Source organism: Alosa sapidissima, chromosome 3 (assembly GCF_018492685.1).
Source record: "Alosa sapidissima isolate fAloSap1 chromosome 3, fAloSap1.pri, whole genome shotgun sequence".
NCBI classification, from domain to species: Eukaryota; Metazoa; Chordata; class Actinopteri; order Clupeiformes; family Clupeidae; genus Alosa; species Alosa sapidissima.
Genome location: NC_055959.1, coordinates 40,869,917 through 40,942,005, shown reverse-complemented (window position 1 = coordinate 40,942,005; position 72,089 = coordinate 40,869,917). Strand labels below are relative to the sequence as shown.

At 42.5% G+C, this 72,089-nt stretch overlaps 3 long non-coding RNA genes across 3 annotated transcripts in view; 2 read left to right on the top strand and 1 right to left on the bottom strand.

Moving 5' to 3' along the window:
* Positions 1–12,854: 12,854 nt before the first annotated feature.
* LOC121706112 lies at positions 12,855–36,737 on the top strand. Its single transcript, XR_006030971.1, has 3 exons — positions 12,855–12,866; positions 13,566–13,570; positions 36,557–36,737. It is a non-coding gene; the product is annotated as an uncharacterized LOC121706112 (long non-coding RNA).
* An 18,745-nt stretch (positions 36,738–55,482) lies between these two features.
* On the top strand, positions 55,483–62,932 carry LOC121706111. The gene is made up of 4 exons (XR_006030970.1): positions 55,483–55,742; positions 60,248–60,382; positions 61,336–61,519; positions 62,597–62,932. It is a non-coding gene; the product is annotated as an uncharacterized LOC121706111 (long non-coding RNA).
* An 8,828-nt stretch (positions 62,933–71,760) lies between these two features.
* Positions 71,761–72,089, bottom strand: part of LOC121705472 — an 8,677-nt gene continuing 8,348 nt past the window's right edge. The window contains exon 4 of the long non-coding RNA XR_006030804.1: positions 71,761–71,918. This is a non-coding gene — a long non-coding RNA (uncharacterized LOC121705472). The remainder of the gene's footprint in view (positions 71,919–72,089) is intronic.

The window sequence follows — 72,089 nt, the reverse complement described above, 5'->3', positions numbered from 1 at the left end:
AGTATTGCTGCTAGATGATTGGTCAAACTCCCGACATGTTGAGGGTGTTGCAGACAGACCAGCCACAACAGAAGAGGGAAGAGCTGCCTGGAGACGGTGATTGGAATGACACTGCACCACACACACGTACGCACACACACACACACACTGCACACACGTACGCACACACACACACGTACGCACACACACACACACACACGTACGCGCACACTAGGGTTGTAACAATACACCAACCACACGATTCGGTTTGTATCACGATTTTCGATACGAACCTTGATTTTTCCTACCTTTGAACACCAGACGATTTAATATAATATATAATATAATATATCTGTATTATTTTATATCTTGATATAAAAAGAGAAAATACTGAATTTCTGATAGCACACTTTATGCAGATTAGCCTATAGCCTAGGTCTACTATTTCAAATACAACTCTACCTCTTTAATTCAGCTGTCTGGTTGAAGCCTGGAAATATTGTAAACAAAGTAGCATAGTTGGCTAGCTTATCATAGTCTACTGATTGGACTGTTCAGTTTCCCCATGTGTGTTTAAGTTTCAAGGTCTTGTTTTCCTTGGGACAGGCCCTTTTGGGAAACGTTAGTATTGAGATGATCAGTCAACTTGACTGCAAGAGTTTTAAACAAATATGTGCAGCATGCTAATGATGCTAAGCGGATTTAATAGTAATTTAGCTAGTTGTCTTCTATGCCTCTTTGCTTTCATGATTGTGAATGAATTTCATTTGGATTGTGTTGGCCGAGTCGCGCGTGTCCATTGAGAGAGCGAGAGAGAGCGGGGCAAGGAGAGGGGGTTTACTTCTATACTGTTTGGTAAAATTGCACACACAGTCTACAATGAAAGCAATGAGAGGTACAAAATTACATGCATAGTCTACAATGAAAGCAATGAGAGGTACAAAATTACATGCTTAGTCTACAATGAAAGCAATGAGAGGTACAAAATTACATGCATAGTCTACAATGAAAGCAATGAGAGGATTATGATTAGGGTTATGAGGTACAAAAGGTACAAAATTATGATTTATTGATTTATGTGCCAACAGCAGTTACAATATAACCATAAAATAACCAAAATGCAACGTAATAGTTCTGATGACGTAATAGACCCAGAAGTTCTGATGACGTAATAGACCCAGAAGTTCTGATGATGTAATAGACCCGTATGCAGACGTTCTGATGACGTAATAGACCCAGAAGTTCTGATGATGTAATAGACCCAGAAGTTCTGATGACGTAATAGACCCGTATGCAGACGTTCTGATGACGTAATAGACCCAGAAGTTCTGATGACGTAATAGACCCAGAAGTTCTGATTATGTAATAGACCCGTATGCAGACGTTCTGATGACGTAATAGACCCAGAAGTTCTGATGACGTAATAGACCCAGAAGTTCTGATTATGTAATAGACCCGTATGCAGACGCTCTGATGACGTAATAGACCCAGAAGTTCTGATGATGTAATAGACCCAGAAGTTCTGATTATGTAATAGACCCGTATGCAGACGTTCTGATGACGTAATAGACCCAGAAGTTCTGATGATGTAATAGACCCAGAAGTTCTGATTATGTAATAGACCCGTATGCAGACGCTCTGATGACGTAATAGACCCGTATGCAGACGTTCTGATGACGTAATAGACCCGTATGCAGACGTTCTGATGACGTAATAGACCCAGAAGTTCTGATGATGTAATAGACCCGTATGCAGACGTTCTGATGACGTAATAGACCCATATGCAGACGTTCTAATGACGTCCTCAACAAAATGCTTCTTTACTAATGAGATGACAGTTGGAAAGGACACTCCCTCCATCTCTCCCTCTCTCTCCCTCCATCTCTCTCTCTCCCTCCATCTCCCTCTCTCTCTCTCCCTCCATTTCTCTCTCTCTCTCCATCTCTCTCTTTCTGTTTCTCTGAGCTCAGTCTGCAATATCAGTAAACAGCACACACACACAAAAACATATGCACACACACACACACATAAACACAAACACACACACATACAAACACACACACACACATAAACACAAACACACACACAGTCCACAACAGGCTTGTTTATATGTGACCGCAGCAAACAATTTAATTAAGTTTTTTTCTATCTTAATGAAAAGTCTGATTAAACCTAGTGGCAGACACACACACACACATCAGTACACACATTCAAACAGACACAGACAGACACACACACACACAGCCTGTACATAATCTGAGATTAAGAGCAGGATATGATCACACCACACACACATCAGGGTTACACACACCACACACATCAGGGTTACACACACCAAACACACACATCAGGGTTACACACACACATCAGGGTTACACACACCACACACACACACATCAGGGTTACACACACCACACACACACACATCGGGGTTACACACACCACACACACACACATCGGGGTCACACACACCACACACACATCAGGGTTACACACACACATCAGGGTCACACACACCACACACACACATCAGGGTCACACACACCACACACACACATCAGGGTTACACACACCACACACACATCAGGGTTACACACACCACACACACATCAGGGTTACACATACCACACACACACACACGAGGGTTACATACACCAAACACAAACACATTAGGGTTATGTGTGTGCTGTGTAAATGTTTATTTATCTGTGTGTGTGTATGTGTGTGTGTGCTGTGTATATGTTTATATATGTGTGTATATGTTTATATATGTGTGTGCTGTGTATATGTTTATATGTGTGTGTGTGTGTGTATGTTTATATGTGTGTGTGTGTGTGTGTGTGTGTGTATTTGGCTCAGGGGCCGTGTTTCCCAGAAGCAGATGATAACTGTGTTGCGGCAGATGTTTCCAGATGTTGAATGTGTGTGTGTGTGAGAGTGTGTTTATACGTGAGTGTGTGTGTGTGTGTGTGTAAAGACTCCCAGGGAGTCATTCAGAGCTTCTATCCCCCCTGCAGCTTGGTGGTGTGTGTGTGTTTCTTTCTGTGTGTTTGGGTGCTCAGAAGTGTGTACATGCATGTATGTGTAGGTGTGTGCAGTGTGTGTGTGTACGTTGTGTATGTTGGTGTGTGTGCAGTGTGCATTTAGGTGTGTGTGTGTGTACGTTGTGTATGTTGGTGTGTGTGCGGTGTGCATTTAGGTGTGTGTGTGTGTGTGCATTTAGGTGTGTGTGTGTGTGCAGTGTGCATTTAGGTGTGTGTGTGTGTGCATTTAGGTGTGTGTGTGTGTGCGGTGTGCATTTAGGTGTATGTGTGTGTGTGTGTGTTTGTCCTGGCTGATTTGACTTCTTGTTTTCATTTCCATCTGTTTAGAATAAAGTCTTCAGTGTACCAGATGCCCATCCCAAAAGATATAGAATCATCCAGTAGTGTGTGTGTGTGTGTGTGTGAGTGTGTGTGTATTGAGGAGATCCCTCTGTGTATGTACTGTAGGAATGTCTTCATTCATTTGAAAGGAATACTACAGGCGAATGTGTGTGTGTGTGCGAGTGTGTGTGTGCATGTGTGTGCATGCATGTACGTGCATGAGTGTGTGTGTGTGTGCATGCATGTACGTGCGTGTGTGTGTGTGCACGTATGTGCGTGTGTGAAAAATGGGCCTTGCTGCCCACGTCTACACAGGATGGTGGTGACCAGGACACACTGAGGGGACGTCACAGCAAACAGCACAATTCTCAACTCAACAAGACTCTGTATCCAAACAGCACAATTCTCAATTCAACAAGACTGTATCCAAACAGCACAATTCTCAATTCAACAAGACTCTGTATCCAAACAATGTCAATGTCAAATTTATTTATAAAGCGCATTTACAGACGGCTTAGCCGCACCAAAGTGCTTCACAATACAGTGCAATAAATAAAAACAGGAAGGCACAGAAACAATACAAAAAGGACTACAGTTCAAATAAATTAAGAAAAGCAGAAAAAGAACATTTCAAACTAAACACTGGGGCATAAAGGGAGACACTAGCCAAAGGCAAGTGAAAAGAGGTGGCTCTTTAAAAGGGACTTAAAAACATTCAGAGACTGAGCTGAACGGATGTGGAGGGGGAGGCAGTTCCAGAGTCTAGGGGCTGCCACTGAAAAGGCTCTGTCCCCCCTAGTTTTCAGCCTGGCCCCGGGGTTCTTCCAGCCGCAGTTGGTCTGCTGACCGTAGTGCTCTGGAAGGGGAATGGTGGTGGAGAAGATCAGACAGGTAGGTGGGGGCCAGACCATGGAGAGATTTGTATACAGACAAGAGGAGTTTGAAATTGATGCGGTAGCGGATGGGGAGCCAGTGGAGTGAAGCCAGAACTGGGGTGATACATTTTTTAGTGCAGGTGAGGAGTCGGGCGGCTGAGTTCTGAACCAACTGCAGGCGGCGGAGCTGGGATTGATCAATGCCAGTATAGAGAACATTACAGTAGTCCAGTTGTGAAGTGATGAAGGCATGGATGACTCTCTCAAGATCGCTCTGGGGCAGGTAGGCTTTGGTCTTAGCTAGGGTTCTGAGGTGGAAAAAGCTCTTCCTAACTACAGCACTGACCTGCTGTTCGAACTTGAATTTGCTGTCAAAAATCACGCCCAGATTTCTGACAGAGGGCCTGATGTTAGAGGCAAGGGGGCCCAGGGCATTGGTGGAGAAGGCCGGAGAGGTTTTGCCAAAGACAATTAACTCAGTTTTGCTCTCGTTAAGGTTGAGGAAGTTTGCACCCATCCATGACTTGATGTCAGCAAGACAGTCACGCAGTAGATGGAGTGCAGCCTGCCCATCAGCCTTAAGAGGGATGTCCTGTGAAATTACATATGTTGCAGCCTGCCCATTACCCTTAAGGGGGATATACAGCTGGACGTCATCTGCAAAGCAGTGGAAGGAGATGTTGTGTTTTGCCAGGATATCCCCTAGGGGTAAAATGTACAGTAAAAAGAGGATGGGACCCAAAATAGAGCCTTGAGGGACCCCGCAGGTGAGGGGGGCAGGAGAGGAGATAGAGTCTCCTAGCTGGACAGAGAAGCTCCTATCGGCCAGGTAGGACCGGAAGAACTCCAGGGCTGAGTCTTTGATGCCCACATGATGCTCGAGCCGAGCCAGCAGGATCCTGTGATCCACCGTGTCGAAGGCTGCTGTTAGATCTAAGAGCACCAGGATCACAGGGCTACCTGAGTCAGCGGCTAGGAGCAGGTCATTGAGGACTCTCAGGAGCGCAGTTTCTGTGCTGTGGGCTGTTCTAAAGCCAGACTGGAACTTCTCATAGATGTTATTGTTGGACAGGAAGGATTGCAGCTGGACATAAACCGCTCGCTCAAGGACTTTGGATAGGAACGGTAGCTTGGAGATAGGCCTGAAATTTGAGAGTATAGCGGGGTCAAGGTTGGGCTTTTTTAGTAATGGTTGAACCACAGCATGCTTGAAGGCAGCCGGGACGCAACCAGAGGTGAGGATGGTGTTTATCAGCAGCAGGAGGCTTACAACCAATACCTGCCATCGGTGAACCCTTTGAACGTGTCATCATTGATTGTGTGGGCCCACTACCGCGGTCACAGAGCAGTCGTTTGTTGGTTTACCTGGAGAATTCAGAGTGACAAGGGAAGTGATTTCACTGCAAAGATGTTTTCCCAGGTCATGAAGTCACTCCACGTTCAGCACTGTACCTCCAGTGTGTTCCACCTGGAGTCCAAAAGCGCTTTAGAACGCTATCACCAGTCGTTCAAAACTATGCTGCGTGCCTTCTGCCTTCAAGTGTGTGTGTGTGGGGGGGTGTTTTCTCACAACATGCACACTCCGTTAACGATCCTAAAGGAACAGTGGTTGAGTGCACCTAGCTCTCGTAGTGTTGTGCAATTTGTGAATGATTTTTGTTCCAGACTACACAGGGCTCGTGAACTTGCCCGACAAAACCTTCAAAGTGCGCAGGCTAAAATGAAAACCTGGTACGATCGCAAGGCCCGAGCACTCATTCGTGCCTTGCGACAAAGTACTTGTACTGCTCCCTGTGCCTGGTGCTGTGTTTCAGGCCAGGTACAGTGGGCCGTACACTGTTAAAGAGCAGCTGTCCAATCTCGATTATGTCATTTCTATTCCAGACAGGCGGCAGCACACTCGAGTCTGCCATATTAATATGCTAAAGCCATATTGTGCCATGTCGCCTAAAAAACTCTGATATTCGCTTCACTCGCTTTTTCTAGAGAGTCAGTTGCCACACTTAACCGACACTGAAAGAGACGACATTGTTGCATTGATGCGTGATTTTTCCCGAGCTTACAGGAGATGTCCCGTCCATCACCTCTGTGTTACAGCATGGTATCGATGTTGGTGCGGCTTCTCCAATCAAACGGCATCCATACAGGGTTAATCCGATGGTACGTGCAATATTTAAAAAAGAGATTGAATATATGTTTTCCAACAACATCGCTGAACATAGTTCAAGTCCGTGGAGTTCTCCAGCCAGCCAGAAGCAGATGGGCTCCCCCTATTAAGTCAGGTTCTGCTCAAGGTTTCTTCCTGGAATATGGGAGTTTTTCCTTGCCACAGTTGCCATATGGCGTGCTTGTGGGGGGTAAAGGGTTAAGGCTGCCAGTCTTATGACATGTCATTTTCTATATTTTTGATATGTTGCTGAGTGGATCATAAACGGCCCCTAGCAATGAAGAAAAGTGATTGATAATGACTGACTGACTATTATTGTGTTACATGCTTCAAATGTAAAGCACTTTGAGCTGCATTCTGTGTATGAAAGGTGCTATACAAATAAAGCTTATTATTATTATTATGTTTATTAGTCCTTAAAGTGATGTCATATCGTTTTTGCACTGATTATAGGCGTGTTAATGCAGTCACCATTCCAGACAGTTATCCACTGCCCCGAATGGATGATTGTGTCGACCGTGTTGGCTCGGTGAAGTTTGTGACTAAGCTAGATCTCCTGAAAGGTTACTGGCAGGTCCAGCTTATGGAACGAGCCAAAAAGATCTCTGCCTTTGTCACCCCTGATTCATTTTTACAATATACAGTCATGGCCTTTGGAATGCGTAACGCACCTGCCTGTTTCCAGAGGCTAGTTAACATCATCATTAAAGGAATGACAGGATGTGGGGCATATTTGGATGATCTGATTCTGTACAGTGATTCGTGGACTTCATCTGCAACAGCTTAGAGAGCTTTTTCATCGCCTGTCCAAAGCGAACCTCACCATCAATCTGGCCAAGTGCGAATTCGTTTTGGCTAGGTTTGCCCAGGTTGTTTTTGTTGCCGTTTTTGGAGCCTGGGCTGTCCACAGAGATCGTGTTTTTTTACAGTGTATTCAGGACACAGACAGCTAGCGGTTGGTTAGGGGGTCCAACCGTTATTACGACATACCGTTATTATGACATGCCTCTATTTAGACATGCCCCTACTCCGATTTTTTTTAGTACCGCTATTGCGACATGACCTATCCTCATTTTTCTTTTTAATCAAATTTTTAGTAGGCCTACCTCTATTCCAACATTACCAATCCTCATTTTCAATGCATCTCTGCAGTTCCTGTATCCTATCAAATTCTAACATCCTAGATGCATGGTTGAGCTGTAGTCTCAGCTGTAATAAATGTTACATATTATGTTTAATCATTTTTATTCTCTAAGCTTTCAGGGGAAAAAGGTCAGAAAAGGCCAAAGACGGGCGGAATTCTTACGCTCCAGTAGCCTAAACCACTTCATTGAACTAGTGAAATAACCCCCAGAGTCCAGTGTCCATCAGGGTGTTCAAAGTTAACTGGGTGTGCGATATATTCAAGTTGCTTATATTGCATTTTAGAGGACAATGATAAAGCCGCATTTTGGCTTGCCAGCAGGTTGGATAAACTCAATTTACTACACAATAATGTAGGCTAGGCCTTTTTCATCTTTTATATGTCATGCGTGCAGTTGTTGAATCGCACATAACATGTCTGCATATTTATTTAGTCTTCTTTCTCTCGACTCTAGGCTAGCGCATGCATTATCATGGCCCTATAATTGTGCAAAGACAGGCGGGATATCCGACGGTCCTTTTACAGTAAACCACTTCACAACGAACGTTCAAATAACCCCCAGAGTTCAGTGTGTGACAGGGCCCTCAGGTTATCCAACTAAATGGATGTAGACAGAAGCAGTAGTATAAACAATGTTGTATTTATTATATTATAATGGATGTAGACAGAAGCAGTAGTATAAACAATGTTGTATTTATTATATTATAATGGATGTAGACAGAGGCAGTAGTATAAACAATGTTGTATTTATTATATTATAATGGATGTACACAGAGGCAGTAGTATAAACAATGTTGTATTTATTATATTATAATGGATGTACACAGAGGCAGTAGTATAAACAATGTTGTATTTATTATATTATAATGGATGTACACAGAGGCAGTAGTATAAACAATGTTGTATTTATTATATTATAATGGATGTACACAGAGGCAGTAGTATAAACAATGTTGTATTTATTATTCCTTTTCTTTGTTTAAAACGGATGGCAGAGGTGTACAGTAGGTAAATCAGATAGAAACAAAAATCACAATACACAACAAAAAATAATCAAAGAAAACAAAATGTAATACACATAACCATAAATGAAATGCCCAGTGGATTGGTGGCTGCTACACGGCCTGAGCTAACACAGGTACAGTAACGCTCGGATGGCTGCCCAGCCCAAAAGTGATCTATGGCCATACACACACACAAACACAAGTGTAACACTCAAGCTTTCTAAGTACAACCCACACGAGTATAAATAGGTGTTCAGTACACGCTCAACCACTAGAATGTGCTCTCACCACAAACTAGGGGAAGGCGGCGGTCCTAGAGGACTTTATTATGAGCTCAGGGATGGCAACCACACTACACCTTGTCGAATAACAGACCCTGGCAAACAGTGCCAATGTGAGAGTGAATCACACTCAGACAAACATACAAAACAAAGAAAATAAACAAATACAATATACAAAATAAATACAAACAGGCATACCGTACATCAAACTTTGATTTTGAAGTGCTGCAAGTTTAACACTGACTAATACCAAAAGAAACTCTAATGGGGGAAAACAGTGGTCAAACTGTGATAGACAGCCAGCTGTGATCTCGGCCTTTTCCACAATATGAGCTAGCCCAGGGGAACAGGAGCAGAGGAGGGAAGCGTGTCAGCTCCACGTTCAGTGTTCGCATTGGTAGTCACAGGGAAACAGGACGAAGAGGAAGGAGACGACAGTCCAGACCACAGCGAGGGAGTTGTTCGCAACCAAAACCAGCATGAAGTGCACGGCTTGTACTGACCAGCGACGAGCAACTTGCGTACCAAACAATTTGGGAGAGCTTCTTTTGTGTTAGTCGGGAAGGAAGTTACGTACCCATGACCCCCAGCCCACACACCCAGGTGATTGTAATTAGTCGTGATCCTGACCTGATCACAAGTGTCCATCAGTCCCAACATTTAGAAACATAATCGAAAAGTCCAAGCCTGAATTGGGTGTGTTTTGATTTCGAGAGAGACTGGAGAAGGGCCGTATGTCTCACAGCAACTGCGATAACCTTGTTTCTTGAAGGCTAATTACTGTTAGGCTATTAGTGGTTAGTAGGTTATGTGTATAATTGCTATTATAATTAGTGGGTTGTGTTAAGTACTCTTTTGTGTGTGTGTGCTTGATTTGCATGGCTGTTTTAAGTAAATACTTGTTGTATTTTCCGAATTGCCTTTCATATTTTATACAAGCACTGATGATGCCGCCGCCCCCTCTTGATTTGCTATAGGCTAGTATGCGTTGTACTCCGACAGCTAGGACAACAACAACGTCACATGAATGTTGCATTACCTCATTATTCCCTGTAGAGGTGGATTTCATCGTTCGTTCTCATGACACAGTTTGTGTTGTTCAGTTCGCCAAGATGATTCGTTCTAAATCGTTCGTTCGTTCAGTCGCATTTCCGGTACAACGTAGTTCAGCGGTGAATCATGGAATGCAGGTTCTCAGCTCCTCGTTTGTGCAAACCAGGGGCGCAGGAGATATTTTGAAAGTGAGGGGGACCAAATTGTGAACACAAACCCATAGTGAAATCAGATTTCCAGATATCGGAGCCACCTCTGGCCCACTTTCGACCATCATATTTTAAACTTGCCAGAATATTAAGATAATACCATTGATTGTTTTCAAAATATTGTTTGATTAAAATTGTCAAAACTGTGAGATGAGCACAATGCCAGATCTGCCCTCAGACCAGCTTCTTGCTATGTGCTATGTGCAATTCTACAAATCTTTTTAGATTTATTTTACACTACTTGGGCCAATGGTAGAATACTCTAAAAGCAACATGATGTTGATATTTTATGAAGCCATGAATGAATCATCATGCCTATGATCCAAACATAGACTACATGATCAAATAGCCTAGTTAGGCCTACAGTACCTAAATTGTCTGGTATAAACCAAATCAACTCTCCACTATGTGTCTGCAGTTAATATTTATGCAATGTTAGAACATGTTGGCTTAACAAGTTACCAGTCTAGAACACACAGAAAATTGCAACAGAAAGTTGCCTTTATAATCAACTATTTGTTCCAACAGCATTTAAACAAAGCATTTATAAAATTGAAAAAAAAAAAATAAGTATTTTATTTTACTTCTTATGTAATATATATGTTACTGTAGTAACTGTACCACATTATCCCAAGCTTCAAAGAGCTCCCCATGTCTGTGACAGCCAGACGTGACACCGCTAAATTCTCAGCTTGTTTATACCCCACACTGAACGCGTAAGAAAGGCCCATCACTCTGGGGTGTGGTCGCCTACTCTCTAGGATTTATGCACCAAGGTAACTGAAGTATCCAATTTGTGTCTTGAAATTATGTTTGAAATAAATGTCTTAGAACAAAAACTTTGGGTAGGCCTATATACTTGTATTTTATAGTTAGGCTAGTGAAAACGAGTTGATCAGTAGGCTAGTTGAGTTTGTTATCAATAAACATAACAGCTAATGTCATGTTGAGCAGGAGATAGGCTACCATAAATCCTCAAATTATGCCCGGGATTGATTCTATTTATAGCCGGACACAGGGCTCGAATGATCTTTTTGTCTTTAAGGGGGTCTCTCTATCTCATAAAAAGTTGACACACCCCGCGCATAGCCTAACAAGGCGATACAATGAAATAGCCTAGGCGCAAGTGGCGCTTTTGTGCAGTACAGTATATGCGCACGGTAGGCCTAGGCTTTACCTTGACACAAGCATACAACAGACATAGATTTTTCATAGAAAATTATTACTTTTAATTAATTTCAACATATTATTGATTATAATAGTCCATATCTCAATTCAATTTCACAATACAAAGAAATAGACTAAACGATTTAGTCTGTGCCATTCTCAATTTCACAACGTAACTCATTTAAACCAGACCACCGTCTCAGATAGGCTATCCTCAGTGTCAAACACAATAATGCATGTAGTGTAACTTATACACAGGGAAAAAGCACTAACTGGCAGAAATGAATAAAGCCAGCCAAACTATGTTCTAGTAGGCTAATGTGTTGAACCGTGGAAAATTAATAGACGAACAATTTTGGAGTTTGCACTGAGATATTGTCGGGTAGCCATTGAATATTCCGACATCAGAGATTGCTAACAGGTGTTTCAAAATAGCTGGGAACTTTCCGGAGCTCTGAATGGCAGAGGATAGCTAGATCATCAGACAACACAATCATTGTAGGCTGCATTATGGGCCATAATGTATGGCATTGTCAATCAACATAGAATAGGTAAAGCGCAAGTTCAACAGCAAACAGGACTTTTCAGCACGTATCAAACCACGTAGGCTAGCCCAATGAACGCCTATGCAAATAGACAAAACACTCACATCAAAGCAGGGTGACTTCTTCAGATTTGCGAGTGCTGTCAAATCGATACGATTTAAGTCAATGAAATAACACCTCTTCTTAATATTTTATTATATTGTTGGTTGGATTAATAAAGTCGTTTTCCTACCATGGGTCTCCAACACACGTTCTCAAGCTCATTGTCTTGCCGCCCCTTTCGAGCTAATTGCCAGAGGCTGAAGCCTACTACATTTAATTGTTGCGTGACTCAAGGCATTCCAGCCTACGAATTTAATAAAAAGTAGCCTACTAAATCATGCATAATTAAACAATAACTCAATTTAGGCTACTTGGCTACGCAAAAAGGTTTCTATTACAGCACAACCCCTATTCAATGAATGGCTACCTTGTCTCGCAATAAACAGCGGTGGAAATCCCGACACTTTTTCAACTGCATGAAACATAACAGTGAACCATCAAATATCTCCCAGAGTTCAGTGACCATCAGTCCCAACATTTAGCAATATAATCAAACAGTCCAAAAGTAAATTAGATCCCAAACCAAACCGAAAATGTTATGCTTTTGATGGCCTACCAGTATGCCGCTCCAAACGAAAAGCATCTCTAATGATGGTTGTTAGTAGACAAACTGGCTTCAGATATCCAACAGAGTGAATATGAGATTGTGCAGTCTTACAGTACTGTAGATGGCTGTGGTTAGTGATGTGATGCTGTTAATGGGGAGTTTTACATAGTTAGCGCAAACCCTATTTATTATTTATTTAGCGTATTTAAGGCTTTTTTTCCTTATCAAAAGTGAGGGGGACGACGGCTGTCTCTTCAGCACTGCGTGGGACACATCCCCCACGTCCCCCGTGCCTCCTGCGCCCCTGGTGCAAACGGTCAACACAACACTGCAATTGTAGCGGCAAATATATAGGTGTAACTTCATGATTATGTGTACTTTTAGACAAAACAGCAGTAGCTAATGTGTTCATTCACCTTGACATTAAAGTGACATATTGAAGGTAAATAGAGTAGACTACGGCTAGATCAATTAATTTCTTTTTTAAAAATGTGTTCATTCATAAGGAACAAAGACCCAGTAGGCTATGCCGACAAACATATTTAAAGGCTTGGCAGAACGATTATATTGATGAAAAGGTTTCAAGTCCCCATTTTGCCTAGGCTACAGAGCCATAATCACTCTGCTTCTAGCCAAGAACGAGTGACTGACTTAACGAGAACGACAGACCGAAGTGAAACAGGTGGGGGGTCTTGACGTGAGAACGAACAAACGAATGAACGAGAACGAGACAGATTGAAGAGACATTTACATTATTAACCTGGCATGACACAGAAAATACAAAGACAGCATGCCTTTACCATTAGACAGATATTTAAATGTAAATGCCAATATTGAAATGCAAAATGGAGTTGTTAATGTAAACCATTATCGTTATTTTGTATCGTATGCTCTCCCACTAGTCTCACTAGCCCTTTTGTTTTTTTTTTCATGGAAACGGTTGCTATGCGTTCATGCCCCTCATTGGCTAATTCGATGAGAATGTTTTAGAAACAATACAGACAACAGCATTCGATTGGTTTGGCTCTCGCCTTAGGAAGCTGGGCCATAGGCATTCACAGCAGCACTAGGTCAGTATGATTCAGCGATGAACGAAAGAACGAACAAGAACTGGAAAGGCGAACCAGTTCAGGTCGTTCATTTTAAAGACCCCCATTACCTTTCATCTGCCTCTACTAAATAGGCCTACGAACAATATTCCTTGACTGATCCTTGCGTGTTTTGAGGGAATCTTTTTATCATGACTCTCGTGAGACAAGCATCAAGAACAGAATAGGCTAATCTATAGCACACCCGCTGTCCAAACCCCTTTCGGGAAAACTAACTGACTGAAAGAAATTACATATTTTTGTGTCGGTACGGTTAAATGAACCCCATGATGGTCATTGTAGAGCAAAGAACCTACTTTACATTTCATTCGTTGTCTTCATCCTTTTTTTTTAATTCAAAACAATTCTTAGGTATCCATACTCAAGTCTAATTACCACCAGACACAAATAATCATCACCTAGGTTAAATACTTTCTCTCTCTCCAAAATCTCTTCCTCTGAGATGCACTCGATATAGGCTATAATTTAGGCTACCCGACATATCAAATGTGACTCTCTAAAGTTGGGACGATTGCTGTAGGCTATAGGCTACTGCCCATATTGGAATAAAAATATAAAGGGCCCACCCTACTTCGCAAAAGTCCACCCTGTTGAAAAATCCTGGCTACGCCACTGTTAATGACCTTGTGTCGGAATGGCAGGACGTTTGAAAAAAGGTCAAGTGTCGCTACTCCGACAATGGGAAAAAAAATTAGCGGCATGTCGGAACAGCAGCATGTAACTGTTGGTTAGGTGATGTTTGCGGTAAGTGACAAAATGTTTTAGCCTAAAAAACATGTGGCACCGCTTAGAGCACCTTTAACTCTTTTCCCCATGGAATGCCTTATAGAACTACCCTTTCAGAACATTCCAAGGCTACCCATGGAGTATTATTGAATAAAACAATTAAAACTCGCCAGGTGATTACAAATGAATGATACACTCCATCAACTTACCTAAAACATAGTCATGTTATATATTTTTAGAAACCTGAGGTTCTGAGCTATCTATTATGACAATGTCCATTTGTTTTAAATAATATATAGGCAAGTCCTCACCATTGGAACATTTACAATTCTCTAAACTAGTGTTTAGTTTTTTAAAATAAAACATACTCTCCATTTAATATATACATGTTATGAACTTTGTACACACATACAAATATTCCAATATGTTGGCCAAGTTATTGAGACAATGAAAATATCACCAGGTATGGTATAGAACAGTTTTAGTTTATTTTAACTTGTAATTAATTGGGGGGGGGGGGGGGGGGGGGGCATTCTAAACTTGCCAGGTGATAAACATGATGTTACACTCCATGGACCTTAGAGAAACCCAGTCATGTTATATATCTTTGGAGACCTGAAATTATGGACTATCTGAAAAGAATTATGTACTGTAAGTATGTAATGGTAAGTATGGTATTGAGACCCTGTACCTGTACACATGGAAATTGCAGCTAGGGTCTTCTCATGATCAGGTAAGTAATGGGAAATATGGCAATGAACTATTTCACACCTGTTTTACCAATCTTGTAGTCTGTTGTAGTCAAGATTCCCCAAGTGGTAAGTAATGATAAGTGTGGTACAAAACAGTTTCAAGCCTATTTGACCTGTTTTGTGTTGTAGTTTCATTCTATCAGTTATCAATCTTATACAGATTTGACAGTGTTTGGTTGTTTCAATTAATATCTGTTTTTACTGAAACAAAATCAGATAATATGATAAACAGATATCATAAATAGATAAAGATAAATATGTATCATGAACAACACATTTACCACCTCATTAGGTGTGGCAATAATATAAAAACAGATATAATATCAATAGATAAAGATAAATATATCATGAACAACACCTTTACCACATTAGGTCATTAGGTGTGGCAATAATATAAAAACAGCTATAATATAAATAGATAAAGATATCAGATGAACACCTTTACCACCTCATTAGGCGTAACACTAATATAAAAACAGATATAATATGAATAGATAAAGATATCAGATGTACAACAAGTTTACCAACTAATTAGGCATAACAATAATATAAACAGATATTATATAGATACATACATAAAATATACATATCAGATGAACAACACCTTTAGTTCATTCCTCAGGTTGGTGCACCTGGAGGAAACAGTCCCTGCACATGTGTGTGTTGCATGTGGCACAGCCAAACACCGTCTCATGCCGACGCTCAAGTCTATAACAATTTTTACACCTACGGTGCTTGCCGGGAAGTCGCTCGAAGGGGTGAGCCGTCTTGTGCTTTTTTGGGTCAATTTCAACCCCCCTTTCTCTGACGGTAGATCGCTTCCTACTGGTGAAGCCATTGATCAAACCCTTACCAAGCTCCAAGATGAAATCTTTCTGAGTGTATCGTGTCTTCCTCCCCACTCGTCTTGTAGAGGCCATCCTGTACAAAATCCATGCATTCACTCGGCAGACATCCACCACAAACCATAAGATATACTTCCAGTACTTCTTACTGGGACGAGAGGCAGCGTATTTTTTTCTTAGCTGATCGTGCACATCCACGCCATTCATGTGCTGATTGTATCGAGTGATAGCTTGTGGTTGTGGCACGACTAGCTTTTCCGTCTCAACCTGACCAGGATGTGGGAGACAGGTGTGAGCTACGACAACTACATTGTTGTCATTCCATGCTGTGACAGTGACGCCGGCCTTCTGGAAAAAAATACTGTCACTTCGTTTCCGTAGAAGCTTTTTCAGGTTTCTTTTTTGCTTTATTTCTGTGGGGGCACCTTTTCTATTGGACATTAGCGTTCCACAGGCATAAATGTTATCTGCTAGCAGACTCTGCAAGAGGGGAATGCTTGTGAAAAAGCGGTCGAAATAAACGCAGTGATCCAAAACCATAGATCCGTTGAAGAGGTGTCTGGTCCCGTTTCCCTGAATAAAGCTTGAAGTCTGACATGTAAGATGTGTTGCCGTCACACCGGGCCCAGAACTTGATTCCAAACTTTTCTGGTTTGTTCGGCATGTACATTACAAGCTCTGCTCTGCCTTTGAACCCTTTCATAGCCTCGTCAATAGAAATGTCACGACCGTGTTGATAAAACAGCAATTTTGACGTGCCATCTCAAACACCGGCGCAACTTTAGCTATCGGATGATAGCTAGCATCAGCTCTCGTCACTCGCGCGGCAGCATTATTACAGTGTAAGTACTGGCACAACTTTTCGTACCTGTTCACAGTCATGGCACGTTGAAACCCGCTGACACCCAGGAATGGATCCGTGGACCAGTAATCACTGTATTCATGTTTCGGATTAACACCCATCAGGATATTTAATCCAAATAAAGCTCTCATCTCGGCACCGTCAGTCGGAAACCAGAGGCTATCAACTCCGCGTACAAGTTCGTTTCAGTAGCAATCTTCTGAAAGTGATGGTGAAAGTGAAAAAAAGAAAAGTAATCCACGGGTGTAGCGTTTCCTACATTGAATGTGCTTGGCAACTTCGTCTCGTCTTTTTTCCCCTCAGAGGCTAGAACTTAGATCGTCAAACTTCGGAAAACCCCGCAAATATGTATCCCTCACTCCTATTGGTTAGCCTGGTGTTGCTAGGTTTCGGCTCTACCGATCAGATTATTTGTTACAAAGGCAAACACGGTACTTGCTCTAGTCATCGTCAAAACACGTCTTTATTGATACAACAGACTCGTCAAAACTCGTCATAAAGGATTTGTGGGGGGTAGTCATATGACGTCTTTATGGGGGAAAGAGTTAATAAGGAAACTGCCATTAACATCTTTGGCTAGTCTAGTGGTGAAATAGCCCATTGACATAGCTGAAATGGGTTAAATAGCCCAGTGACATAGATGTCTTTGGCTAGTCTAGTGGTGAAATAGCCCATTGACATAGCTGTCTTTGGCTAGTCTAGTGGTGAAATAGCCCATTGACATAGCTGTCTAGTGGTGAAATAGCCCATTCTGTTGTACTGTGCTCCTGCCCATGACCTCAGTACAGCTTTACTACTTCTTAGTTGTAGTTCTTCAAATAGTCTAAGCTCATTTATATTTATGGCATACATGCCATTGCTGTAAGGCTAGTGCTAATTACAGAGCTTCATTTATGGTGACAAGCCACCATTTTGGGGGTGGGAGTGTCTAGGGTGGGCGGGGCCTGATCTGATGGAGTGGGAGTGTTCTAGGGTGGGTGGGCGGAGCCTGATCTGATGGAGTGAGCGTGTTCTAGGGTGGGCGGAGCCTGATCTGATGGGATGGGCGGGGCCTGATCTGACGGGTTGGGCGGGGCCTGATCTGACAGGGTGGGCGGAGCCTGATCTGACGGTTCTTTTCGCTTCATCTCTATCTGCTGCTTCCGTACACTTGCGGGGACCAATCACGAGCTGGCTTATCCACCTGGCGCGCTATTGGCAGGTTTAAAGCGATGACTATAGTGGGAGAGCCTGGAGTTTTCACGTCGCTCTGCAAACGTCACCCGGTTCCTTGGTCAGACTGGTGAATGCGTATGCCTGTTGATCACGCCTCTTGTGCAGTAGAAAATACATAGCGGACTCCCCAGACCAATGTTCAATCTTAAAGGGACACCAGGCATGCCTGATGCTTTTTTTCTATGAAGCTCCCCCTACCATCTGTATGTGTCGATACGTGTGCGAGCCCTCGCTTGGTCTGAAGCTCTTTTCCTTTTCTTTGCATCTTCCATCAAGGGTTTTCGCTGCTTATTCACCGGCTCTGCCATTATACACACGTTTGCAACAATTGCTAGCGTTTCGTTAGCCTGCCTCTGTGCTGTGGATGCAGGATGTAAACTGATCCTGCTTCTCGCGATGTCTGAGACTTTGTGAGACTGAAGGTCGGCGGGTAGGATACACCTAGTGGCAGTAGGGGCGGACGAGAGAGCCTTCATTCGCCCTGTAATGAGTCATTTAACCATATACCGACTTACGAAGATGAGTAATTAACACCAAAACGTTGCCTGGTATCCCTTTAAAAGATGGAGCTTGGTCTGGTGAAAGCCAGACTATTACGCATCCCCTGTACTTGGTGGTCACCCATAAGTATACCCATACTGGATTGTAAATTTAACAGGAAGCCAGTGCAAGGCCGGCAGTACTGGAGTGATGTGCTCTTGCTTCCATGTACCGGTAAACAGTCTAGCGGCTGTGTTTTGTACCAACTGTAATCTTCCAAGAGATGATTATTAATTCCATTATAAAGGGCAATAGTCCAGTCTGGAAGTATAAAAGCATGTATGACTTTCTCAAGAGCTCTGATCTGCGGTTTTGGAGATGGGGTAAGGGTGCCCGGGAGGACCAAACAGAATAACCTGTGTGTGTGTCCTCTCTGTCTTCTCACAAACTGTGAAGTCTCTTCTTTCTGTCTTGTTTAAACTGGAATAAGCAGCAGTGTTGGCCAAGCAGTAGGAATGCAGACCCCCCTCCCAAATACTCTCATACACACACACACACACTCATTTTCACACTCACACACATAGAAATAAAACACACACACTCATATTCACACTCACACACACACTCAAACATACATAATCATTCACTCAATTGTCAACCACACACACACACCTGCACACAAGCACAAACATACCGACACACACACACACACACACCTGCACACAAACTTAACGACACACACACCTGCACACAAACATACCGACACACACACTTTCCTACAGACACTCTCCGTCACATCCATCTGGTTTGTGTTTGTTTAGTTTGGTCAAATCAGCTCCTGGGGGCGCGTGCGTGTGTGTGTGTGTGTGTAAGACTCAGTGTGTGTGTGTATATGTGTAAGACTCAGTGTGTGTGTGTAAAACTCGATGTGTGTGTGTGTAAGAGGTGTGTGTGCCTGTCTGTGTGTGTTGTTTGTGTGTGTGTGTGTGTTGTTTGTTCATGCGTGTGTGTGTCTGTGTGTATTGTTTGTGCATGCGTGTATGTGTAAGACAAGGTGTGTGTGTCTGTGTGTGTTGTTTGTGCATGCGTGTGTGTCTGTGTGTGTACATAGAACCCAACACATCAGACCAGAACCCAACACATCGGACCTCACATAGAACCCAACACATCGGATTTGTACCCAACACATCGGACCTCATGTAGAACCCAACACATCGGACCTCATGTAGAACCCAACACATCAGACCAGAACCCAACACATTGGACCTCATGTAGAACCCAACACATCGGACCTCGTGTAGAACCTAACACATCGGACCTCACATAGAACCCAACACATCGGATTTGTACCCAACACATCGGACCAGAACCCAACACATCGAACACCTGCTCCTCACAGCACGCACGCACACACACACACACACACAAATGAGCGGTCAAATTCTAGCTATATTGGAAGATTACACACAGCTCAAAACACTTCTAGATTATATAATTTAGGGTTTACAGCTACATCAAATCCAATTGCTCGGCAACCTAGCCTAGGTTGCTGACGTTTAGCTAGCAATATCAGTGAACGTTAGCAAAACAATTAGACCTATAAAACACAAACTTAGCAGCAAGGGATGCACGGGCGCCATCTCTCCGTTTTCTTTCTTTTTGTTTTTAAGTGCCAGATCCATAAAGCCTCTTACTTGCCATTATGAATCACCATTCAAATTCAGCTTTATGAAGACGGGTATTTATGCTCTGCCTCCGATGCGAAAAGACGAGAACTTTGAAGGCTGTACCATTTCAGGGTGGGGTTTAGTGATCGGGTACACAGTTAAGAAAAAACAACGGTGGGCCTGTTCATGACTAATTTATATAATTGTGTTTTTTATAATGTGGTACTTGGGGCCCTACGTGCTCTGCGTTGCGTACTCTGCTCTGCGTTGTGTACTCTGCTCTGTGTACTCTGCGTTGCGTACTCTGCTCTGCTCTGTGTACTCTGCTCTGCGTTGTGTACTCTGCTCTGTGTACTCTGCTCTGCGTTGTGTACTCTGCTCTGTGTACTCTGCGTTGTGTACTCTGCGTTGTGTACTCTGCTCTGTGTACTCTGCGTTGTGTGCTCTGCGTTGTGTGCTCTGCTCTGTGTACTCTGCTCTGTGTACTCTGCTCTGCGTTGTGTACTCTGCTCTGTGTACTCTGCTCTGCGTTGTGAACTCTGCGTTGTGTACTCTGTGTTGTGTACTCTGCTCTGTGTACTCTGCGTTGTGTACTCTGCGTTGTGTGCTCTGCGTTGCGTACTCTGCGTTGTGTACTCTGCTCTGCGTTGCGTACTCTGCTCTGTGTACTCTGCTCTGCGTTGTGTACTCTGCTCTGCGTTGTGTACTCTGCGTTGTGTACTCTGCGTTGTGTACTCTGTGTTGTGTACTCTGCTCTGTGTACACTGCATTGTGTACTCTGCTCTGCGTTGTGTACTCTGCGTTGTGTACTCTGCTCTGCGTTGTGTACTCTGCTCTGTGTACTCTGCTCTGCGTTGTGTACTCTGCTCTGTGTTGTGTACTCTGCTCTGCGTTGTGTACTCTGCTCTGTGTACTCTGCTCTGCGTTGCGTACTCTGCGTTGTGTACTCTGCTCTGCGTTGCGTACTCTGCGTTGTGTACTCTGCTCTGTGTACTCTGCGTTGCGTACTCTGCGTATGGGGAGTGGGGGCCCTGGGCGCAGCAAATGAACGTCAGAAACAATATATTTCAGCTCACGATATTCAGACCGGACAAAAACATTAACGGCCCACCGGGAATCCTCCTGTAGTTCCCTATCCTTACCTTACTATGCACAGAGAATCACAGGCTCAGTCCCTGCCTCAGTCATTGCAAGCGCCTCTTGATTGATTAATCACCCACTATGTGGATACTGTTTTTAGAATTGATTTAGATTAAGTGTTAGTATAATTTGTATTTTAGTATATTTAGTATATTCTTTATCTTCTACTGTCCTTATTGCTTAGTTGTGTTTTTTATATTATATACTTTTAATTACTTTTTCTGCTGTTAGTGAATGTGTGTGTATTGTCTGTAAGCTAATGAGACCTTGAATTATTCAATTATTATGAATAAAGTATCTATCTATCTATCTATCTATTAGCCACTCCGGGCCTGCATTCAAAACATTAAAGAAATTAATTTAACAGCAATTGCATGCGAGGTTAACTAGGCCTATATCATGCTGAATCATTGAATCAAAAGCTTTACTTTGTTAGATAGAAGTATCTAACCTGTTAAAATGTACCACAATTCAGGAAATTGTGTTTAGTTCATACATTTATTTACGCCCCCCCCCCCCCCCCCCCCCCACTCCGATGCCCATGAATATGACACACACACTGCTCCCAACCAGAAGTGATCCAAGGATGTGACACACACACACACTCTGCTCCCAACCAGAAATGATCCAATAATGTGATCCTGTGGACGGTGAGTTTATGTCAGGCTTTGCTAAAATGTGCAGTGTGTGTGTGTGTAGGGGAAATCCATCACTAGTGTGTGTGTGTGTGTGTGTGTAAAAGTGGGAGTGCATGTGTTTATATCTGTGTGTGTGTGTGTGTCGAGGTCTGTCTTTCACTCAAGTCTGACTCATTACCTGGTCCCCATGGTAACTAAAGCCCAAAACCCAAATGCTTCCATCACAGCAGTGGAACGACATGAGTCAGTGTCCACACACACACTCACACATACACACACACAGACACACTCACACACACACAGACACACACATAGACACATGCACACACACACAGTAGATATGGACACAAAGACTGAAAACCCACTCATGCATGCTCACACACACACACAAAGATACACTGTAGATATGGACACAAAGACTGAAAACCCAGCCATGCATGCTCACACACACACACAAAGACACACTGTAGATATGGACACAAAGACTGAAAACCCAGCCATGCATGCTCACACACACACACACACACACACACACTGAAACCTAGACATGCATGCTCACACACACACACACACACACTGAAACCTAGACATGCATGCTCACACACAGTTTTTAATCATTGCAGTTTTTTATGAAGTTTTTTATATTGTAACACATATTTGACACTCAGTTCAACTGAAATGCTGTTGAACACATGTGACTGTTAGTCATCGTAAATTCTGTTCTCATTAATCTGTGCAATTCATTAAAGGTCTCATCTCATGGTTTTTTCATTAATGTTGCAGTGGTCTGTAGTGTTGATGAATGCCCTGTGAGCCGGTTCTGGTGAAAAAAATGCTCCTGCGTCTGTTTCATGCTGTTCTAGTTTGGTGGGGAAGGTGGGCGGGGAGGAACGACTGGATTTCGCCTCTACTCATGAATATTAATGACATGCTAATGAATTCACCTCTGATTGGCTAACAGTACTGTGACGCTTCCTCCAGTGCGTCCTCATCCGATTCTGCCTGTGCTATGCTCCATATTCAACTTTACAGTGCTAAAACCTGGCTAAAACTCGAGTCAAAACTGTTGCACAAAATGTCTTCGGAGATACAACTTCATGTGTTTGATCCTAGTATTCGAGTAGGAAGAAGAACCGCTTCCTGATCGTTTGTCGGTGAACGTTGGTTTAATAGAATGGTAACAATTGCCTGTCAGCTTAAAATTTCTCCTAAAAGAGGTAAACGTTTGTGACAATCGTCATCTTGCTTTCAAGTAATAAACAGTTGGAAACGTTTTAAAATAAAGACCTATTTCTTTACACAGTCAAAAGTCTTTGCAATCTTTCTAGTAGATATTTTACTTCACAACACAGGTAAGCACCCTAAATGCAGTTCAGCCACTGACCTAGCCTGCTAATGCTATCGGAATAGCTAGATAGTTATGGTTTGAATTCCATGATACTATCATTGAAAGACCACTTGGTCATAGCCCAATATATAGATAGATCTAAATGCAAACACGCCTACCTAGCTAGTGTCATCACTCACATACATGTAATGTATGTGAGTGATGACAGTGAAGATGTGTGTGTGGGCGGGAGGGGAGTGGGGCAGTGACTGTGTGTGTGTGTGTGTGTAGTGTGTAGGTGGGTAGGTGGGGGCAGTGTGCTGTAAGTATGTAGAGGATGTGTGTTGGAGAAGATCCTGAAGACAATGTGCTGTGTATGTGGGGGGGGGGGGGGGCAGTGTGCAGCAAGTATGTAGAGGAGGCTTACTGTAGCAAGCAGTGTGCTGTATGTATGTGAAGTGATGACAGTGATGATGTAAGTGTGTGTGTTGGGGGGGGGGGGAGGGGGGGTCAGGGACTTACTATTGCAAGCAGAGTACTGTATGTAATGTATGTGAGTGATGACAGTGAAGATGTGTGTGTGGGCGGGAGTGGAGCAGTGACTGTGTGTGTGTGTGTGTAGTGTGTAGGTGGGTAGGTGGGGGCAGTGTGCTGTAAGTATGTAGAGGATGTGTGTTGGAGAAGATCCTGAAGACAATGTGCTGTGTATGTGGGGGGGGGGGGGGGGGGGCAGTGTGCAGCAAGTATGTAGAGGAGTGCTGTATGTATGTGAAGTGATGACAGTGATGATGTAAGTGTGTGTGTTGGGGATGGGGGTGGGGTGGGGGGGCAGAAAGGCTAGGCAATCAAGGACATGGGTAGATGGAGGTAAGATAAACCTTTAGCTTAAAAGGGACAAACACTGATGAAACTCCTAAAACAAATATACAAAACAGGTCAATTTTCTATAAACAACTTTATTATATTTACATACAGCAGTGGTACTCAAAGTGTGGTCCACAAGCTATCTCAAGTGTTCCACAAGTAGATGTGGTAAAATATAATAGATGAGTTGTTTGCAATATTGAACCAACTTGTATGTAAATCCAAACAGTTCTGCAACACTGATGTAACCTATGCCAGTTTAAATCATATGAATCCTCTGACACCATAAGCAAGGTGCAAAGACAATAAGCAAGGTGGTTCAGTAAGAAGGCCTATTGTGTAATATACTGTTGAAGTAGGTCTACTGTTTTTTGTTTTTTTTTGCTAGGTGGTCCGTGAAACATTGACAAATAGTAATATTGCTGTCTATTTAAATACAAACACAAAACAAGAACATCCAAACAATGCACAGAGTTAATAATGTCCTCTTTTTGCCAGACGATGCAGACATCTGGCCTACAGATTCTTTGTAAGATGGTGCTGGGATTATTTAGGGAAAAAGGTCTGAGTTGTTGTTTCGGCTTGTATTGTCCTGGGGATCCGAAGGGACAACACACAAAACACATTTGTTGGCTGTGATGATTTTATTACATTGCTCTTTGATTGCGCTGGGCCATAGGTGGAGCCATCAGGTGTTATTGTGGAGATGTCGCTTTCATCCTCCTCCTCCTCTTGATCAACCCGAGGTCTTCTAGCTGGCCTTGGATGAACAGGCTTGATGGCAGTAGAGGTAGCAGGCCCCCATGCCCATGGTGTAACCGAAGTGCTTGTATCAATACTCATACTTTTCATGAAGTATTCTGTTTGGGTACCTAAAGTAAATAAATGTGTATTACTGTCAAGTTACAAGATACTAATAGTACACAGGACATTCACTATCTCACAAAACTGTACTGGCACAATGGAAACAAAAATATTTTAGTGACTGTGGTAAGGTGTATGATGTACTAAGTAGCACACCCACAAGAAGACATTCGGTAATATCAATTCTATCTGTTATGCAATTCATGGGTTTCATCAGGTCCATTTACACAGGTGTATTAATCAAGCACCATGCAGTCTGCATTCATAATCGAGGTGCTTGATTTTATACACCTGTGGAAAGTGACCTGAAGAAACCCATGAATTGACTTTCCAAAACATTGATGAGCACATAAGAACCTGTATTAGCCTACTAGAAAAAGACTTCTAGAAACTAACTAGCACAACAATAAAAGTTAGATCACAAACCTTTGCTTCTAACGTGATGACCTAATGTAGGCTAGAAAGCTGTGTACCCTGACATGAGGATGTGCTCTGGAAGACATACAAAACACTAAGTAAACAGCAAGTAATCAAACAAAACATCATTGAATGTCAATGTAATAATGGCAAGAAGACATAAATTAGACTGAAGTGTAAATACCTGAGCTCTAGTGATAGCAACTTAGCCTAATAGTGCAGGGGTATTGTGTTTTTGATTTTCCCTGTTTAGACTAGAACAATACCCGTACTTAGTTGAGCATAAAATATTGTTGCTAATATTATTATTTGTGGTTTAACGCTTAGGTTAGAAGATTATAGGTTCAACAAGCTAAATCTCTGGGTAGTGTGGTCAGTTTCTTATGAGTGTAGCTACACCAGGCACGTAACTGAAGCATTCCGTTCGCGTTATGTACTGCAACAATTAGCTTTCAATAGGCCTAATCAATGGAAGTAGCTACACCTGGCGTGTTAGTGGCCTGTAGGCTACGTTCGGGAAAATAGACGATTCCTCTAATGGATTTTACCAGAGCCCTTCCTATTAGACATTCTCTGATTTTACACGTCGCGAACAGAACACTTCAGTTACGTGCCTGGTGTAGCTTCCTGTAATATAGGCTAGCCTAAGCCTAGCTTGTACCCTTTTCATGCATGCTAACGTGAAGAATATGAACATGCTATTTTGTAACAGACGTTAGGTGGAAAAGTTTGTTTGTACTTACAGCCTGTGAGCTGGTGGTCGATCGTCATGACGGTACAGAACCAGGTTTTCAGAACATCGATGCAAAACCACTTTCTAAGGCAGTGAGTGTGGTCGAAATGATTGGAACACAGAACTAATGTTGCACTACTTCGGTGGTGGTGTTCCAACGATAAATCCGAACCATTTCTTCCTCAACTCATGTTTCTAAGGCAAGACATGCAACATTGATGTGTTATTGCCACAAATAACACAGGCAGGATTTTTTTTCCGCCATGTTGGCAACTTGCTGTTAGCTCCTACTAGCTGCAGAGAGACAATCCCCTAGCCGCAAAAACTTCCAGTCTTCCTGTAGGCGGTCACAAGCCAAGGTGGGCGAGGCCATGAGTAGTCAGTTTCCCTTCGGCGTCATTGGGAAGGGCTCTTTCTGATTCGCTTGTTTTTCCGTGTATTTTCTTTCATTGGCTAACGCGGGCAATGTGGGTAGAAGATCATTTTCACGTGCAGCATGCATATGCAACTTGAAGTGAGCTATAGTATTTCGAAAGTAACAAGTATTAAACGGTTTCTCAGTGAATGTGACCTTTAACAGAACTGACGACAACAGAGTTGACATTGTGGCATCACCACATAAGTTTATGATTACCTTTCTTTTGTATGCATGGTCATTATGAAACGTTTACTAGCATAAAAGGACAATCCATAGGCATTACTTGGATCTCTGTAGCGCACTACTGTGTCTGTCATTTAACCGTTCAACGTGACTTTGTTTATGTTGTTGGGCTAGATCAGCTGACTTGGGGTGACCTGTCAAACCCCGTCAGCTGACTGGGAAGGTTCTGTCAGGAGAATGACGCGCTAAGTTTGAAGAGAATAAAAAGCGAGGAAGTGCGCTAAGAGGGGAGCATTTACGCAGGGAGCCTACGAGAGACCTGTTACACAAAAGCTTACAAGTAAAAGGTTTAGCGGACATCGCTTACGTACCTACGACCCGGGTCTGTTCGGAGAGAATCCAACCTCCTTCGTGGTGGATAAAAAAACATCCGATACCGGTGAGAAGGATCCTTTTTTGTTCTCTATCGCTGGAGTTATTTTTCTACTTTTTCCTTTTTGGGCGACAACGTTGTGGATTACTTTGTTTCCTTTTTTTCCTTGGATTATCAAGACTGTTTCGTTCGTGTCGTGTGCTTTGCTGTGGAGTCTGAGAGACTTTGAGACCGTGCTGGCGAAGGCGCGTGGCCTGCGCGCATAGACATTTAAACCGACAGCACGATTTGCTAGATGTTGTGTGATTAATACTGTTTGTTGGTATATATATGTGATATCGGGTGTCTGGGAAATATATGTCACCTTAAGATCTATTGCAATCCCTGTGTCTTCATGAATTAATTTAAAATAAGCAAATTCATTAGTTGTAATTCAGTCCATAAATCCCGTGATATTTTGTTAACAATCTAAAACTCCCAAGCAGATTGTTACAACATTTCCCATCCTAACTTCAAGCTAGTTACAGCAGGACATGTACAGGACTTGTATAACACCATCAGATTTTAATCAGATTATTGTTTTTAAAAAATGTTTTCAGTGCTCGAGTTCATGTGTAGAGACACTGAGGATACTTCGAGCCTTCTTAGTGTTTTAAAAATAGCGATTTTGAAGCGACCATGTATCAAAATAGTAGCCCCTACGATTCCCATTCATGTATCAAAATAGTAGTGCCCCTAGCGATCATGTATCAAAATAGTAGCCCCTACGATTCCCATTCATGTATCAAAATAGTAGTGCCCCTAGCGATCATGTATCAAAATAGATAATAGAAAATAAACTAGAAATGCAATTCCAAGGAATTACCAGTGCATGAAAATGCTAAAGTTGTGATGTAAAATATCATACAGAGTAAAAACAAACTATATTGGTTGCTTGGTAGATGAGGTTTAATATAGTTGGAATGACTGAACAGTTAAATAGATAGGTAGATAGTGTAAGGTTAAATAATTTAGTCAAAGTCAAAGTCTGCTTTATTGTCAACTTCTTCACATGTCAAGACATACAAAGAGATCGAAATTGCGTTTCCTACTATCCCATGGTGGAGACAAGACATATTTTACCAATTAGGTCCACAGACAAACATAACATTCAAGTAAACAATATAAAAAGTAAAAATAAGAAGGCACATACAATGAAGAAATAAGAGCAGCAAAATTTGGTAGAAATTGTGCAATTGTGCATACAGTAGACAGTCAATATAATAGTGCAAAAGTCAGGCCAATAAATGGCTGAGGTAGTTTTGTTTGACCTAAGTATGCAAATGGCATACTGGTGCAAGTTATGTAAGAGCAGCAGAAGTGTGTTCAGAAGTGTTCAGGACAACAGGACAACAACAACAGGTTGCAAGTGTGCAAGTGTACAAGTGGAGTAGTGCAAGTGGAGTAGTGCAAGGCAGCCATTTTGGGTCTAAAAGTCCAGGATGTTATGTAGCTGAGGGTGGAGGGGGGAGAGAGTTCAGGATCCTAACAGCCTGGTGTATGAAGCTGTTGGTGAGTCTGGTGGTGCGGGAGCGCAGGCATCTGTACCTCTTCCCAGAGGGCAGTAGATGTAGTGTAAATGTCCTTCAGGGAGGGGAGAGAAGCACCAATAATCCTTCCAGCTGTGTTCACTATGCGCTGCAGGGCTTTCCTGTTGTATTCAGTGCAGCTTCCGCCCCACACAGCGATACAGCTGGAGAGGATGCTCTCAATGGTGCCTCGGTAGAATGTGGTCATGATGGCTGGTGGAGCACTTGCTCGCCTGAGTTTCCGCAGGAAGTACAGGCGGCGCTGAGCTTTCTTCGCCAGTGATGCAGTGTTGGTGGTCCAGGAGAGGTCTTCACTGATGTGCACCCCCAGGAATTTGGTGCTGCTCACTCTCTCCACCACAGCACCGTCAATGGTCAGTGGCAGGTGTTGGGTGTGACCTCTACGGAAGTCAACAACAATCTCCTTGGTCTTGCTGACGTTCAGCAGGAGGTTGTTGTCCCTGCACCACGTGGTCAGAAGGTCGACCTCCAACCTGTGTTGAGTCTCGTCGCCCTTGGTGATGAGACCCACCAGAGTTGTGTCGTCAGCAAATTTCACTATGTGGTTGTTGCTGTAGGTTGCAGTGCAGTCATGCGTCAGCAGGGTGAAGAGCAGCGGACTGAGCACGCAGCCTTGGGGGGCCCCCGTGCTCAGTGTGATGCTGCTTGAGATATTGTTGCCAACACGTACTACTTGAGGCCTCTGACAGAGGAAGTCCAGTAGCCAGTTGCAGAGGTAGGTACTGAGTCCCAGTTTGTCAAGTTTGCAGATGAGTTGTTGTGGTATTATGGTGTTGAATGCAGAACTGAAGTCTATAAACAGCAATCTCACATATGAGTCTCTTTTTTCCAGGTGGGTGAGGGCTGGGTGGAGGGCAGAGCAGATTGCATCCTCTGTGGACCGTTTGGCTCGGTATGCAAACTGGAAGGGGTCCAGGGTGGGGGGGAGAATGGATTTGATGTGTGACATGACAAGCCGCTCAAAGCACTTCATGATGATGGGTGTCAGTGCCACGGGGCGGTAGTCATTGAAGCAGGATGGAGCAGTTTTCTTCGGCACAGGTATGATGGTGGCAGCTTTGAAACATGATGGTACGATGGCTTGCTTCAGGGAAGTGTTAAAGATGTCTGTGAAGACATCCTTAAGCTCCTCAGCGCAGTCCTTCAGCGTACGACCTGGGATGTTGTCTGGGCCTGCTGCCTTACGGGTGTTGATAGCAGCAAGTGTCCTCTTCACGCTGTTGGCAGAGAGGCACAGGGGCTGCTCGTGTGGAGGGGGAGGGGTCTTCTGTGGGCAAGTGCTGTTTTGTGCTTCAAAGCGAGCAAAGAAACGGTTCAGATTGTTGAGCAGAGGGATGTTGCTCTCACAGCTCTGTGGTGCGGGCTTGTAGTCCGTGATGGCCTGAATGCCCTGCCATAGGCTTTGTGCGTTCCTGCTGTCTTTGAAGTGGGTGGTTATCTTGTGAGTGTATTTAGGTAGATAGTTGACGATAACTGACAGTTGGAATGGCTCTAATGTTTTCTAGCAGTTATGCTAACTATGTTAACAAAGATAATAATGTTACTTAACTTAGTGGATTCCATCCACTATAATTAACTATCTTGAAATCTCCTGGCTTCTTCTTATTATTATTACAGTTCATGCACTTAGGGTTGGGTATCGTTTGGGTTTTATCCGATACCGGTGCTAAATCGATACTTTTAAAACGGTTCCGGTGCCGAAACGGTGCCTGAACCGGTACTTTGTTTTTAAATTAAAATGGTCTAAAGCATGAATTGCTTTTTTGTATTGATAAGACAAATTTGAACATGAAATTGAACTGTTATATTCAATTTACTATCAATATCTCATTGCTCCTACGCATAATACATTTAAATGTTAAAACAGCTTGCCATGGATGCACACAATGGTAAGCTCTGCTTTGAAGTTTACCCAGTGTAGGCGGTTTGCCATAAGGTATGTTAAAACCGCTTGCCATAGAACTGACAGGTCATGGACAATGGCATTTGCAAGCAAGCTAATCTAACAAAGACTGCTTTAATGCTTAAAGAAATTTCATGTCTTCCCCCATAACACACAATAGTTTTGAACATGTAAGGCTACATTATGTCGGTGTTGAAGTGTTTAGATTCCCAGCGCTAGTAGGCCTAGGCATTTCAACAGCAACTATGGCTATGCGCTAACACCAGCTGAGTTAATTAGCGATAACATACGGAGAATCTCGGAGATGGTTCCAGTAGCCTCTTTGACAACTCAGTGACATCAGGTATGTAACCTACATATTTATGTTTTTGCCAGCTAACTTTTAACATGATCTTCATATTCATTGTGATGCTATATGCACAAGAAAGATCAATATCATGCCATTATGTTGTTTAGAACACAATGTGAAAACTCCAACTATTTCACCTTACAACTTTGCCGAACATTTCAAATAAATGCCAGTTAGCGCATTAGCAAGGATATTGTGTAAGGTTGATGTTGTTTCATAGCCTTTTGCTTGTGTGTAGTTAGGCCCAATATGCTATATTTTGACAGAAGCTTGTGATATAGGCGCATGCAAGCTGTCAAATACTGTCCACTCGCCTATGTGATGCACCCCTCTGGTTTATACATCCAGTGTTTGTTAGCTAACTGTAGCCTATCTGGGTGTGTTGCTATCAGAGCAAGACGTTAGAGATGGCGCATGGCATGCAGTGGTGCCTCCTATAAAAAAATTAATAAAAAAAAACAACGCGATTTAAGCACCGAAATGGGGCACCGAAATCCACGTTGTTATTCGATGCAGTTATTACCGTTTGCGTCGGCACCGGTGCCATATTAGAACCGTGTTTCGGTGCCCAACCCTACATGCACTGTACTGTTCTTCCTAGGCTTCTTATTCTTATTCTTCCGCTAACGCATTTAATGCAGCTTCAACCGTTTAACGTAGAAACTTCATTCAAACTATGTTACGTAGGTCTTACTTGGGACATGGGTGCTATGTATTTTTCAGCTTTGTAACTTTTATACTTTTTAAACTATTAATTAAAAACTAGTCAAAATTTCCCCATAGACTTAACATGGGCTGATGACATCACAATAGAGCCGTTAAGCAATTAGAATCCTATGGCAGGTGTTCAGGCCACCTGGACCAACTGCCAGTCTCAGGCTTTAAGCATACAAACTGGCCCTATTAAGACTACACATCCTGTTCAACTGCTTCCTCTGCCAAAAACTGTTTCAAAATAAAAGTCCTCACTATAATATTTTACTGTTAAACAATTTAACCCTTTAAACTACTGAACTTTTTAACTGTTCAGCCATTGTAACTGTTACTTGTCATCAACTATGACTCCTACCCACTGTAGCTAGTTAGCTAAGTAGCATGGTTAGCATGTTAGCATGCTAGTTAGCATTTTTAGCAAAACTACTAAAAATGATTAGCTAAGTTAGCTAAGTCACATGGTTAGCATAGTTAGCATGCTAGTTAGCATTTTTAGCAAAACTGCTTAAAATGATTAGCTAAGTTAGCTAAGTCACATGGTTAGCATAGTTAGCATGCTAGTTAGCATTTTTAGCAAAACTGCTTAAAATGATTAGCTAAGTTAGCTAAGTCACATGGTTAGCATAGTTAGCATGTTAGTTAGCATTTTTAACAAAACTGTTTAAAATGATTAGCTAAGTCAGCTAAGTAACATGGTTAGCATAGTTAGCATAACTACTAAATATAATTAGATAAGTTAGCTAAGTCACATGGTTAACATAGTTAGCATTTTAACATTGTTAGCATGCTAGTTAGCATAGTAACTTGGTTAACATTATTATCTTTGTTAACATAGGTAGCATAACTGCTAGCAAACATTAGAGCCATTCCAAGTGTCAGTTATCGTCAACTATCTACCTAAATAATTTAACCATTTAAAGTATCCACTTATTTAACCGTTCAATCATTCCAACTATATTAAACCTTATCTACCAAGTAAATCATTTACCTATATAAACTATCCACCTATTTAACTGTTCAGTCATTCCAACTATATTAAACCTCATCTACCTAGCAACCAATATAGTTTGTTTTTACTCTGTATGATATTTGACATCATATTTTTTGCATTTTCATGCACTGTATTTCCTTCAGGAAATGCTTTTCTAGTTACAGTGCATGGAAATGCACTGTACTGTTCTTCCTAGGCTTCTTCTTATTATTATTCTTCTTCTAACGCACTTAATGCAGCTTCAACCGTTTAACGTAGAAACTTCATTCAAACTATGTTACGTAGGTCTTACTTATGACATGTGGGCTTTGTATTTTTCACCTTTGTAACTTTTATACTTTTTAAACTATTAATTAAAAACGAATCAAAATTTCCCCATTGACTTAACATTATGATTATGACATCACAATACGGCCGTTAAGCAATTAGAATCCTATGGCAGGTGTTCGGGCCACCTGGACCAACTGCCAGTCTCAGGCTTTAAGCATACAAACTGGCCCTATTAAGACTACACATCCTGTTCAACTGCTTCCTCTGCCAAAAACTGTTTCAAAATAAAAGTCCTCACTACAATATTTCACTGTTAAACAATTTAACCCTTTAAACTACTGAACTTTTTAACTGTTCAGCCATTGTAACTGTTACTTGTCATCAACTATGACTCCTACCCACTGTAGCTAGTTAGCTAAGTTAGCTAAGTAGCATGGTTAGCATGCTAGCATGTTAGCATGCTAGTTAGCATTTTTAGCAAAACTGCTAAAAACGATTAGCTAAGTTAGCTAAGTAACATGGTTAGCATAGTTAGCATGCTAGCGTGTTAGCATGCTAGTTAGCATTTATAGCAAAACTGCTAAAAATGATTAGCTAAGTTAGCTAAGTAACGTGGTTAGCATAGTTAGCATGCTAGCGTGTTAGCATGCTAGTTAGCATTTTTAGCAAAACTGTTAAAAATGATTAGCTAAGTTAGCTAAGTAACATGGTTAGCATGTTAGCATGCTAGTTAGCATTTTTATCAAAACTGCTAAAAATGATTAGCTAAGTTAGCTAAGTAACATGGTTAGCATAACTGCTAGCAAACATTAGAGCCATTCCAAGTGTCAGTTATCGTCAACTATCTACCTAAATAATTTAACCATTTAAACTATCCACTTATTTAACCGTTCAATCATTCCAACTATATTAAACCTTATCTACCAAGTAAATAATTTACCTATATAAACTATCCACCTATTTAACTGTTCAGTCATGCCAACTATATTAAACCTCATCTACCTAGCAACCAATATAGTTTGTTTTTACTCTGTATGATATTTGACATCATATTTTTTGCATTTTCATGCACTGTATTTCCTTCAGGAAATGCTTTTCTAGTTCTTATTATACTTCTTCTTCTAACGCGTTTAATGCAGCTTCAACCGTTTAACGTAGAAACTTCATTCAAACTTTGTTACGTAGGTCTTACTTGTGATATAGGGGCTATGTATTTTTCAACTTTATAACTTTTATACTTTTTAAACTATTAATTAAAAACTACTCAAAATTTCCCCATTGACTTAACATTGGGCCTTTATGACATCACAGCAATTAGAATCCTATGGCAGGTGTTCGGGCCACCTGGACCAACTGCCAGTCTCCGGCTTTAAGCATACAAACTGGCCCTATTAAGACTACACATCCTGTTCAACTGCTTCCTCTGCCAAAAACTGTTTCAAAATAAAAGTCCTCACTACAATATTTCACTGTTAAACAATTCAACCCTTTAAACTACTGAACTTTTTAACTGTTCAGCCATTGTAACTGTTACTTGTCATCAACTATGACTCCTACCCACTGTAGCTAGTTAGCTAAGTTAGCTAAGTAACATGGTTAGCATAGTTAGCATGCTAGCATGTTAGCATGCTAGTTAGCATTTTTAGCAAAACTGCTTAAAATGATTAGCTAAGTTAGCTAAGTCACATGGTTAGCATAGTTAGCATGCTAGCATGTTAGCATGCTAGTTAGCATTTTTAGCAAAACTGCTAAAAACGATTAGCTAAGTCAGCTAAGTAACGTGGTTAGCATAGTTAGCATGCTAGCGCTAGCATGTTAGCATGCTAGTTAGCATTTTTAGCAAAACTACTAAAAACGATTAGCTAAGTAACATGGTTAGCATAGTTAGCATGCTAGTTAGCATAGTAACTTTGTTAACATTATTATCTTTGTTAACATAGTTAGCATAACTGCTAGCAAACATTAGAGCCATTCCAACTGTCAGTTATCGTCAACTATCTACCTAAATAATTTAACCATTTAACCATTTAAACTATCCACCTATTTAACTGTTCAGTCATTCCAACTATATTAAACCTCATCTACTTAGCAACCAATATAGTTTGTTTTTACTCTGTATGATATTTTACATCATATTTTTGCATTTTCATGCACTGTATTTCCTTCAGGAAATGCTTTTCTAGTTATTATTATAACCTTTTCTTTTTACCTTTTCAAGAATTAATGCGACTCTAACCGCTTAACGTACAGACATGTTGAAATAACCGTTCTGAAGGTCTGGAGTGGGGCAAGAGAGTTATTTTTTCAGATTTTTAAAAAAGTTTATACTTTTTGAGAAATAGGGGATTAAAAATGGTAAAAAGCTAATTTTTCCCCCATAGACTTCAAAGGATGTGATGTCATAATGGCCTAAAGGCAGCTGCGCTTGTTAAGCTCCCAGAGAAGTTCCCGGGCTAATTAGAACACTGGCACAGGTGTCACCTGTGAATTCAACGGTCTCAGCTTCTAATGCATACAATCTGGTGCTCCCTAAAACTACACATCCCGTAATTAACTTGTGCGCATGCGCAGTAGCGTTCTCCTTGCCTCATTTATTCCTACCGATTCTACAGGCACTGCTGCTGTCAAGCATCCTCTTGAAGAAAGTTTACGTTCTTGTTGTCTGGTTCGTCCAACAAACGACGACGAAACAGACGTTTCCTACCACACCCAATGTAAGTTACAATTATTTTGTGTTTTGTATTTGAATGGAGTGTGTGAAGTCTGTTTAAAACGACTCGGCTAATCAAGTAAGCAAGCAAGCTGGCGTTAGCTTTAAACTTGTAGCTTAGCAACATAGTAAGTTCATGTTTCTAGGTTCGCAGTTGTGTGCAGTGGAGGCGGTAGCAGCTAGCTAAGCACTCAAATTGCCAGCCAGCCGCCTTTCGTAGCAATAGCTGGCCTGACGAGGGAAATGGCAAACAATCACTGGCTGAAACTTAGCCTTCGTTTTGAACTACGTTTGTATGAGTGGCTCAATGAGTTAAATCTCCAGTTACAAGGCTAAGACAAGCCCCTACCTCACCTAGCAGATCTAAGATTACTGCATTCACCAAAAAACTTGAGGTATGGGACCGGCGCCTCGATCACGACAGTATTATGCTTTTGAGAATCTGAGTGAAATCACTGAAACGTCTGATTCGGGAGCCACTGTAGGCCTACATCACATCCCTGCAAAGTTTATTTCAAAAATATTTCCCAACCAGCAGTGATCCATTTAATGCAGCATGTTGGTATTTCATTGAATATATTGTACAATGCTGTAAAATATTGGCCTATGCTTCCTAATATGTTGCTGGAAAACAGAAATATGTGTGTTTAATTTACAATGGCACATTATGTATTTATTTATTATATCTGCAGCACCAGCTGATTTTAACTCTGCTGCCGAGGATATATTTGGAACTTGTCATTATTTCAATAAATTTGAAAATGTTAAGTTTGACCTACCACTTTCTTAGAGCGATGAGGGACAGGTGGGGTTTAAAAATGCCCCCTTGATCTAAGTGGGGAATAAAAGAAAAAGTTTGAGAACCACCGGCGTAAAATAACTTGATTGTAGGCTTAGCTGTTAGTTTGTTGCTCAGTTGAACATATTTATCTAACAGCTGTCCCCCCCCCCCCCCCCCCCCTCCCCCTATTTCTGTTAGGTGCCGCTTCACTCTGCTACTGAAGGATCAGGCTGACTGCAACTGCTATGGATGGCAGGAAAACACAGTACACGTGAATTTCTAGATGAAGAGTGAATAAATGCACTTGCTTAACTGATAACAAGTTGTCAATGGTTATTTATGCAAGCTTGTGTAGCCTAAACAAGACATACCTAGGCCTAGCCAAATTTATCCTGGCTGTAGATAAAGCAGGATATGAATTTCCCAATATTTTGCCAGATTTGGCTAATAGTGATTTACTGAAGGTTTAATATAAATTGAAATAGCACTGAAATCACGTTGATCTTTAGTTTGGTTGTAATTTCAACATTGTTTCAATATTCATTTTAGTTGAAATACCATTGAAATCCCATTGATCTGTAGTTAGAATTTCAACGTTGCTTTAATATTAATGAAGGGTGCAAAAGTGATGTAGAATAAATGTTGCAGTGCGACGTTGATTCAATTATTTTAACGTTGACAAAGTAATTGTTAGCTGGCTGCAGAATGAGCAGTCATCAACACCAACTGAAAGCCCCGTTTTGCAGGTACAGTAGTCTTGCATTGCATACTCTGAATTACATTTTCCAAAGGCCAGCTTTCATGCTTGTGTCACAACTTCAGAACGGCTTGACGCACATGCTTCAAATTTGGTGTGAACATTTGTATGGACTCAATGATGAAGTCAAATGTCAAGGCCAAACCCACCTTGAGTGTGATATCTCAAGAATGCCTGACGCACAAGGTTTTTTGGTACAAGGGTTTGTATGAACGCAAAGATTAAGTGATTCAATGTTTTTTTTCAGGAATCTCCCCACCAACATTAACCCAGCAGCTTTCCATCCACTATTGTAATTCCTCTGGCATTACATTTCTAGTTATTATAACCTTTTTTTCTTTTTACCTTTTCAAGAATTAATGCGACTCTAACCGCTTAACGTACAGACATGTTGAAATAACCATTTTGTAGGTCTGGAGTTGGACAACAGAGTAACTTTTTCAGATTTTCTTAAAAGTTTATACTTTTTGAGAAATAGGGGATTAAAAATGGTAAAAAGCTCATTTTCCCCCCATAGACTTTGGGCTGTGATGTCATAATGGCCTAAAGCCAGCTGCACTCGTTAAGATCCCAGAGTAGTTCCCGGGCTAATTAGAACACTGGCACAGGTGTCACCTGTGAATTCAACTGTCTCAGCTTCTAATGTTTATGTAAGTGTTTGTATGGACTCAAAGATGAAGTGAGTTGATGTTGGAGGTCAAGTCAATGAACACTCTGAGTGCGATATCTCAAGAATGCCTTGACATACATGCCTGAAATTTGGTATGAGTATTTGTATGGATTCAAAGATGAAGTGAATTGATGTTGGAGGTCAAATGTCAAGGTCAAAAACACCTTGAGTGTTATATCTCAAGAACGCCTTGACACACAAGGTTATATCTCAAGAACGCCTTGACACACAAGGTCTTTTGGCACGAGGGTTTGTATGAACTCAAAGATTAAGTGATTTAATGATTTTTTTTCCAGGAATTTCCCCACCAACTTTAGCAGCTTTCCATCCACTATTGTAATTCCTCTGGCATTACATTTTAGTTTAGCTAATGTTTTCTAGCAGTTTTTTTTTAAATGTTAATAATGTTAATGCTGTTAACTATGTTAACAATGCTAACTATGTATCTTAGCTAACTTAGAATGCTAACATGCTAACCATGTGACTTAGCTATTCATTTTTAGCAGTTATACTAACAATGCTAACTATAGCTAAGTAATATGGTTAGCAACTTAGCTAATGTTTTCTAATAGTTTAGTCAAAACTATAATGATAACTATGCTAACAATGTTAACTAGCATGCTAACAATGTTAACTATGCTAACCATGTGACTTAGCTAATCATTTTTAGCAGTTATGCTAACTATCATGTTAACAATGTTAACTATGCTAACCATGTGACTTAGTTAACCTAGGTAATCATTTTAGCAGTTATGCTAACTAACATGCTAACAATGCTAACATGTTAACTATGTTAACCATGTGACAACTAACCTAGCTAATCATTTTTAGCAGTTATGCTAACTAGCATGTTAACAATGCTAACTATGCTAACCATGTGACTTAGCTAACCTAGCTAATCATTTATAGCAGTCATAGTCAAGTAACAGTTACAATGACAAGTAACAGTTACAATGGCTGAACAGTTAAAAAGTTCAGTAGTTTAAAGGGTTAAATTGTTTAACAGTGAAATATTGTAGTGAGGACTTTTATTTTGAAACAGTTTTTGGCAGAGGAAGCAGTTGAACAGGATGTGTAGTCTTAATAGGGCCAGTTTGTATGCTTAAAGCCTGAGACTGGCAGTTGATCCAGGTGGCCCGAACACCTGCCATAGGATTCTAATTGCTTAACGGCCGTATTATGATGTCACAATCGGCAATGTTAAGTCTATGGGGATTTTTAAAAAGTTTTTCTTTAATAGTTTAAAAAGTATATAATTTTCAAAGTTGAAAAGTCATACCAACCCGATCTGTTTGAAGACCTACGTTACAAAGATTGAATGAAGTTTCTAAGTTAAACTGTTCAAGAGAAATTGCGTACGGAAAAAGTGATAAGCGGAATAATAAGAAGAAGAAGAAGTAGAAGAAGTTGCCTAGGAAGAACAGTACAGTGCATTTTCATGCACTGTAATAAGAAAAAGAAGTTGTTGTTGCCTAGGAACAACAGTACAGTGCATTTTCATGCACTGTAACTAGAAATGCAATTCCAAGGAATTACCAGTGCATGAAAATGCTAAAGTTGTGATGTAAAATATCATGTATAGTTAAAACATGCCTTTGTCTGGCTGGCTGATGTATGTCTGCACCACCTATTGTAGTCAAGATGATGATTATGGCTCTGTGTGTGTGTGTGTGTGTGAAAGGTCTGGGTTGTGGTTCTGTTTGGAATTAAATGACATCACAAACTAAAAAAAACATGCAATGTAGAGCTGTTCACATGATCACACACACAAGCACACACACACACACACATACAGGACATCACCCCTTAATTTATTGGGGAATTAATTAAATCTTACCCGTGTGTGTGTGCATCTGTTTGAGAGCATTGGTTTCGATATTAGTGTGTGTTAATGTACAAGTGAAGTTTTTTGTGTACGTGTGTGTGTGTGTGTGTGTGTATGTATGTGTTTACTGAAGTTTTGGAAAAGCAGACTCACTGTGACACCAGAATAAGAAAACAGCCCAGAGTTTCCAAATAAAACCAACTTCAAACAGACACAGACTCTCTCTTCAAAACAACATCAACCAGCACCAACCAGCACACACAGAAAGATGAACTCATCATCATACACACACACACTAGCATACATGCGTGTCCAGAACCCAGTGTACACATCTGTCAGTGAGGTGACTGAATCACACTCAATGGGATTTAACCCCCCCCCCCCCCTCACACACACACTCGTCAAGCCTCATTTAATATGGTGTGTAACAGGTCTTCAGGTAATGAATGACTCAATGAGGACTGCAGTGTACAGGCCCACAATGCTACGCAGATTTCCTCTCTCTCACACACACACACACACACCACGCATGACTGCACATGCACAAATGGTCTGTGCATGGATATACACACACACACACATTCATAGTCACTTAAGAAGACACATACACAACCACAAGCTCAGCGCCATATTCAGCTCAGAACTCTCTCTTTCTTTCACGCACACACACCCACATAAACAGGCACACACACACACAGACACACACACAGACAGGCACAGGCACACACAGACACACACAAGCACACACACACAAGCACACACACAGACACACACACACACAGGCACATTTACTTAGAAATACACAGTAGCTAGGCACTACCTTAATGAAGCCTCTATCACCATACAACTCCTGTCTTGGCAACCCATACACACACACACACTCACTCACACCCACCACACACACACAAACACACACACACACTTCCATTCGGTTCTCAGTTCTGCCAAATGCCTTTTAAAATCTTCAGTGTTTCTTCTTCTCGTCTTCAGCTAGGTCTCCATGGTGATCAATAAAGTATCTATTTATCTATCTAGGTCTGTAATTTCCCCATGGGGATCAATAAAGTATCTATTTATCGACCTACCTACCTATCTATCTATCTATCTATCTAGGTCTGTAAGTGTGTGTGTGTGTGAGAGAGATAGGAGAGAGTGTGTGTGATAGAGGGAGAGAGAGAACTTGTGTGTGAGAGAGAGTATGTGTTTATATGTGTTTGTAACAGAAAGAGAAAGCTTGTTTGGGTGTTTATGTGTCTTGCATGTGTAAGAGGGTGTGCATGTGTGTGTGTGTGATCTGTGCAGGTCTGAAGTTCTGCAGGTTCTGTGCGTCTGTAGGTTCTGCAGGGCTGAAATGCTGTTTTGTGTGTTTTCCCCAGAGACCCTACTGTTGTGTTGGGAGTGTAAGCATCATCAGCTCTGATCCATGGTACACACACACACACACACGCAGAAAGGAGTAATTCTATCTTTCCTGCTACAAGCATCTGATAATCCCTCACATGTGCTGGCCAGTGTGGGGCCTTCCCTGCTAAGCCCCTGACATTCCCCATGGAGTGTGTGTGTGTGTAGTAGAGGATGCAACCCCTCCCTGTGTGTGTGTGTGTGTGTGTGTGTAGTAGAGGATGCAACCCCTCCCTGTGTGTGTGTGTGTGTAGAAGACGGTGTGTGTGTGTGTGTGAAGAAGAGGGTGTGTGTAGAAGAGGGTGTGTGTGTGTGTGTGTAGAAGAGGATGTGTGTGTGTGTGTGTGTGAAGAAGAGGGTGTGTGTGTGTGAAGAAGAGGGTGTGTGTGTGTGTAGAAGAGGGTGTGTGTGTGTGTGTGTGAAGAAGAGGGTGTGTGTGTGTGTAGAAGAGGGTGTGTGTGTGTGTGTGTAGAAGAGAGAGAGCTGGAGAGATAGTGTTACCCCAGGCTCATTTTCCTACTCAGTCTGTAGCTGCAGTCTGCCAGCACCTCCCGGAGTGGACTCAGTTTCCCACGACGCACCTCCTGGAGCCTCACGGCGTTCCGACGGCATTCCGGCAGCGTTCCCATCCCCCGCTCAGCTCCGAGGTGTCACATGGGGAGGAGGAAGGAGACGCTGCTTTACGCTGCTCTCTTCTCCTCCTCTCCTCTCTTCATCCCTTCATCCCTCTCTTCACCTCCTTCAGTTTCTCTTCATCCCTCTCTTTTTCTCTCTTCCTCTCTTCTTGCTCTGTCAGTCTCTTTCTTGATTACAGTAATGGAGACACAGAGCTTTTCCTGCAATTCCACTCCAAGCCGTGTGTGTGTGTGTGTGTGAATGCAAGCAGCATGTAATAGATGCCGGAAAGATGATGATCCTTATCAGCCTCAGATCGCCTAGATCATCCCCCTAAACGCACACACACTCTCTTCTCTCTCATCCTTGTGTGTGTGTGTGTGTGTGTGATAATGCTGTTAGTTCAGTCCAGTAAAGAGCCAGCCGTAGTGTCGCAGAAACAATGTTTGAAAACCAGACTCACCATGACAACCATCATGGTGTCACAGTTGAACCCATTGCTAAGCGGACTCACCATCATGGTGTCACACACACACACACACACTCACTCAATAAACCATCGCTAAGCGGACTCACCATCATGATGTCACAGTTGAACCAATCGCTAAGCGGACTCACCATCATGGTGTCACACACACACACACTCACACACTAACCCATCGCTAAGCTAACTCACCATCATGGTGTCACACACACACACTAACCCATCGCTAAGCGGACTCACCATCATGGTGTCACACACACACACTCACACACTAACCCATCGCTAAGCGGACTCACCATCATGGTGTCACACACACACACACACTAACCCATCGCTAAGCGAACTCACCATCATGTTGTCACACACACACACTCACACACTAACCCATCGCTAAGCGGACTCACCATCATGGTGTCACACACACACACACACACACTAACCCATCGCTAAGCGGATTCACCATCATGGTGTCACACACACACACTCACCCATCGCTAAGCGGACTCACCATCATGGTGTCACACACACTCACACACTAACCCATCGCTAAGCGAACTCACCATCATGGTGTCACACACACACACACACACTCACACACTAACCATCATGATGTCACAGTTGAATGCAGCGTGTGGACGTTAGTTTTATTTTCTCAAGCTAAGCGCCGCCTTCTTTGTCACCTGAGATGACTAGAGCGGTCAGATGAGCAACCTCGTACAAACCTGAGATGACTAGAGCGGTCAGATGAGCAACCTCGTACAAACCTGAGTTGACTAGAGCGGTCAGATGAGCAACCTCGTACAAACCTGAGTTGACTAGAGCGGTCAGATGAGCAACAGTGCCTACTCATTCATGTCACCTGAGCACACTTGATTTGATTTTGTGTGCCTTGACAAGTGAAATGTTTAGATTGTTATTTGTTTTTGTAACAAGCTGGTACCTTTAGTTGTTATCTAAATAAAGCTTTTCATAAAAGCAGAAATCTCTCTCTTTCTTTCTCCCTCTTTTTCTCTGCTTGCAGATAGCACACACACACGAACACACACACACACACACACACACACACACACGAACACACACACACACGAACACACACACACACACACACACGAACACACACACACGAACACACACACACACACGAACACACACACACACACACGAACACACACACACACACACACACACACACGAACACACACACACACACACGAACACACACACACACACACACACGAACACACACACAAACACACACACACAAACACACACACACGAACACACACACAAACACGAACACACACACACACACACGAACACACACACACACACACGAACACACACACACACACACACACGAACACACACACGAACACACACACACACACGAACACACACACACACACGAACACACACACACACACGAACACACACACAAACACACACACACACGAACACACACACAAACACACACACACACACGAACACACACACACACACACACACGAACACACACACACACACACGAACACACACACACACACACACGAACACACACACACACACGAACACACACACAAACACACACGAACACACACACAAACACGAACACACACACACACACAAACACACACACACACACGAACACACACACACACACACACACACACGAACACACACACAAACACGAACACACACACACACACACACACACAAACACACACACACACACGAACACACACACAAACACGAACACACACACACACACGAACACGAACACACACACACACACAAACACACACACACACACGAACACACACACACACACACACACACGAACACACACACAAACACACACGAACACAAACACGAACACACACACACAAACACACACACACACACGAACACACACACACACACAAACACACGAACACACACACACACACAAACACACACACAAACACGAACACACACACAAACACAAACACACACACACACAAACACACACACGAACACACACACACACACGAACACACACACACACGAACACAAACACGAACACACACACACACACACACAAACACGAACACAAACACACACACAAACACAAACACACACACAAACACACACACTTGTTTCTCTGTGTATATGTATGAGAGGTACAAGAGCAGTTGTCTGACTATGTAGTTATTTATCTGTGTTTTTTTGGCAGATAAATGTGTGTGTTTGTGTGTCTAAGTGTGTGTGTGTGTGCGTATGTGTTGGTGTATGTATATGTGTGGGTGTTTGAATGTGTGTTTTTGTGTGTGTGTGTGTGTGCGTGCATGTGTTTTGTTTGTGTGTGTGTGTTTTGCCATTTGTGCCTGTGTGTTCGTGCATGCATGTGTTTTTGTGTGTGTGTGTGTGTGTTGGCATGTGTGCCTGTGTGTGCGTGCATGCATGTGTTTTGGTGTGTGTATGTTTTAATATCCTGATTTGCCCTTTTTAATGAGGACACTTTAATCCAACTAATTAAAGTCGGATATTGAGCATGAGCACTTTACATCAACCACAGGCACTAATCACCCTGCGGCCGTGTGTGTGTGCGAGAGAGAGGGACATTATTATAGTTATTGACTATGTGTTTGTCTGCAATGTGGGAGAGTGGACACACACACACATACACACACACACTCTCCTGTGAGATTTCACTGATCAGCCAGTAAACACAGGAGTGATGATGTCATTGCTCAGGACCAGACAAGCCAACAATCTGCACCATGTGGGTTCAGCTCTATAAAACACACACACACCCTTGCTCTCTTTCTTACATACACACTCTCTCACTCTTTCTCTTACACACAGTCACTTTCTCTAACATTATCATACACATGATCTCTCTCTAACATGCACACACACCTCTCCCACACACACACACACCAGCTCATAAAAGCAGATGTATGTTTATTATCTAATGATCTCATGCACCCTGTCAGTCACCCGTAGTCTGAGGAGCATCACTGGTCGACACACACACACACACACGTGTTCTCTGAGCCAATCTGAGAGGAGGAGATGTTCTGATAGCCAATCACAGAGTAGATCAGATGGGTTCCACGAGTCTCCTAAAGTATATATTATACTTTATAAAGTAAAATATATATTATACTTTATATATCTGTCAACAACACCGATGCCGCCAACCTGTAAAAGCAAGTATGTATGTGTGTCAGTGTTTGAGATTGTATGTCTGTTGGAATGTGTGTGTGAGTGAGTGTGTGTGTGAGTGCCATGGAAAATGAAGTTGAAAGGAATCAGTAGTGAGATGAAGGTTTTATTGTCCTTTGCTGCTAAAGCTGTGTGTGTGTGTGTGTGTGTGTGTTTGTGTATGAGGATTTTATAGCCGAGAGTGAAACAGTGATGATTTCACTGCAGTGGAAACTCTCTCTCTCTGATGCTGTGTGTGAGAGAGTGTGAGTGTGTGTGTGTGTGTGTGTGTAGGAGCTGTGTTCTAATCCTCCAGATGGGACGTGGACACTGCTAATTGGGCTCAGAATGTGTGTGTGTCTTTGTGTGTGTTCCGTTCCGTGTCCCATCGGAACTTTAACGGTTCCCTGTAGAGAACCCCATAGGCAGCTGCTGCTGTGTAACGCAGAACTCGGCCACCAGGGGCATCTGCCCTTTGAGCTCTGTCCAGTCCAGTGTGTGTCCAGTCCAGTGTGTGTTTGAGGGGCAGCCGTGGCCTACCGGTTAGCACTTCGGACTTGTAACCGGAGGATTGCCGGTTCGAACCCCGACCAGTAGGCACGGCTGAAGTGCCCTTGAGCAAGGCACCTAACCCCTCACTGCTCCCCGAGCGCCGCTGTTGATGCAGGCAGCTCACTGCGCCGGGATTAGTGTGTGCTTCACCTCACTGTGTGTTCACTGTGTGCTGTGTGTGTTTCACTAATTCACGGATTGGGATAAATGCAGAGACCAAATTTCCCTCACGGGAATTATACACTATACACACACACACAGGATCAAAAGAGTATATATACTTATTCTTCCACTATAGTGGCACCTTTGTGTGTTTGTCCCTATGACACTTCTAATTGTTCGTCTCACCACCTCTAGGGAATACCTGGCCTTCTTGACGCGTAAAAAGATTGTCCGACCAACGTGGTCCGTGAACTGATAAATGAAAAAGAACTTAAACATGAAGTATAGGGCTGTATTTTGGGCTCCAGCGCATGGCGTAAAGCTCGTTATTCAGCCGTGCAAAGCTTAATTCGCTATTTTGCACATTTATTTTTTAAACATTGCGCCCAGGGGTGTGGCAATTAACAACCTAGGGAGGGGACTAGCGCGTTGTCTAAAAATCGCTATCATACACCACCTAAACCTGGTCAGAAGTCAATGGCGAGTTGTTTATATGCTATTTTAAGAGCGCATGTCAACAGTCATATTGGCAGGTGCACGCACCATCCTTCTATCATTCATGAACGCACACCAGCGCACGTCCATGCAAAGCATTACAAATTGCACGATTACAATGGGAAACATAATTAGAATAAAGATATTACGAAATCCTGTACATCTCATGATGAGTAGTTATTCACCATCATTTGCAAATTGGTAATGACGGTTAAAAGTGATTAGGGGAGAGGCGAGAGACACGTATGGAGCACAGCTGAAGACGCACTGTCACGAGATATAAGCAACTCCTCTGCAGGATAAATGTTGTTTTATTCAGTCATTTGAGCAATATTAGGGTAAGTGTTGCTTTTTCCAGCCTATGTTTTCGATGGTAACCCATTGTCAGTCAATAGTGAAAGTAACTGCATATAACTGTCTTGTCGTTGACTGACTCCTTGGTGAAGTTAGTTTCACTTTGCCAATGAGTTAAAATAATAGACGAGTGCAAATGCGTGAAGGCTATGCTAGGTTTTAGTAATGCATGGTTTAAGAATGACTATTTCATACGGTCTCGCAAGCAGCCTCCTTCAAATGCGCCGTTGAATGCCAAAATACTGATGCATTTATTTGACATATCGCGCTTTGCGCCGTTAAAGGGAATGACAGATGTCATTCTCATTGGTTTAAAATGATGTTACGCCCCAAACACACCCATATGACTGATTAAAAGACCTAGGAACACCTTGTTACGCCATGGGCTCCACTTTTGATAACGAAACCCCTCCCAATGTGAACTGGACATCCTACTAAATTTGAATAGACTTTTGACGAGTGACGATGCACTTTAGAATGTCATGATAGGGCCCATAGTCTTTATTGTGTGGTTGAGCTGAGTTGAGTTCATTCCGCGCGTTCGCGTCTGTCACGCTCAAGCATCGGGACCCCTCCTGTGGCCTTGGCTTGACACCCCTTTTATCGGTGCACCCCCACACCTCTAGAAGGAAGGCATACTCAACACACACACACACACACACCATTATCTCTAGAGGGAAGGCAAACTCAAAAACATTAAAACGTTCTAAATCAAATGTTGAAGGGAAATTAAATTAATAACTATGTATACATTAACTAAAACTGATAATATGAATATGGCTCCTACACACACTCACACTCTTGGGGGTCAGAATCAGGATTTCTTTTTTTTTGGGGGGGGGGGGGGGGCTTACATTAAAAAAGGTGCTGAGGTCTGACTTTGTGGTGCTCAGAAATTATTTTTTTTTAATCTTAGCCTAATTCATGTGATGAAGGACTTTGAAAGAAGTTTGACAGGTTTCAGTGTTGAGTAAGGTTAACACTAAATATTTTACTACTAGTAATATATTTTTCATTACCATTATGGCAAGCAATAGCTACCTCATTTGTAAGGTGCTACCTGCAAATCATGAGCAACTTGACCTGATACATGAGAGACTGCTATTATTTTCTTGCCCTCTACATCACAGTCATAGCGATCCTATTTATATAAAACAACTGTAGGCCTCCTTTTGAACGGGTAGCCTACATGGATTATCTTACATGGATTTGCTGCCAGATATGTGAAGAGAACAAGTGGAGAAACATCAACGCAATGCCTTGGTAGGCTTAGGCCTATACTTGGTTGGATTTTGTAGTTACTGCAAAATGAACACCCTCGTTTCTATGAAACTGGAAACAATTGAACCAGAAGACTTTGTCACAAGACAAAACAGAGCAGATGTCTGTTAGCCAAATATTTGTAATATTTGTAAGAGTAGCCTACGTAGGCTACGTTACACTGACACAACGTAGGCTAACGTTAACATAGCATATGTTATACAGGATATACAGGGCATACATAGCCAAATAGAGAGGGTGTCTGTACCAAGACTGTCAACTCTTATTCGACCCACGAGGAGAATTTTTCGTAGCAATCTTATTACGATAAAAACTTCTTTAGCTAAGCAAATTCCTCCACAAACGCAACTTGCATTTGCTTTACTCAATATTCGATCACTGTCGAATAGATAGATAGATAGATAGATAGATAGATACTTTATTGATCCCCAGGGGAAATTCAAGAAACTGCCTTGGTTAATGAAAGTATTACAGACAATCATATAGATGTTATGTGCCTTACTGAAACCTGGCTTAAACCAGATGAATAGCTTCCATTAAATGAGTCTACACCTCCCTCTCATCTTAATTATCATGTACCACGCCACACTGGCAGGGGAGGGGGAGTAGCTACAATCTATCAATCTAGTCTGCTCACATCTCCCAAGCTCACACACAAGTTTAAATCTTTTGAAGTTCTAGTCCTCAATTTTTTACCCCCAGATTGGAAAACTAATCAGCCTGTAACTGTGGTCACATTGTACACCCTGGCCCCTACACAGAATTCTTAGAGGAATTTTCTGATTTCCTTTCCACTTTAACCATCCAAACTGAAAAAATACTTATATTGGGTGATTTCAATATTCATATGGATAATGTGAATGATTGTCTCACAATTGCATTTCAATCCCTAATTGAACATGTTGGGTTCTGTCAAAATGTTAATTCACCCACACACCGAGATAACCATACTATTGATCTAGTCTTGTCATACGGCATAAGCATAGAGCAGTTAACAGTTCTGCCACAACACCCGACCTTAACTGACCACCATCTAATTACTTTTACAATGACATTACAATATGCAGTACCCAATTTAGCGGAATACTACAGCCGTGGCCTATCTGAAAAAACTAATGCAGACTTTCTAGAAAAAATCTCGTTTACGTTTGCCCCCTTCCGGACCCATGTGGTATCAGAAGGCCCTTTCCTTAATCCAGCCGAGGTCGACTTGTTAACTGATAATGTGATGAACTCATTACGCTCAACCCTTGATTCAGTAGCACCACTAAAAAAGAGAGTAAGGAAACAAGTAAGGCGTGCTCCATGGTACACCACACAGACAAAAACCCTCAAACAAGCAGCGCGCAAACTTGAACAAAAATGGTGTACTGCTAAATTGGAAGTCTTCCGCCAAGCATGGAAAGATTGCCTTATCAACTACAAAAAAGCACTCAACGAGGCTAAGTCAACCTACTATACCTTGCTGATCGAAGAAAACAAAAATAATACACAATTTCTCTTTACCACAATCTCCCGCCTGACGAAGAGCCACACTGAAGCAGGGCTTGAAAACGAAATTATTTTTCAAACGTTCCGTTCCGAACGGTTCAGGTAGGCCTATGTTTAACGTTTTCGTTCTTGCATGCGTTCCGCCACCAACATATCGGTCCTGAACCGGTTCGGAACGCAAAATATCGTTCGTTCTTAAAGTTCCGGCAGTGTTTGGCGGGCCTATCAAGTCTATTTTTGTGAACTTTACCTTAGAATAGACGTACTCATTATTTCCCCTTGATTTAGCCTATACCGTAGCTATGCCCAAAAATAATAAATCACAGGCGGCATCCAAAAACATTCAGATGGGCTATCCATCCCATAGCCTACAGACTTAGTGTAAGCCTAACCTATGCCTATAAATAATTTCTTATACGATCCTTCACTGGGCTAGTGCCTGCTGTGTTAATATGACTGTGCTGATGCTAAGCTGCAGCTCCCTCAAATCTATATAGGTTCTCATGCATATTAGGCTAGCTTTTGCCAATGAAAATGAATGCAACAAAAAAAAAAACAGTAGGCCTACTGCTGCTAACTGAAGAAACGTTTACGTTACTGTAAGGAAATTATTATTATTGTATAACCATTTGTGTAAGCAGAAATATTGTTGTGCTGAGTTCTAAGAACAGAGAGTACAAGTTAAGTGTGCAGACAGACAGGAACTGCACCCATCTCATGTCTAGCTTTCCAAAAACGGGAGATTTTTTTTCGGGGGGGGGGGGGGTCAGTGTTTATACCGGAGCTGTGTTTGCATATTTAATACGTTTCATACACGTCTTTCAACACTGAATTTCGGTCGTTGCTTGTACTTTACCATTACCTTACGCATGCCACTTATGTATCCACCAGCTGCCTGCCTGCAGCCTACTTCCAAAACTCCAAAGCTGCTTGCTGTCAGATTTGGTTCCGAGGGAACAAGTTCAGTGTATCAACAACACTCAATAACAGTTTATGTGATGTGTTAATCAATTAAATTCAACAGCTAGTTCTGGAGGCCATTCATCTAGCCCGCTTCCTTACGACGAGACTCAGGCTGCACCCACTTCCTTATTTGGGTTGCCAGGTTTTAGCCTATGACAAAACGGTTGAAATTGAAACTAAGTGATCGTGTATGTGTAGGGTGTATTTCATACACAATCTGGCAACCTGAATTCATCAATGATTTTAAAATGAAGTTTGATGGCCATGCAAATTACTGGAGTTTTCCGGGAGAAATAACAAAACGGGAGGGTGCTGGGAGATGACCTTGAAATACGGGAGAAACACGGGAAAAACGGGAGTGTTGACAGGTATGCTGTGTGTGTGGGTGGGTGAGGTAAGAGTATGTCACAATGAAGTCGCTATGCCTTGCTTTCTATTTTCTGTGTGCATCTGTACAATAAAAGACACAGCTTTTGGGCTGCAGAGTCAGAGACTGATGGTGTGAGGAATTCTTCCTTACATTAGCAGGCTCTTGGTACCAGAGTTTGTGGGCAAAGCCATACTACGTGTTGTGGTTCTTGTATGTTGGGGTTAAATTCCCTGACAGTTACCAACAATGTTAACAACAAACTCAGCTTCACTGCTGCAAACAAAGTTGGCTATATGCTTCGCCATATAACGAACCAGCTAGCCTTGTGATAACAAAATCTTTACCTTTTGTTTAGTCCACTGAAAGTTATACACATATCAAACGATTAAATACACAGTTATGGAGGAATTGTTTTGGGGAAGCAGTTGCACTATCCCACTTTTGCTGCCTTTAAGCCACTTAAATCCATAGCCTAGATGAGCGTTACAACTTGACGTGATGGTGAAGCTAAATGCCCAAGAAACGTCACGTCAAGTTGCCTACTAAACGCAAAAACTTAATGACAGCTTGTTCGTGGTGGTGTGCTGCCTAATTGAAATGGGATAGGCAAGTATCTTATATTCGGCTATTACGTGTGGCACATTTATTGGGCTTATAGCCTCTTTTAATTTAGGCCTATTTGATGTTGAACTGATATGACTGAGCAGCAGAAAAGTCATAGTCGATACATCGTTTATTATTATAATTAGGCTCTTGTGATAGCCTACTATTACTTTACTACTATTACTGTTATTATTATTATTATTCGGATGAGGCAAAGGAATGTAAATCTGAGTCTGAAATGTTGGCTACAAACAGTCTATACTGCTGTAACTGCACTGCTGCTATTATTAATTGTTAACTTCCGGGAACTATTTGAGGCTTCCATTAGCTGCCATTGTTGGAAAAAAATGGAACATTGGCGTCAATGGAGTTGTCGCAACTCTACCTTTATATGGCTCTGGGTAGGCCTAGTTGGCTACATAGCGGCTTGTTAGCTCACATTAACAGTGTAGATGCGGGCTTGTTTTTCGCACAACCGGAAATAGTCTCCCTGACATAGGATATGCTTTTGTGAAATTTTATAAAATATATAGAGAACGAAAAAAAAAACGTTATTAACCGGTTTTGTGGATTTCAGAATAACGTTTCTGTTCCGGAACAGTTGAAGACCATTTTGTTTTCGTTTCCGTTTCTGCTCCTCGTAAAATTCCGTACAATTCCGTTCGTTTTCGGTTTTCGTTTTCGTTCCTTGAACCGGTTCGGAGCCCTGCACTGAAGTAACCGAAACTATCCCTATATGCCTAAACAGTAACGACTTCATGAATGTTTTCAATGACAAAATTGAAACAATTAGAGATAAGATTAATAACCAATCAGTCTCACCAGATATTCGTACTCCATTGCTAAACGGTAGCGAAAACATAATTGAATCACAGATGAGACGAACAACTTTGAATTCATTTACACCGATCGACATATTAGACCTCACTTCCACAATTTCCTCATCAAAATCTACAACTAGTCTACTAGATCCTATCCCTACTCATCTTCTGAAATCTGCTCTCCCTTTCTTGGATAATGCTTTGCTCCAGATCATAAATAACTCACTGCTGTCAGGGCATGTAACACAGTCGTTTAAGTTATCTGTTATTAAGCCATCCCTCAAAAAACCTACCCTTGACCCTAACGGCCCGGCCAACTGTAGGCCTATATCTAACAAATTAGTGCCTTTTTACATATGAATAAAATCGAAGAATTATATCAGTCTGGTTTCAGAGTCACCACAGTACTGAATCAGCCTTAGTTAAAGTTTTTAATGACCTCCTCATTGCTGCCGATAATGGACATATATCAATTTTAGTCCTCCTGGACCTCAGTGCTGCCTTCGACACCATAGACCATGACATACTACTTCACAGGCTTGAACATTTGATAGGCATTAAAGACTCAGCACTCGCTTGGTTTAGATCATACCTTTCTAACCGCAGACAATTTGTACAAGTCCACAATAAACCGTCTATCCAAACTATAGTAAAATATGGGGTGCCTCAAGGCTCAGTACTAGGGCCCCTGTTATTTTCTCTCTATATCCTTCCCTTAGGCTCTGAAATTAGGAAACATGGCATTAAATTTCCTTCTTATGCAGACGATACACAACTATACCTCTCCGTAAAACCTGACGAATTAACTCTGTTAGCCTAACTTGACACATGTATAAGAGATATAAAGACATGGATGACAAATAATTTCCTGCTTTTGAACTCCGATAAAACAGAAGTCATGGTTGTAGGTCCTAAAAAGATGAGGGACATCCTATCCTCATCACAGGCTACATTTACTGATCTTCGACTATCCTTATCCACAAGTGTTAAAAATGTAGGAGTTACAATTGACCAAGACCTATCACTAAGTAATCACATAAAACAGATTACCAAAACTTCATTCTATCACTTAAGGAACATTTCAAAGATAAAGAAGTCCTTATCCTTACCAGACGCTGAAAAATTAATCCATGCTTTTGTAACCTCAAGGATTGATTATTGTAACGCTTTGTATGCTGGCTGCAATAACACCTGTCTAAAGAGCTTACAGCTTATACAAAATGCAGCTGCTCGCACACTCACTAGAACTAAAACATATTTCCCCTATCCTGGTATCTCTACATTGGCTGCCTGTTAAAAGTCGCATTGACTTCAAAGTATTACTTCTAACGTACAAAGCCATTAATGGCCAGGCACCAGAATATATTAAAGATCTCCTAGTCTCATATTACCCACCCAGACCGTTACGATCACAGAATACTGGCCTTCTTGTAATTCCAAGAATCTCAAAAACGACAGTAGGTGGCAGAGCTTTTAGCTATCGCGCACCCCTCCTCTGGAATAATCTACCCTCCTCAATTCGATTAGTAGACACCCTCCCTATTTTTAAGTCTAGACTTAAAACATACCTCTTTACTGCCTCCCATAGTTAGGTATGGTGCGGTGTGGAACTTCACCCATCTCAGGGATTTTGGAATGGACCACCCTGCTGAGTCCTCGTGTGACTGGCACCCCAGTCGCGCGTGAGATGGTGGTCACTGACCATACCTGCGCTGGTGTTGACTACCCCTCACCATGCCTTAGTTATGCTGCTATAGCATAGTGCTGTCATGGACTTCTCATGTGCCATGCCGTACAACCCCCTCCCCTCTCCTCTCTCTCCTACCCTCTTTTTCTCTCAACTCTCCCTCTCTTGCCCATTCTCACTATGATTTACTGTAACAGTATATAGCACCACTGATCACTTCTTGACATTAACCACATTGATTTCAAGTACTACTAACCCATTCTACATTTCTCTTTCTTCTCCCTTACTGTACCTCACTTGTGAGGTATATCATCACCAGTCATCAACCATCCGTGTGCCTGGCCCTCCTCTTACCCATCCCACCTGAAGTCCCATCCTTGACTGCTGTATTACTGTCCCCCTACCTGGATTCCTGGCCCGTACAGCCCCATCACCTGCCTATGACAACTCTGCCCGGATTCTGGCCTGTCTGCTGACCCACCACTGGCCCCATCACAACTTTCTTTCCTGGACAATTCCGACGCCGGACTATTGCACTTTCTCTCACTAAATCATGATTATGCTTTACCATACCGGATACGTAATCATCCCACCTCTTGTAACCTTCACCTCAGGTGCTTTAAACACCATGTCCTTCTCTCCACACCTGACTGTCATATGCATTTGTCATTGTTATAGACCTTACTGTCCGTATTGACCCTAGGCAGATGGGTCAGGCCCTTGAGTCGTGGATCTGCTCGAGGTTTCTTCCTATATGGATCTCCAATTCTAGGGAGTTTTTCCTCCTCGCCCCCGTTACCCCGGTTACCCAGGGGCCTTCCTTCCTTCTTCCTTTTCTTTTCTCCCTCTTTTGATGTGATATGTGATACATGTGTAATGTTTTGGCGCTATATAAGCACAATAAATTGAAATTGAATTGAAATAGCTTATAATGTTCTGAATTCGCGGCCAACATCAAATCCAAAGTTCTAACTTTTTGATCACCAAGTCAAAATTCCCAGGTCAACCACAAATAATTCCACTACTTTTTATTGCTTAGCCTACTTACCACTTCAACACCATTGATTGTAACAGTTTAAACTGTAACTGTAACAGTTCACCTGTTCAAACTGTAGCCTAAAGTTAACTGTAACAGTTCAACACAAGCAAAACATTGCGAGCTCAATGTGCGTGTGAGTTGCTATGGGAACATACACAGACACCAATTTTAGGAAAAGGGCTGATCGGTCTTCAACTATTTTGGTAGCCTACGATTTATTACACATCCAGAAGAATACATTTGAGTCATTATAGGCTCATTATCAGGGAGAAAAATCCGAGGGGGCACGTGCCCCCTTAATTTCCATGGGCATGATGCCACTGTGTGTGTGAGTGCTAAGACCTGCAGCCCATTGTCTACTACAGGGAGCCTATAGGACTGGTTGTTTTTGGCTCCCTCTGGTGTTGCTCTATGTTTTTCGTTTCACATTTCAGTTTTTTCCTGTTGCCACACCCTTGTCCTTATTTGGTCTGTTTCCGGTCTTGCCTATTATCTCCCAATTACCTTCCCACCTGCATTGTATCTCAGTTCGTTTGTTGAGTATTTAAACCCTGTGTTGTTCATTGTTCTTCGTCTGATCGTCATTTCTGTGTTTGTGAGACCGGCCTAGACTACCTGTTACCGGCACGTAAGCTCTGCTGACTTTTCAGTTTTTTGTGCTCTGTTTATGTTTGAACTTATCCCGCCTGAGAGGTAGGGATGGGCAAAGCGAGGCTTTATGAAACACTGAAACGTTCGAAGCAATTGTTCCGAAGCTTTGAAACAATTCCGACACCTCAGAGCTGTTTAGGGTGAAACAAATCTGTCAAATGCTTCGTATTAGAGATGCAGTCTTTAAAGTTCGTGGCTCGCTGTGTTACCTGTGTTCAGTCTTTGTCAAAAGCTAAGCAGCATGCCCTTGGTCAATTACTGGATGGGAGACCACATGAAGTCACAATAAAGGGAGTCTTATTGCTGCCACTATGTGTTCTCTAAATCACTTTCTTCTTATAAAAACTTTCGATTTTTTACCATTCTGAGAGTTTAGTTGAAATTGTATGATTAATGGTGAAGTAAGAAAACATAAACAGATACGATCTGAAACAATACCTTACAAATCAAACGGGGATCGAACCACATTTGAGCAGCCTGGGCTACCGTGCAAAAAACACCCTCACTACCACTACACCATTTAAGAAAAGCCTACACTGTTAATTGAACGCGCGGGCACGCCTGCCGACACCGGTGAAATGCACCGAAGGTTCACTTAACTTTGGTCACATGACATGGGGATTTTGAACGATGTTTCGAAGCAGTGGTCACATGACATGGCTGTTTTGAACCACGTTTCGAAGCAGTGTTTCGAAACACTTGTGCTTCGAAGCCTCGACACTGATTCAAGATGTCTGTTTCAAAAGTCACACCCCTACTGAGAGGTATTTTTGTTATCAAGAGCCTGTTTTTTGCTGATGATTAAATTTGTGGATTTTTGATATTTTTCACTCCAATAAACCAAGACTGCAAGATATTCCATAATCTGCGTTTGATTCCTCTGACCACCCTGACAGTAGGATCAGACCAAGATGGAATCAGCAGATTCACACAGCTCAAGTCCGTCCTGGAGGGACAGGGAGTGATGCTTGGGAAACATGAGAACCAGTTTGATTCTGTGCAGAAGTCCTTGGATTCCATTGCATCCAACCTCACCAATCTGGCCGCCCAGCTGCAACACCTCCAGCTCAGTGTCCAAGCCGCCGCCTCAGTCCCAAGTGACTGGCTCAGCCTCTTCTTCCACGCAGCAGAATCCAAACCCTGAGCCTTGTCTGCCTCCCCCTGAAACCTACAGTGGGGATCCCGGAACCTGCAGGTCTTTTCTATCTCAGTGTTCCAGCTTCAACCAGCAACCTTCCCAACTGACCGGTCCCATATTGCCTATGTCATTACTCGCCTGACGGGCCCGTGAGTGGGGAACAGCCATATGGGATGCAGATGCTCCAGCCTGCCGCTCCTTTGATGACTTCACCGAGGAGATGATCAAGGTCTTCGACAGATCTCTCCAGGGTCGGGAGGCCGCCAGGGAGGTACTCCAGTCCAGACAGGGGAAGAGGTCCCTATCAGATTTTGCCATTGATTTTTGCACTCTAGCGACCACCAGTGGCTGGAATGTCGATGCCCAGTGTGATGTCTTTCTCAATGGTCTCTCTGACTCAATCAAGGATGAACTGCTTACCCGTAAGTTGCCTCAGGATTTTGATGGTCTGGTGGACCTAGCCATTCGCATTGAGAAGCAGCTTAAGCAGCGTCATAGTGAGTGAGATTATAACCGAGGATGGAGGTCACCTGCTGCATCAACCCAGTGTCTCACTGCCTCCTGCTGCCTCCAGTGATTCCCCTGAACCCGTGCAAGTGGATCGAGCCTGTTTGTCTCCCGCTGAGAGGAAGAGGAGGATGGACTCCAGTTCTTGTGGCCAACCCGGTCATTTTGTTGCCCATTGCCCAGTAAAAGGCAACGCTCACCTGTGAAGGGGGGAGTTACTGGTGAGCGCTACTCCTCTTCTACTACCCGGTTCCTCATCTCAGCCACCCTCACTGCCAGGAGTCGCCGCCACCCTGTGTCCGTCCTCATTGATTCTGGCGCTGATGGGAATTTCCTGGATGCTCGTCTGGCCGCTGAACTCTGTCTCTCGCCCATCAAGCTCCAACAGCCTCTTGAGGCAAAGGCCTTGACCGGGACGAAATTAGCCCTGGTGTCCCACATCTCCCCGCCCTTGGGTCTGCTCACCTGCTAGAGTCACCACATGCACCTATTGTCCTGGGCCATCCATGGCTGGTCAGACATAACCCACACATAGATTGGGCTAGTGGCAACATAATGGGTTGGAGCTCTTACTGTATGTCTAATTGTCTGCGTACTTTTTCGGGCTTTTCCCAAATCACGGAAGAAACGTCAAGGCAGCGGTATAGTAGCAGATAATCAGGCAAGTCTTATTTAAATAAACTCCTGGTGCACTTACAAACTTTCTAATGCCTCGTTATTGGACTAAAGGTCATAGTTGTACTACTGCAGAAGTTTCGTACCATTCAGGGCATTATTAGTGGGGTCATTTACAAGATAAAAGTTGGTTCCATCACGACTGCAGAACGTCATTAGTTTCTGACCACGCTACTCAACCACGGTTCGACCAAGGGGAAAAAAAGTTCTGGGAGGGTGTTTGGCTCGGGGTCATGGTGCAAAGGACCCTAGGGTGAAATTACTCCGAACCATCGCTTTAACCTGACGTGAGTCAGACAGAAGATGGGCCTGTCTTAGTTCTTGAATCCTGTCCCTCTCAAGTCACGTTAGGCTAAATGATGTGATTAGCAACTAGAATTTAAAAAAACATCCCGCGAGTGACACCCAACCAGTTTTTAATACTAACCTTTTTTTCTTGGGGGGGGCACTGTTATAAAAAAATCTAGCGGAAACGCTGCACTACACTGAAAATACTTACACACACTGAAGCTCCTTACACTACACGCTGAATTAGCTTCCACTACACACTGAACTCACTTGCGCACACACACTGAAATCGCTTACACTACACACTGAACGATTAACTTGCGCACACACTGAAGTCGCTTACACTACACACTAAATTAACTTCACTACACACTGAACGATTAACTTGCGGACTCGCAGTGTGTGAATTAAATGCTGCCCTACAATGCCTTGCTTACTGCATTGGAATGTTATTATAGAATGCCTTGCTTACTGCATTGGAATGTTATTATAGAATGCCTTGCGAAAAGAGTACCGAAGTCTGATGTAGCGTTTCCATGACTGCAGAATCACTGGATCTAAACAAACATTCGAAGTGGCTTAAATAGCATTGAATGTAGACATGTGGCATCATTTCTAGCTAATAGTGTTTTAAATGTAGGCTATAGCCATTTAAACGTGTTTTGCCTGCTAGGCAGAAGCATATCCACTGGAATTGTGTTATGTGGGTATTTCACGTCTTCTCAAAGACTGCCAAAATACGTCCGTGAATTGAAGGATTTTAACCGCATGCTGTGAAGTTGCATGCAGATCTCTTTTACGGAGGAAACCCATGCTGAAAATAAAACTCTGTAGACACGAATTTGATTGTGTTGGTATGAATTATATGTTGTAGTGTGTGATTCCTACAGTGTAAAAATATACTAATATCTTAGAAACGTAAAATTATTGAAATGGATTAAGAAAGCCACCGCTAATGGTGATTTCAATGGTTAGATTGATTTGTTTAGATCCAGTGAAATTGCTGCCTTGGCAACGCTACGTAATGATAGAATGTTGTGTTACGTGCTGTGTAAACTTTAGCTCTGTCCGTCTAGTTAACATTATACAATCGCATGCATTAAAAGTGAAAGTATGTTTTGCTAAAATCAGGTCCTATTGGTTTTTTGTGCGTTCACGCGAGGTGAAGGGGTCTCCCAATTCTATCTAGACCGTTCGCATCTCTCCTATAAGCTAATGGTCTAATCTGATTCAATGAGCTGGAGCTAAAAGTGTTACTGTCAGACTCAGAGAACGGCTGGATGAACTGGGGAAAGGTAAAACGCAACAGTTTAACTCAAGGGGAGGTGGAAAATGAATGTATTTCCCAAAATGGTGGAATATCCCTTTTAATATGTTTGAGTTTAACTGATGAATCTACAGTTCAAACAAACATAGCGGAGGCAAACTCCCAGACAATGTTGCGTTTTCATATGCCCGCATCTGTTAGCATTAGCTGCAAGTTCGCATATTCGGTCTACGTTGTACCAAATGCTGCTGTTCTGTTACCTACCGATAGCACTCGATAGCCTTAAAGAACAGGGTTATGGACTGAATGACTCTGGATTTGGCCTTTTAATTCACTTAAAAATGTGATGGAAAAAGGACTTATATATTGGGGTATCACACATATTTGTGTTAGCTCATGATGGATAAGGGAGCTCTTTAGTCTTCACTCCTGGTTCTTACTTCATCATTACATTGAGATTTCTAAAAAAATGTAAAAAGATGGCTTGAAAATTAAGATATAGAAAACTTCCAGTGTACAGTTTCATGTGACTTCTGATATGATGACTAGTACTACAATGATTGATAATGTTGCAATTGCAAATTGTCTTTTTTCTCTCTCTCTCCAGAGGAATCAGGCCCTACATTGCAAGATATTCTCCAGTTCTCAACTGGGTCGAATGAAGTTCCCCCATTGGGCTTTCGCCACAGCCTTCCATTGAATTCTTACATGAAGGGGGGGGGAAATATCCCATAGCTAACACGTGTGTACATGAAGGGGGGGGTGGGGAATATCCCATAGCTAACACGTGTGTACATGAAGGGGGGGGGGGGGGATATCCCATAGCTAACACGTGTGTACATGAAGGGGGGGGGTGGGGAATATCCCATAGCTAACACGTGTGTACATGAAGGGGGGGGGGGGGGATATCCCATAGCTAACACGTGTGTACATGAAGGGGGGGGGGGGGGGGGATATCCCATAGCTAACACGTGTGTACATGAAGGGGGGGGGGGGGGATATCCCATAGCAAACACGTGTGTACATGAAGGGGGGGGGAATATCCCATAGCTAACACGTGTGTACATGAAGGGGGGGGGGATATCCCATAGCTAACACGTGTGTACATGAAGGGGGGGGGGGGGGGAAATATCCCATAGCAAACACGTGTGTACATGAAGGGGGGGGGAATATCCCATAGCTAACACGTGTGTACATGAAGGGGGGGGGGATATCCCATAGCTAACACGTGTGTGCATGAAGGGGGGGGGGGGGGGGGAAATATCCCATAGCTAACACGTGTGTGCATGAAGGGGGGGGGGGGGGATATCCCATAGCTAACACGTGTGTACATGAAGGGGGGGGAATATCCCATAGCAAACACGTGTGTGTGGGGGGGGAATATCCCATAGCAAACACGTGTGTACATGAAGGGGGGGGGGAATATCCCATAGCTAACACGTGTGTGTGGGGGGGGGAAATATCCCATAGCAAACACGTGTGTACATGAAGGGGGGGGGGGGGTATCCCATAGCTAACACGTGTGTACATGAAAGGGGGGGGGGGAATATCCCATAGCAAACACGTGTGTACATGAAGGGAGGGGGGGAATATCCCATAGCTAACACGTGTGTACATTTTTTACTTGTATTGCATTCATTGTTTCTACACTTGAGAGAAATACGTTTTTTTTGTTTTGTTTTTCCCCCCCCAAAGACGATGAACAGAGTTGAGGGAGCATACATGCCCCATACCTGGAGTGCTGTCCTGGGGGGCGGCGGACTGACAGCAGGATCACACCTCTGTAACAACAAAAGCCATCAGCTGATAAAAACGCGTCACACTACTCCACCGTGTGACCTTCTGATGAAGACGGAAGTATACGTCGAAACATGTCAAGGTAAAGAAAAAACATCTACCAATATATGTGTCTGTGATAAAAGAAAAAACAACTTATTTAATTTATTTGTATAAATTGTCTACGATTGCCGATCCATGGCAACTATGATTCCTTTAGGGAGGCCATGGACTTTGGAATTCACAACACCCAAGGCTTTGGCATGGCGTAAACGGCAAGGCTTTGGCATGACGCATGGCATAAACAGCAAGGCATACCTGAGGATTTAGAGCTTCTGCAGCCAATGTAGAAAGTATGTGAAGCCCTTTGAATTTTCTGGTTTTCTGCATTAGTTGGTTACTAAATGGGATCTGATCTGCCAGTAACAAAGCAGGTGTCAGGCTTGAATATGTTCCTGCAAAAGGAGGGTTAACGTGATTGATCAGAAGGGTTCACTTACTTTTTCCTGCAGAACCTTTGACATTTTGTGGATGTTTCCAATAACATGAAATACATTGCATGTAGTCATACCGAATTCAAAGGGCTTCACATACTGTACTTCTTACGTAGATATTTTTAGTGTTTAGTTTGAGTTGAATTCTACCGTTAAACATGGGTAGTAGGGGGGATTTAGGTCACTACTGTTTTTTTTTTACATAGGCCTACATATGTTTTCTTTTCTGTTGAACAATCAGAATCAGTGTAGTTTGAACACATTCAGTGTTCCCTTGGATTAAGCGAGGTGAATGGTTCGATTCCAGACTATACATTTCAATGATATAGGATGGCCCGCCAGGCTAACCGACTTCAATGAGTGCAAGCAGATTCAATGTGTAATGCAGGAAATTCAGTGTGTTGCTGTTTGAGTTCCAGTGTGGTACTAGTGCCCGGTGCGTATGTTTCAGTGTGTAGTGCGAGTACGTTCAGTGTGTAGTGCCACTATTCCAATGTTATTGCTGTACGGCCTCCCCTTATGAGTTTGAGGGCAGCTGGTTTAATCAGAGCTGTCGTCATCCTGCTTTACAAGGCCCAGTGTGCTCACACACCGCCACGCACGCACGCACGCACCGCCATGTTGTTACGACCCTGTGGGTCTTGTGTATTATGTGTGTTTGTTACTTCTGTTGTGTGTTCTTCCAGGCAGATTGGCTGCAGCTGAGGGGTGGTGTGAAACCCTATGACGTCAGGGTAGCCCGGCTCTTTAAAAGGGGGCTGACGTCATTGAGGTCTTGCTAGCTGTGGGGATCGTTCGTTGCCACCGTCGCTGCCGCACATCGCTGCCACTAGGGCCAGCCTCGGGCCTTGCCCGTGCAACTCGCCGTCATCTTTCTCACTCCTTGGGGTGAGACCAGGAGTGAGCGCCTGGCCGCCGAGGCCTACTTTGTAGGCCGTGTTTTTCTTAGTTTAGACATTTTTCCATACTGTTTTTTTTTTTGTATTAATAAATACACCATTTTATTACGTTTTGTGTCTGCCCGTTTTTGTTATATCCCACAAGCCCTAGACCGGGATGTAACAATGTGCACACACATATCGCCATGCACATATACACACGCACACTGCAATGCACACACGCACACTGCAATGCACACACGCATATCGCAATGCACATACACACACCGCCATGCGCACACACATATCGCAATGCACATACGCATGCACACACTGCCATGCACACGCGCACACCGACATGCACACACACGCACGCACATGCATGCGCACGCACACGCCACCATGCACAAGCACACATACACGCACACACCGCCATGCACACACACATACGCACGCACACACCACCATGCACCAACACACACAAACGCACACACACACATACCCACACGCGCACACGCACACAGACACACACACTTGTCTCTTAATGAGCCCTCATATACTTTACTGGCAAATTTTCACCTGCATCTCTGAGCCATTAAACACACTGGCTGCCCAGGGCCCAGGAGTGCTGACGCAGTTGTGTGTGTGTTTGTTTGTTTGTGTGTGTGTTTGTTTATCTGTGTGTGTGTGTGTGTGTTTCTGTGTGTGTTTGTGTGCAAGTGTGTTTATGTGTGTGTGTGTGTTTGTGTGCAAGTGTGTTTATGTGTGTGTGTGTGTTTGTTTGTTTGTGTGTGTTTCTGTGTGAGTTTGTGCACAAGTGTGTTGTGTTTGCATGTGTGTGTTTATTTGTGTGTGTTGTTTGTGTGCAAGTGTGTTTATGTGTGTGTTTATTTGTGCGTGTTTCTGTGTGAGTTTGTGCACAAGTGTGTTGTGTTTGCATGTGTGTGTTGTTTGTGTGCAAGTGTGTATGTGTGTGTTTATTTGTGTGTGTTTGTGTGCAAGTGTGTTTATGTATGTGTGTGTGTGTGTGTGTGTTTATTTGTGTGAGTTTGTGCACAAGTGTGTTGTGTTTGCATGTGTGTGTTTATTTGTGTGTGTTTCTGTGTGAGTTTGTGTGCAAGTGTGTTTATGTGTGTGCGTTGCTTGAGTTTGTGTGGAAGTGTTTATGTTGAATGCATATGTTTCATTGTGTTGACCATCTGACCAACCCTGAGGCTATCGCTAACCCTAATGTCACATTAAACTTAACTGTCGCTAACTCCAACCCTGAGGCTATCGCTAACCCTAATGTCACATTAAACTCGACTGTCGCTAACTCCAACCCTGAACTGCACTTACAGTGGGTCCCAGTTAAGTTTGGATGGGTTCCTTCATGAATCACGCACCCCATTTTCTCAGCAGAAATGGCACAAACTGCAGTTGACACAAACAACCACAAGGTGTCACTTGGGAGTTCTGCCACTACTATTTTTGATGCGACTTGACTTACTGCATCCATGACGCAGCGGGGACACGGGAACTTAAATTGATCACGGTAGTTTAAGCTTACACTTGACAAAACATTCTAATATGAAAATGTAGATGCAATTGTTGTAAAATGGTGCAGCTCCTTTAAGAAAACACCGTGTGCAGGGATGGAGAAAAAGCGAGAGGGGATATGTGTCTTAGATGCGTGTGGAAAAAGTATGTGCTGTTGAGACTGGAGCGAGTCATATTCAAAATAATGCAAAAAATAAATCCGCAGATAAAACCAATTATCCTCATTCATTGCAACCGCAGCATGCCTGCTTGCCGACGTTCAAACGAAAAAGATATCAAAGCACCTTTTGCTTTTGAATGTAGCACAAAAATGTTTTAAACAGCTGGACAAATGATTTAGCTAATTGATTATAGCCTGTACACCAGCAATTGTTGAACATTTACCTGTACAAGTACATTGACAGTAGCCCAGCCTAACAGCATGTTGTAGGCCTACTGTAAAAATTTCACTTAAATTGCAACCGCAATATGCCTGCTTGCCGACGTTCAAACGACGAAAAAGATATCAAAGCAACAAGAGGGTTGAGTCTGAATGACACTGAGTTTTTGAAGTTAAGAAATATTTTCATATAAAAAAAATGGCCATTCTTCAATCTCCTTCACTGACGCCTATGGAAAAGGCTTAACGTCCCAAAACAACGATCAATGATCATCAAATTTCTCTCTCATATTGCTCCTCATAACCATCTATAAAAAAGTGTTTTTTGTTTTCTTTTTGAGCACGTCCGAATCCCAGGACATAACGCACTGGACCTTATAATTGGCTCGAGATATAATTCCAAAGGGGCAGATAGGGGCCTTAAAACTTAAAAAGATGAAGCTTCCCGAACTTTGAAATTGCGATCAGTGACTGGCATCGGGTGAATGAAGCTTTTCGAAGTTGAACAGGCTATTAAAAACTATTTGCGCACCTCTATGTCACAGGAGAGACTGGGCTCTCCCTTCTATGAAAAAGACGTTATGCTACCTGCAAACTGGCCTATGATTTCATTGCTGAGTTTGCGGCAAAGCAAGAAAATGTTTTTTTTCCTGAGTCAGGATATGGCAAGTCGGTGTCATTTATTTGTCCAATGTTAGCCTATAGATACAGACCAGTACATCTTATCAATAGTTTGAATGTCGTGTGTGTTTCTGCTCATTGACAAATACCGTTCAGCACAATGATTCATGCCCAATTAATTCCCCCTGTTAAAGTGTTCGCCTTTGTTACACTATTTGGTTTCGTGATGTAGCCTATGATAAACACCATATGGCCAAATATGTGACTCAGCTAATGTTATAGGCTATACAATTGAATTTCCCCTCTTAAAGGCAAGCTGGTGTAGCTTATTAGACTAGGCTACTATTAAAATACACCGACGGTAGCCTTGGCTATGTGTAAAGTAAGCTATCGCATGATTTCATGCACGTAAGTTAATGCATCTGTCAAGTTCGCACAGGGCCTCGCACCCCCTTGCGACGGCCCTGCAGCTCCTCCTAAGACAGCGAGGAAAAAGTTAAAATACGCGATAAACCCGGGAAAAGTTGACAGGTTTGTTTCAGTACCGGTGATTATTTGTGAAATTGTGCAAACGACAGCCTTTTCAAGGCATTTCAATGAAGGAGTCGTAGCATGCAAGCTCCCAAATTGACCCAGTAGCCTAAGGCATCAATAAATTGTTGGGACTGGGAGGGTCATGCGCTTTTTCTCAATCACTTTGGAGGATCATTGAAAATGTTCTTGCTGGCGAGGGAGGGTCACGTCTTTTTTGACTAACGCTCCCAAAACTCCTCCGGTAGCCCCTTAAATAAATAACGAACAGTCCCTAATTGATTAATAGCCTGTAGCCTACCAGCAATTGTTGAACATTGACCTGTACAGGACATTGACAGTAGCCCAGCCTAACTAAGCAAATGTTGCAAAAGACATCAGAAGACGCAATTAATCAGAAATAAATAATGTAATCTGCATCGCTTTATTTAACAAACTGCAAGTAACAAGAGGATTGAGTTCGCTGTGAGGCCAAACCCAAGAGCAGCCTATCTGTTAAGGCAGTCGATAGGCTATATGGTAACGAGCTGTGTGTGCCTGGAAAGACGATAGATGACGGCTCTGGTCATCCCATACCCTCCCCCCACTTCCTGTAGCCTACCATTATGAAGGCCTGAGGGGAGTAGCCTAAAACGACTTTAAGCTTTTTCATGTTAAGCCCCCCTCCCCCATCCCCTTCTTTCACAAGCAGTGGGGGAGCGCTTTTTAGTCAGTGAGCTGCACCCACAACTCGGTAATCGAAAGACAAGTAGCCTACCACCTATTTACTTTTGATGCCTTCAAAAGACGTTTTGCTGTAGATCTACGTGAAAACACGTCCATACGGACTGAACATTTGTGGAACACCGTCTCATAGTAATGTGGTTAACTGACCAATATGTCCCGATCAACCATCTGCAACTAGGAAAAGTCCATGTTACATTTAACCCCGTGTTACTTTGTGCCCCGCGCTCCCCTGCAGCTTTCTGAAGCTGTAGGCCTAACACATACCACCTTGACGTGAAAAAGCTTAACGTAGCTTATGTCCCAAAACGGCAACAAGTCGTTTTACTCCCCGTATGCGCTCATTATAAAGAACGTTTAACGTGTCACAAAAACAGCTATCAATTAATCACCAGGAGCAACACCTTGCAAAAAATGATAACAATAGGCCTAGGCCTTTATATGGCTCTGCTCCTGCCTAGATTCAAACTCAGAACTGCCTGAAAGTTGCAGACTTGTTCTGGAAATACGTGCATTAACCCACTCGACCGTCAGACAACGCTATCTGCTTCGAGTAGGCCTACACTGGTTGCTGTGGCACAGTCTTGAGTGACCGAAATCGTTTTTCTTTGTCATATGAATGCTGTCATTTTGTTAACACTACTGTTAAAGAGATGCTGTAGGCAAAGGCTATATTTAACCTCGTTAGTGTAGTAAAAAAAATCAGAACTATTCACAAGGTTTCTGGGCAGCATATTTATGTTCTGTTAGCAAGCGAACTTCTCATGACTACCGACAAAGTAGCCTACTGCCAGCTGACGACAGAGGCAGCAAAGGTAGAGGAGATAAGATAAGAACAAGGTCAATTTGTCCAAATGTACCCTAAGCATTAGAGGAGCTGATATCATACCGAAAGAGCACACTCGCTTACACGCGTTACACACAACGGTATGCTAAAAACTAAACTAAACCTTAAACTAAAGGTAAATGTTACAAAAGTGGCAAAATGAATATACAGTGTAGGCTATTGTTAGCCATTAAATTACTAGGCTATGAATCGTTCAGAGATTTTTTATTTTTGAGGTGGGGGGGTGGGTGGGGGGGGTACAAACTTATTCAAAATCATCCCCCCCCCCTCCTCTTTTTTTTTTTTTGGGGGGGTACAAACTTATTCAAAATCATCCCCCCCCCTCTTTTTTTTTTTGGGGGGGGGGGGGGGGGGGGGGTACAAACTTATTCAAAATCACCCCCCCCCCCCCTCTTTTTTTTTTTTTTTTTCCACAAATCGCACCCTGCACACAGACACACTCTCTCAAACACACACTCACACACAAACACTCACTCACACTCACAGACACACATGCACTCACACACACACACACTCATACGTATCTGGGTGCTTCCAGCAGCACAGCTGTTTTGTGGTTTTCTCTATTGCTCTCCTTGGCCATGTACTTTAGCGCTTGAGTGTGTGTGTGTGTGGTTGAGTCTGTGATTGTGTCTGTGATTGTGTGGTTGAGTGTGTGTGTGTGTATGTGTGGTTGTGGTTGAGTGTGTGTGTGTGTGTGTGTGTGTGGTTGCTGATTCTCTGTGGCCAATCCTCTGATGATGCTTGTCTCCTGGGACACTAATCGCCGTGGAAACCCCAAACATAAGGCAACATGAGTCCCTGCATGTCATCTGCTTTCTGCTGCTGGCCAACACACACACACACACACACACACACACACACACACACTCACACACACACAGACGAAAGGGAAAGGTCTGTATTTTGAACCCGAGCCCTATAACCAGTAGGTATAATTTATTATTCATAATTCCCTATAAAGGGACAGTTGAACCCGAGCCCTATAACCAGTAGGTATAATTTATTATTCATAATTCCCTATAAAGGGACAGTTGATTGATGATTTGAGCATGTTTGTGTGTGTTTATGACTGGCTGTGTGTGTGTGTGTGTGTGAGAGAGAGTGTGCGGTGATTGTGTGTATGTGCAGTACGAGTGTGGAGTGTGTGTGTATGTGCGCGTGTGCAATACGGGTGTGGTATGTGTGTGTGTGTGCAGTACGGGTGTGGAGTGTGTGTGTATGTGCACTGCGCGTGTGCAATACGGGAGTGGTGTGTGTGTGATGCTCAGCTCTTTTTAATAAACACGCTCACCTGGAGACAGAAGCAGCTGCCATGAACCCCAGAAGCCGTCAGTTCTGCTTTACTAATGGCTAAAGACAACCCACACACACACTCTGTCATGCTCTCTCATATACACACACTCACTCTCTCATGCTCTCTCACACACACACACACACACTCTCTCTCATGCTCTCTCACACACACACACTCTCATGCTCTCACAGACACACAATCTCTCTCTCTCTCATGCTCTCTCACACACACACTCAATGACAATGTGTGGCAATGAGTGTTTCGGAGCTACCCAGCACTGGTCTTCTGTGACCATGCAGGCCAGAGCAGGAGAGAGCATTCCGCCAAAGTCAACTCCATGGTCAGATTTAGATAAAAGTCGAAACCATGGACGAAACAATGGATGAAGACGCAGCAGGTCCATCCCGGGAATGTGCAAACCTGTGGCCCCACCTCCAGACTATTTACATTTTCTGAACTAGTTAATGATAGTTTTCGCTTCAAGTGTTTCAATTACAAAATAGTATTTTGTATTTGAAATACGTATTTTATATGCATGTATTAGAAATACTGCCCATGCCTGGCAACATGGTAAAAAGATAAAAATGATTTGATTTTACTTTCAATTCCTTTTACATTCTCCAGGGTATTAACATGAACATTTTTCATAACTCCATTTAGGACGTTTCTGTACATAAATGTAAGCACTGTGGCAGTAGTAATGCAATATTTAGAAAATGTAGGCTACTCTTGTACTCTTGATACTCAAGTACTTTTAAAAACAAGTAATTCAGTACTTTTACTTAAGTAGACATCTGACTGTTGTACTTTTACTTGTACTTGAGTAAAATTTAGCAAAGGGTATCTGTACTTTTACTCAAGTAATGAAGCTGTGTACTCTGTCCGCCTCTGGTCAATTTGAATGCAACAGTTTTGAACAAATTCGTGCAGCGTTCTAATGATGCTAACCGGATTTAATAGCAATTTAGCCAGTCGTCTTTCACGATTGTGAATGTTTGGATTACCTGTGCATGCTGAGGAGGGATGCGCCTGTTGAGAGGGAGAGAGAGAGAGTGCACGGGGCAAGGAGAGTCTGTGTTGAGGTAGGCCTACTTCTATCGCCTACTCTGGTAGAGTTTGACATACTACAATGCAAGATATATTTAGCCAATTTATTTATGGACAACGTAAGGCAGGAGGTGTGTGTTGCTTTAAATTATGAATGTTCTATCGAACGTAGTTTTTATTGATATCGATTACATGTCTATTGCGATACATATCGCTATCGTTTTATCGCCCTATGCTCAATAATAACAACTTTAACACACGCATAAATACTCAGCCTTTCATGCACGTAGTCTATTGACATTGACTGATACACTGCCCTCTGGTGGACAGAACATATAGAACTTAAGTTCGATACCAATATCGGTCTTACTGAAGACATTTAATGGTTAAAATATTATTAATACATATTTTAATATATTCGAATTTTAATATTAATAAACAAACGAACTTCGAATATGATTTTTGGGCAAAAGTCAAAGCCCTACCTCCTAGGCAAAGAAAAAGTAAGACTCCAAAGATGACGAGGAGAGAGTGGAAGAACTTCAAAGACAAAGGAGAGAAGCAACGGAGGTTTGTGTTAATATATTTCTCTGAACAGTATCAATGTCAATGACACCGAAATGTGCTCGGAAGCTGCACCAGGCACGTTCGTTTGCGTTGTGTCTGCTGCCACTACACCAGAAAAAAAAATAGACCATTCTTCTAAAACTTATTTTTACGGAACGCCTCAGTTACGCGCTCGGTGTAGCTTCCCTGTTTGTATCTCTTGTGTATATGTAGCAATTTCTAGCTGATGCCAGTCAACTGCATGATGTGAGTTGTCTGCCAGAATCACGACACATAGGATTACGTTATGGTCTATAGAAAATGTTACACAACAACATGGTCAACCTTTTCATTGTCCATACGCTAGTATTCTTCATCATTTTGTGTAAACACTTGAAAAATGACAGAGTAGCCTACTATTACTACTACTCTGCTAACAATCTAACTTAGCTACCTAAACAAGAGTAGGCTACTATTGCTACTACTCTGCTAACAATCTAACTTAGCTACCTAAACAAGAGTAGGCTACTATTGCTACTACTCTGCTAACAATCTAACTTAGCTACCTAAACAAGAGTAGGCTACTATTGCTACTACTCTGCTAACAATCTAACTTAGCTACCTAAACAAGAGTAGGCTACTATTACTACTACTCTGCTAACAATCTAACTTAGCTACCTAAACATGCCTATCTGATCTTATTTCTTGTGTCTTATTTCTTCAGACTTGTGGATGGAATGAGCCAGCAAGAGCACAGCGACCTCACCACACAGTTGCTAGTGAGGCAGCCAGGTCTGGTGTTTGATGCATAGATAATGCATCAGTGCAGACATGTCGTCCCCCCACCTGTGCCAGGGATGCCTTGGTGTACTTGTACACACTGCAGAGACATGCCAACCGATCGGGAGAGAAAATGCTGTGGACAAAACCCTGCCACCTGTGTGAGCCTTTTGCCTCACTTCACACAGTACTGCCTAGATGAAGGTTTTCTCCAGATTCACAGGCAGTACAGGGAGGACATCACAGCATTAGGCCATGTAAGAGAGCCAGGTGATGACAATAGAGTTCAGATATGCTACCTACAGACATTTCATTTTCTGGCAGCATGGGTCTCTAGGACAGGGTAATAGAAGAGTGATCCCAAGTTGCTGTGTGTGTAGGATAAGGGATTAATTCCCTGACCCGCAGGGACATCTCTGGAATTTAATTCACCTTCCTATAATGTTGTGTTATTGTAAATAGTTTTGTATTAGTGTTCTTGTACTGCCTGTTCCTTTTAAAACTGTATTTAATTTATTTTACACCGGTGCATCGTTATATTTTGTTTTCATGAAAATAAAAACTTTTTTTTATAATTGATAGACTTTTCATGCTCTTATACATTACATCCACACACTTATAATTTAAAAAGGAGCTGTGGTAATTTACCATTTTGAAACACCAAATGACAGTAACATGGGCAATAATGTTATTTGCAATATATTTATTTACAGAAATTAACAAATTATGGTATTTACAGATGAACCCTTCCTTTTTGTATGGTGCCTTTGAAGCAACATGGGCCATCATTCTAAATTTGCAGTCTCCTGGAAAGCTGATCCTGTGGAAGACATGCAGTGTCATTAGACATACACACCATTTTATAGTTCAACATATTGTTATTAATCTGTATAGTGCTACTTTACCTAGACTGAGTTACAGGCAAGGTTACATAAGGAACAATGAAGGCAGGCAAGGTCACATAAGGAGCAATGAAGGCACATAAGGAGCA